At 52.4% G+C, this 70,499-nt stretch overlaps 1 protein-coding gene and 1 long non-coding RNA gene across 7 annotated transcripts; one reads left to right on the top strand and one right to left on the bottom strand.

Moving 5' to 3' along the window:
- Positions 1 to 38,284: 38,284 nt before the first annotated feature.
- On the bottom strand, positions 38,285 to 59,336 carry PDGFB (platelet derived growth factor subunit B). Of its 4 annotated transcripts, none has more exons than XM_005567244.4 (7): positions 58,268 to 59,336; positions 50,270 to 50,366; positions 47,944 to 48,033; positions 46,113 to 46,318; positions 44,577 to 44,721; positions 40,310 to 40,460; positions 38,285 to 39,929 (listed from the first exon to the last, which is right to left on the bottom strand). In XM_005567244.4, the coding sequence occupies exons 1-6, from the start codon at positions 58,328 to 58,330 to the stop codon at positions 40,336 to 40,338; spliced, it is 726 nt and encodes a 241-aa protein (XP_005567301.1). In that variant the 5' UTR covers positions 58,331 to 59,336; the 3' UTR covers positions 38,285 to 39,929; positions 40,310 to 40,335. The 4 variants fall into 4 exon arrangements, with proteins under 4 accessions (XP_005567301.1, XP_073859827.1, XP_065378174.1 ...); XM_074003726.1 differs by having other exon boundaries at positions 50,270 to 50,531; positions 58,268 to 58,940; XM_065522102.2 differs by lacking the exon at positions 58,268 to 59,336 and adding an exon at positions 57,616 to 57,925.
- LOC102125575 (uncharacterized) lies at positions 56,638 to 65,986 on the top strand. Of its 3 annotated transcripts, none has more exons than XR_012418723.1 (4): positions 56,638 to 56,713; positions 60,998 to 61,138; positions 61,537 to 61,591; positions 64,447 to 65,986. It is a non-coding gene; the product is annotated as an uncharacterized lncRNA (long non-coding RNA). The 3 variants fall into 3 exon arrangements; XR_012418721.1 differs by lacking the exon at positions 64,447 to 65,986 and adding an exon at positions 62,105 to 62,915; XR_281064.5 differs by lacking the exon at positions 64,447 to 65,986 and having other exon boundaries at positions 61,537 to 61,671.
- Positions 65,987 to 70,499: the final 4,513 nt, after the last annotated feature.

The following is a 70,499-nucleotide window of genomic DNA, read 5'->3' as shown; positions in this document are numbered from 1 at the left end:
TGTAGTCCCAGCTACTCGGGAGGCTGAGGCCGGAGAATGGTGTGAACCCGGGAGGCGGAGCTTGCAGTGAGCTGAGATCCGGCCACTGCACTCCAGCCTGGGCTACAGAGCGAGACTCCGTCTCAAAAAAAAAAAAAAAAAATTTTTTTTAAAGTTTATAAATATGTAAAAGTGTTATCATTCATCAGAAGAAGGTAAAATAAAGCCACAATGAGATACCACTGCACACCCACTAAAATTGCTCAAACGAAAATCATAAAAAATGTCAAGTGTTGGTGGGAATATGGAGCAACTGGAACTCTCAAACCACTGCTGCTGAAGGGAGTGCAAATTGATGCAACCACTTTGGAAAATTATTCGGCATTATCTACTAAAGCGGAAGATGTGCCCAGCCTGTATTCAGCAATTCCACTGCTGGGTAGATATCCAACAGAAATACTTGCGTATGTCCACCCAAAGACATGCACAGGAACACTGACAGCAGCTTCATTCATACCAGCCAACAACTAGGAACAACCACATCTCCATCAGTAGTAGAATGGATTGAGAATGAGTGAGATCTGTGAGGTGCAGGTGCACACAGTGACATGGGTGCATCTCGCCTTGTGTCAAGAGGAAGAAACTACACATGAGGTGCTGTGGTTTGGATGTGTGTCCTCTCCAAATCTCACATTGAAATGTAATCCTTGGCTGGGCTCAGTGGCTCACACCTGTAATCCCGGCACTTTGGGAGGCTGAGGCAGGGGGATCACTTGAGGCCAGGAGTTTGAGGCCAGCCTGACCAACATGGCTACACTTTGTATCTACTAAAAATACAAAAATTAGCCAGGCATGGTGGCAAATGCCTATAATCCCAGCTACTCAAGAGACTAAGGCAGGAGAATCGCTTGAGCCCAGGAGGCAGAGGTTGCAGTGAGCTGTGATTGTGCCATTGCACTCCAGCCTAGGTGACAGAGGGAAACACTGTCTCAAAAAAAATTAAGCAACAAAAAAAAAGAAATGTAATCCCCAGCGTTGGAGGTGGGGCCTGGTGGAAGGTGATTGGATTGTGGGGGAGATCCTTCATGAAGGTGCTTAGCACCGTCCTTTCGGTACTAAGTGGGTCCTTGCTCTGAGTTCATGTGAGATCTTGTTGTTTAAAAGTGTGTGGCACCTCCCCACTCTCTCTTGCTCCCTGTCTGGCCATGTGACACGCTGGCCCTGGCTTTGCCTTCCACCGCGAGTAAAAGCTCCCCGAGGCCTCACCAGAAGCTGAGGAGGGCCAGGCAACTATGGCTCATGCAGGAAATCCCAGCACTTTTGGAGGCCAAGGAGGGAGGATCTCTTGAGGGTGGGAGTTCAAAACCAGCCTGGCCAATATAGTGAGATTCCATCTCTACAAAAAACTTAAGAATTAGCCAGTCATGTTGGCATGGCACATGCCTGTGATCCCAGCTACTTGGGAGGCTGAGCGGGGAGAATCACTGGAACTCAGGAGTTCAAGATGACAGTGAGCTATGATCACACCACTGCACTCCAGCTTGGGCAACAGAGCAAGACCTTGTCTCAAAAAGTAAAAATAGGCCGGGCGCAGTGGCTCATGCTTGTAATCCCAGTACTTTGGGAGGCCAAGGCACGCAGATCACGAGGTCAGGAGATCGAGACCATCCTGGCTAACACGGTGAAACCTCGTCTCTACTAAAAATACAAAAAAAATATTAGCCGGGCGCAGTGGCGGGCACCTGCAGTCCTAGCCACACAAGAGGCTAAGGCAGGGGAATGGCGTGAACCCGGGAGGCGGAGCTTGCAGTGAGTCGAGATCGTGCCACTGCACTCCAGCCTGGGCGACAGAGCGAGACTCCGTCTCAAAAAAAAAAAAAAAAAGTAAAAATAACAAAAGAAGCCGAGCAGATGCCAGCACCATGCCGGTATAGCCTGCAGAACTGTGAGCTAATTAAACTTCTTTATAAATTATCCAGCCTCAGGTATTTCTTTTCTTTTTTCCTTCCCTTCTTTCCTTCCTCCCTTCCTTCCTTCCTTCCTTCCTTCCTTCCTTCCTTCCTTCCTTCCTTCCTTCCTTCCTTCCTTTTTTGACAACGTCTCACTCTGTCACCCAATCTGGAGTGCAGAAGCACAAACATGGCTCTCTGCAGCCTCGACCTCCTGGGCTCAAGGAGTCCTCCTGCCTCAGCCTCCTGAGTAGCTGAGACTGTAGGCACACACCACCATATCCAGCTAAATTTTGTATTTTTTGTAGAGACAGTTCTCACTTTGTTGCTCAGGCTGGTCTCCAGCTCCTGGGTTCAAGCGATCCTCCTGCCTTGGCCTCCCTAAGTGCTGGGATTACAGGCATGAGTCATGGCACCCGGCCTGGGTATTTCTTTATAGTGACACAACAGACTAACAAAGAAAATTGCGCACATTGTATGATTCCATTTATATGAACTTCAAAAACAGACAAAGTCAGGATAGTGCTTATTTTTGGGGCGAAAGGAGGAATTACGCCTGAGGAGGCATGGGAGGATTTCTTAGGGACTAGTACCATCCTGCCTCTTGACCTGGGCACTGGTTACCCAGCTGAGTTTAACTGGTGAAAATTCATCAAGCTGGAGACACGATATGTCTACTCTTCTTTGCATATGTTACTTTTTTTTTTTTTTTTTTTTTTTTTTTTGAGATGGAGTCTTGCTCTGTTACCCAGGCTAGAGTACAGTGGTGCCATCTCGGCTCACTGCAACCTCGGCCTCCCAGGTTCAAGCGATTCCCCTGCCTCAGCCTCCCCAGTAGCTGGGACTACAGGCATGTGCCACCACACCCGGCTAATTTTGTATTTTTATTAGAGACGGGGTTTCACCATGTTGGTCAGGCTGGTCTCAAACTCCTCACCTCAGGTGATCAGTCCGCCTCAGCTTCCCAAAGTGCTGGGATTACAGGTGTGAGCCATTGTGCCCGGTCACATATGTTACTCTTTTTTAAAAAAAAAAAAAAGCCTACTTGGCCCAGTGTAATTTCTCACCAGCTTATCTTCAACATCGTCATATCCACACACCTTCCAGCACTACTGCCAGTTCCCTGGACATGCCGTGCAATTCCTTCTGCCTGGAACCTCCTTATCCAGTTGGCAATCTGCTCTGGGGTCGCTGCCACCAGGAAGCCCTCCCTTCTGGTCCCAGACAGAAGTGTGGTCACTCTCTCCTTGGGAAGCCATATGCACCTCACTGCAGCCCTTATTCATCTGACAGTCAGTCTGCCAGTATTCAGTGAGTGCTGGTTTTATGCCAGACACATGCAGTTGTGAATAAACAGTCATTTGACAAATTAAATTTAAACAATTTAAAATATCACAAAAATAAATAGATACTGACAAATTGTGATAAAGGCTCCAAAAGCAAAGTCCAGGCAATCCGCTGGAGGAGAAGGCAGGGTACAGGGAGGTGGAAGGTGCTGGTTTATGCTGGAAGATCAGGGTGAGCCCCCGGTGCAGAGACCCAGGGATCAAAGAGGAACAAGGCCAAGAGTGGGAGGAACTCCTGAGGCTGAGGGATCCACACGGAACTGAGAACCCGAAACTGTGAATTTCCTGGGGTTACAGACTGGGTCATTCCCTTCTCAATCCCCAGGAGCTTAGCGCAGGGCCTGGCCCAGTTAGGCATCTGGCAGCGTTTCATGAATAAATGAATGGAATGAACGAACGAACGAACTGAATGGAAAAGAAGGGCAGAGCAACTACAGACAAAGTGGTTTGAGGGCCCCCTGGACACCGGTTGCCTTCACAGGTGTGTGCCTCCAACTGGCTGAGCCAATGTGGGAGACAGAGATTGGGGTTCCCAGCAGCACAGACCTCCAGGAAGTGCTCAGAGCCCCAGGCCAATCATTATTTCCTTCCTTCATTCACTGTGTTGACAAATATTAACTATGTACTGGGCTCTATTCTAGAAGCTGTCTCCTTTGCCTTACACTCATGCCAAATGCCCAGCAGGCTATTGCTCCCCTGAGCTCTCTGAGGTTCGAGTCTCTCTCCACTTCTGGATGTTTCCCTATCCCGTACCTCAGTCCCCTGCCATGGGACCGGCCAGGACACCCTCCTGATCACCAGGAGAAATCCAGGGCCATCTTTGGTTATACTGCCTTGTTATTCACAAGCCCAAACATGATTTAGGGGGCAGTTGCTCACTTTGCCAAAAGAATTTCTGCTTTACCAAAAAAATTCCCCAAGTTATTTTAATTCATCTTCCTAGGAAGATTTCCCAGACATTGCTGGCTGGAGTGTCAAGTGGTACTGCCCTCTCAGAAAGCGATTTGCCAGAGCTTGCAGCAATTCTGAAAGCAGCCGTCCACGCCACTCTGCAGCCCCACTCTGCGGTGTAAACCCAGGTCTACAGGGGAGCGTACCCGAGATGTTCCTACAGCAGCTGAGGGTTGGAGGCAACCCAGGGGTCCCCCTCTAGGATAAGTAAAAAGTGGCCGATACACATGCAGTGAGAGGAGGCCCTGACATCTGCAGGGCAGCATAGGTCAAACCAAAAAGACTTTTCTGAGGTCGGGTGCAGTGGCTCATGCCTGTAATCCCAGCACTTGGGGACGCCGGTGTGCGGGGCGGATCACCTGAGGTCAGGAGTTCGAGACCAGCCTGGCCAACATGGTGAAACCCCGTCTCCACTGAAAATACCAAAATTAGCCAGGTGTGGTGGCACATGCCTGTAATCCCAGCTACTGGGAAGGCTGAGGCAGGAGAATCGCTTGAACTTGGGAGGCGGAACTTAAAGTGAGCCGAGATCGCGCCACTGCACTCCAGCCTGGGTAACGCGGTGAGACTTCATCTCAAAAAAAAAAAAAAAAAAAAACCACTTAGCTTTGATCAGCTTTGAGTAAAAAGGGAGAGAAATAAAATGGGATGCCTGACATGATAGAATTTGTGTGAATTTAAAATGCACACACACACACACAACAACAAAAAGCTATACACTTGTTAAGGATACACACAGATTTAAGGGCACATATTGAGTACATTACAGCAAAAGCCTTTGTGTGGGGGTTGGAGAGGAATGGAAGTTTGGCCCAGGAATGAAAAAGGGATTTTTTTTGGTACTCATACACCTCTATAGTTTTTTTTTGGTTTTGTTTTATTTCGCTTTGAGACAGGATCTTGGCTGGCGTACAGGGGCACGATCTTGGCTCAATGCAACCTTCCCCCTCCCAGACCCAAGTGATCCTCCCACCTCAGCCTCCCAAAGTGCTGGGATTACAGGCATGAGCCACTGCGCCCAGATCACATATGTAGTTTATATAAAATAAAGGAAGGCTTTGCATGAACAATGGAAGTATGTGGTACTACAAACCAAGGGATAAAATTATCTCAACAATCCCCACAAGAGATAAAAATGTAAACTTAAATTTAAATTTCAAAAGTTGACTGCTACTGGGAAGATGTAATAGACACTGCCTCCCACCAAGTATAACTTAAAACTCTAGGCATGATATATAAGACAAGCAGGAGATCTGAGAGGAGGGGAGAAGAAGGCAGATCTGCTAGGCCCCCGGGACCCCAGGAACATCATGGGGTGAGTTTGGTGGAATTTTGTTGTGTGTTTGAATTTGCCTCCTGTATCCTCAACTTGGAGCTGAAGACGCCAGCAGCCAGAAACACCAAGGGGCATAGACATTTTTTAAAAACCCCACAAAGGCCTGCCTTCTTGCCAAAGAACTAGAAAAGAGGCAGCCTGGCAAGACAGAAAATTTTCAGACAATAATTACTCTACTCTAGCCAAGCACCTCAGAAAAATCCATGTCCGTGCCCATGCCACCAAAGGCCAAGTGGAGAGCCTAGACATCCGCTCTCAACAGGTTATAACAATTTCTCCAACCTCCCTGCCAGGGCACCATCAGAGAAGGCCAAGTACGGAGCTAGGACTTTCATCCCCACCTGAGCAGTAACAAAGCACTCTGCCAGCTCATCTGTCAACAAAGGACAAGTGGAGAATTTGGATTTCTTTCCTTTTTTTTTTTTTTTTTTGAGACAGAGTCTTGCTCTGTCGCCCAGGCTGGAGCACCGTCTCGGCTCACTGCAACCTCCGTCTCCCAGGTTCAAGTGATTCTTCTGCCTCAGACTGCCGAGTAGCTGGGACTACAGGTGAGTGCCCCCACGCCCAGCTAATTTCTGTACTTTTAGTGGACAGATGGTTTCACCATGTTGGCCAGGCTGGTCTCGAACTCCTGACCTCGTGATCCACCCGCCTCGGCCTCCCCGAGAGCTAGGATTACACGTGTGAGCCACCGAGGCTGGCCCGAGAACTTGGATTTCGAACCCCTCCTGGCAGTAATGGGGCAGCATCCTTGCTTCCCCTGCTAATGCAGTGTCAGAGGCAACCAGCTAAAACAGAAGGTTTCATAAGATACAGGGTTCTCATAACAGAATACCCACAATGTCCAGGTTTCAACAGAAAATCACTCACGGGGCCCAGTGCGGTGGCTCATGCCTACAATCCCAGCACTTTGGGAGGCTGAGATGGGTGAATTACTGGAGCTCAGGAGTTTGAGACCAGCCTGGACAACATGGTGAGAACCTGTCTCTACAAAAAAATACAAAAATGAGCCAGGTGTGGTGGTACACGTCTGTGGTCGCAGCTACTCAGGAGGCTGAGGCAGGAGGATCGCTGGAGCCTGGGAAGTCGAGGCTGCAGTGAGCTGTGATCATGTCACTGCACTCCAGCTTAAGTGACAGTGAGACCCTGTCTTTAAAAAAAAAAAAAAAAAAAAAACTCTGAAAAATAACTCATGGCCAAGAACCAGGAAGATCTCAAACCAAATGGAAAGGTAATCAATAGATGCCAACACCAAGAAAATAGAAATTTTTGGTGGTGGTGGTGGTTGTGTCTTTGTTTAGAGATAGGGCCACAGTCTGTCACCCAGGCTTTAGTGCAGTGATACGATTTGGGCTCACTGCACCCTCCACCTCCCAGCTCAAGTGATTCTCCAGTGATTCTCTCACCTCAATCTTCTGAGCAGTGGGGACGACAGGCACAGGCCACTATGCTCAGCTAATTTTTGTGTGTCTTATAGAGACGGTGTCTTGCCGTGTTGCCCAGGCTGGCAGAAATGTTACAAACACACTTGAAACCAGTGAAAAAATTGAAATCCTCAGCAAAGAAGCAGAAAATATAAAGAGGAGCCTCAAACACAGCATGGAGAGCACAGAGGAAGGAATTCGTGAACTGGAATACGGAGCAGGAGAAATCATCTAACCTGGATAACAGAGATAAAACAGACCTAAAAAAAAAAACCAAAGAGAGCTTCAGGGAGCTGTTTGACTATAATGAAAAAAATCGAACTTCATGTCATTGAAGTCACAAAAGGAGGGCAGGGATGAAAAAGTACTCAAAGAAATAAGGGGCCTGGCGCAGCGGCTCACACCTGTAATCCCAGCACTTTGGGAGGCCGAGGTGGGTGGATCATGAGGTCAAGAGATCGAGACCATCCTGACCAACATAGTGAAACCCTGTTTCTACTAAAAATACAAAAATTAGCTTGGCATGGTGGCGCATCTGTAATCCCAGCTACTTGGGAGGCTGAGGCAGGAGAATCACTTGAACCCAGGAGGCAGAGGTTGCAGTGAGCCAAGATCGCACCACTGAACTCCAGCCTGGTGACAGAGCAAGACTCCATCTCAAAAAAAAAAAAAAAAGAAAAAAGAAATAAGGGTTGAAAATCTGTCTCAAATTTTGCAAAAGACATAACCTGACTGAATCAAGAGGGCTAAGCAAGACTGGGCACAGTGGCTCACACCTGTAATCCCAGCACTTTGGGAGGCCGAGGTGGGCAGATTTCTTGAGCCTAGGAGTTCAACACCAGCCTGGTCGACATGGTGAAACCCTGTCTCTACTAAAAACGCAAAAAAATTATTCAGGCAAGGTGATGTGCATCTGCAGTCCCAGCTACTTGGGAGGCTGAGGTGGGTGGATCACTTGAGCCCAGGAGATCTCCACCTCCTGGAGGGTGCAGTGAGCCATGACTATGCCACCACATTCCAGCCTAGGTGATAGAGTGAAATCCTGTCTTAAAAAAAAAAAAAAAACAGGCTAAGCAAATACCACACAGGATAAACCCAAAGAAATCCATACCAAGAAACATGATAGTCATACTTTCCTGGGAACAAAAAACAAAACAAAACAAACAAAACAAAAAAATCTGAAAGGCAGCAAGAGAGAAACATTTTACCTTATAGGGTAAAAAATAAAGACGGTGGATTGCTCATCTGAAACTATGGTGTTCAGAGGGAAGTGGTATAGCATTTTTCAAGTGCTGAAAAAAAAAAAAAAACTTTCAACCCTGAATCCTATGTCCAGAGAAAATTTATCCTTCAAGAATAAAAGACAAATCAAAGTATTCTTGGATTAAAAAAAAAAAAAAAAACCTAAGAGAATTTGTCACCAGCAAACACACTCTAAAAACCTAACGGAAGTTCTTGAAACAGAAAGAGAATGATAAAAGAAGAAATCAATCTGGAAACAGAAAGGAAGGAAGGAAGAACACAGCATGAAAAGGTTTGGGTAACTATGAGACTTCTCCCCTCATGTTTGATAGTTGAAGCAAAGATGATAACACCTTCTGATATGGCTGTCCATGTATGTGGAGGAAATATATAAGACAATTATATTATAAATGCAAGAGATAAAAGAACTTAAAGAGAGGTAAAGTTCATACACCTCACTGAAACTGGTAAAATGACAATGTCAGTATATTGTGATAAGTTACGTATATATAATGTAATAACTAGAGAAATTACTAAAAAGCTACAAAAATATACACTTAAAAACACCATTGATAAACCAAAATAAAATTATAAAGAATGTCAAAGTACTCCACAGGAAGGCCAGACAATGGAAACAGAGAAGAGAAAAAGAGAGAACAGGCCAACAAAAAAGAATTCAGCCCTAACATATCCATAATTATATTAAGTGTTAATGGTCTTAATATGCAAATTAAAGACAGAAATTAACAGAGCAGATTTTAAAACATGACCCAATTAGATGCTGCTTGTAAGAAATTAACTTTATGTTTTGTTTTGTTTTGTTTTTTGGAGACAGAGTCTCTATTCCCCAGGCTGGAGTACAGCGGTGTGACTGCGGTTCCTTGCAAGCCCCGCATCCCAGATTCAAGGGATTCTCGTGCCTCAGCCTCCCGAGTAGCTGGGATTACAGGTGCCTGCCACCATGTCCAGCTAATTTTTATATTTTTAGTAGAGATGGAGTTTCATCCTGTTGGCCAGGCTGGTCTTAAACTCCTGACCTCAGGTGATCTGCCTGCCTCGGCCTCCCAAAGTGCTGGGGTTACAGGTGTGAGCCACCATGCCCAGCTAGAAATTCACTTTAAGTATAACAATACAGGCAGGTTGAAAGTAAAAGGATCGCCAGACACAGTAGCTCACACCTGTAATCCCAGCACTTTGGGAGGCTGAGGTGGGCAGACCATGAGCCCAGGAATTTGAGACCAGCCAGGGCAACATAACCAAACCCTCTCTCTGCAAAAATTACAAAAGAATTAGCCAGATGTGATGGCATCAGCCTGTGGTCCCAGCCAGCTACTTGGGAGGCTGAGGTGGGAGGATCATGTGAGCCCAGGAGGCAGAGGCTATAGTGAGCCGAGATCACATCACTGCACTCCACCCTGGGCAACAGTGAGACCTGGAATAAAAGAAAAGAAAAGTAAAGAAAAGAAAATGAAGGAAGGAAAGAAGGAAGGAAGGAAGGACGGAAGGAAGGAAGGAAGGAAGCGAAGGAAGGGAAGGAAGGAAAGGAAGGAAGGAAACGATAGGATATATCATTGCTTGAGCCTAGGAGTTGGAGACCAGCCTGGGCAACATAGTGAGACCTCGTCTCTATAAAAAAAATTTTAAAATGAGGTGGGAGGATCTCTTGAGCTTGGGAGGTCCAGGCTGCCGTGAGCTGGGATCGTCCCACTGCACTCCCACCTGGGTGACAGAGCCAGACCCTGCCAAAAAAAAAAAGGAAAAAAAGACATATCATGCAAATATTAATCAAAAGAAAGCAGAGGTTACTATATTAATATCAGATAAAGTAGACTTCAAAGCAAAGACAATTACCAGCGGCAGATAGAAACATAATATAATGATATAAAGTCAAACCACCAAGAAGACAGTAATACTACTGTATGCACCAAACAATAGGACTGCAAAATATGTAAAGCAACAACTGATAGAACTAAAAGAAGAAATAGACAAATCCTCAATTATAGTCGAAGGCTTCCTCAGCCTCTCTTAAAGGGAGGTGTACAAATCTTACCTCCCTTTAAGTCATGTTACTCTCTCCTGTTTATAACATAATTGTCTTAAACATTTCCTCCACATACATTTGAGAGCCATGTCAAACAGTGTTATAATTTTTGCTTAAACTAGCAAACATAAGAAGAAAGATCTACTGTATTTACCCAAACTTTTCATGCCATGTTCTTTGTTTCATATGTTCCAAGATTCCTTCTTTAGTCATTTACTTTCTGTTTAGAGAACTTCCTTTAGTTTCTTTAGAGTGGGTTTGCTGGTGACAAATTCTCTTAGTTTTTCTTTATCCAAGAATGTTTTGATCTTCCCTTTATTGTTGAACAACAAGACATAAAATCAGCAAGAATATAGAACAGCTCATCAACCAACAGGAGTTGATCAACATTTATAGAACACTCCACCCAGCAATAGCAGAAAATACATTCTTTTCTGTTGTCTTTGGAATATATACCAAGACAGATTTGGACCATAAAACGAAACTCAGTAAATTTAAAATAATTGACATCACACAGACTATGTTCTTCAGCCACAATGGAATTAAGGAATCAGCAACGAAAAGGTAACAGAAAAATCTCCTAACACCTGGAAATTAAACAAAACATTTTAAAAATAATCCACAGATCAAAGAGGAATTTTCAAGGGAAAACCAGAAATACATGGAACTGAATGAAAATAAAAATACAACATAGCAAAATTTTTACAACCCAACTAAAGCAGCACTGATTGGAAAATATAGCACTAAATGAATATATCATAAAAAAGGGAAAGTATTCCACCTTAAAATCCTAGAAGAAGGCCGGGCATGGTGGTTCACACCTGTAATATCAGGACTTTGGGAGGCCGAGGCAGGTGGATCACGAGGTCAGCAATTCAAGATCAGCCTGACCAACATGGTGAAACCCCATCTCTACTAAAAATACAAAAATTAGCTGGGCGTGGTAGCAGGCACCTGTAATCTCAGCTACTCAGGAGGCTGGGGCAGGAGAATCACTTGAACCCGGCAGCCAGAGGATGCAGTGAGCTGAGATTGTGCCATTGCACCCCAGCCTGGGCGACAGAGTGAGACTCCGTCTATCCTAGAAGAAGAACAAAATAAACTCAAAACAAGCAAAGCAAGGAACTAATGGAGATAAGAACAGAAACTGAAAGCAGAAAAACAATAGAGAAAATAAGTGAAACAGAGGGTTTGTTCTTTGAAAAGCTTAATAAGATTGACAAGCCTCTAGCAACACTGACAAAGAAAAAGGGAAAGAAGACACAGATTACCAATATTAAGAATGAAACATGGAATATCCCTGTAGACCCTTACCAAAAGGATAACAGGAAAATACTGTGAACAACTCAATGTACATAAATTTGACGACTTTGATTAAATGTACCACTGTTTAGAAAAATACAATTACAGCTCACCCAATATGAAACAGATAAATAGCCCAATACTATTAAAGAAATTGACTTTGTAGTATTTATTTTATATTAACATTATTTTTTAAAGACAGGGTCCTCATTATGTTGCCCAAGCTGGAGTACAGTGGCCATTCACAAGTGCCATCTGCCGTCATAGCACACTGCAGTCTTGAACTCATGGCCTCAGGCCATCCTCTTACTTCAGCTTCCCAAGTAGTGGGGACTATAGGCCTATGCCACCATGTCCAGCTACTTAGAAATTTTATAACTCCCCCAAAAGAAGTCTCCAGGTGGCCAGGTGTGGTGGCTCACACCTGTAATCCCAGCACTTTGGGAGGCCAAGGTGGGTGGATCACCCGAGGTCAGGAGTTCAAGGCCAGCCTGGCCAACATGGTGAAACTCCATCTCTACTGAAAATACAAAACATTAACCAGGTGTGTTGGCAGTCACCTGTAATCCCAGCTGCTCAGGAGGCTGAGGCAGGAGAACCGCTTGAACCTGGGAGGTGGAGGTTGCAGTGAGCTGAGATCACGCCAGCCTGGGTGACAGAGTGAGATTCCATCTCAAAAAAAAAAAAAAGAAAGAAGTCTCCAGGCTCAGATGGTTTGATCAGAGAACACTGCCAAACATTTAATGAAATATTAATACCAGTTCTACACAAAATCAAACACTCACTCAGGATAAAAACTCTTGAGAAAAAAAATAGGAATAGAAAGAGAACCTCCTTAACTTGATGAAGAGTATCTATAAGAAACCTACAGCTAATATTAAACTCAATGATGAAAGACTAAATGCTTCTCACACTCTTATTCAACATACTGCTGGAAGTTCTAGCCTGTGCAATTAGGCAAGAAAAAGAAATGAGAGACATACAGATCAAAAAGGCAGAAATAAACTTGTCCCTATTTATAGATGATATGATTGTCTACACAGAAAATCCCAAGGAATCTACAAAAAAGTTCACACAGCGAGACTCTGTCTAAAAAAAAAAAAAAAAAGATCCTAGAACTAATAAGTTCAGCCAGGTAGCAGAACATAAGGTAAATATGCAAAAATCAACTGTATTTGTATATACTGCTAGCAATGAACACATGGTCACCAAAATTAAAAATACCATTTACAATGGCTCAAAAAATGAACTGCTGGCTGGGCACAGTGGCTCATGCCTGTAATCCCAGCACTTTGGGAGGCCAAGGTGGGTAGATCATGAGGTCAGGAGATCGAGACCCTCCTGGCTAACACGGTGAAACCCCTTCTATACTAAAAATACAAAAAATTAGCTAGGCGTGGTGGCAGGTGCCTGTAGTCCCAGCTACTTGGGAGGCTGAGGCAGGAGAATGGCATGAACCCGGGAAGTGGAGCTTGCAGTGAGCCAAGATCGCACCACCGCACTCCAGCCTGGGCGACAGAGTAAGACTCTGTCTCAAAAAAAAAAAAAAAAAAAAAAAAGAACTGCATAGGTATAAATCTTATAAAAAAGGTAGACAAGGTTTGTGTGCTGAAAAGTACACAATACTGATGAAAGAAATCAAAGATAAATACATGGAGAAATACATCACATTAATACATTTTCCAAAACATAGTAAAGATGTTAATTCTTCCCAAGTTGACACACAGATTTAATGTGCTTCCTATAAAAATTCCAGCAAGATTTTTTATAGATACAGGCAAGCATATTTCAAGATTTATATGGAAAAACAAAGGAACCAGAATCATTGGAACAAATTTTAAAAAGAAGAACAAAGTGGGAGGAATCAGTCTTCCTGATTTATTATATATGAGTATATAAGACTTATTATGTAATATATTTACAACAATCGTGACTGTGGTATTGGTAGAGGGAGAGATACATAGATCAGGGCAACAGAATAGAAGACTCAGAAAAGACACCACAAAGATAGGCCTGGCTGATTTTTTGTTTTTAGGATAGTATAAATCAATTCAATAGAGGAAAGACAGACGTTTTAACCAAGAGTGTTGGAGCAATAGGACATCCATAGGCAAAAAGAAAAAAAACAGAACCTCAAAGTAAGTCTCACACCTTACACAAAACAAACTCAAATGAATCATGAACTCAAATGTAAAATGCAAAAATATAAAACTTTTAGGAGAAAATATTTGAAATCTAGGGCTACGCATATGGTTCTCACACTTGACACCAAAATTATGATCCATGAAAGGAAAGACTGATATAATGGACTTCATTAAAATTTAAAACTTTCTCTCTGTGAAAGACTCTGCTAAGAGGATGAAAAGGCAAACTACAGACTGGGAGACAATATTTGCAAACCACTGTCTGACAAAGAACCTAGAATATACAAAGAACTCTCAAACTTCCACAGTAAAAAAAAGAAAAGAAAAGAAAACAATCCAATTAGAAAATGGGCAAAAGACATGAAGATACATTTCATCAAAGACAGTATACAGATGACAAGATAAGCACGTGAAAATATGTTCAACATCATTAATCATTCGTGAAATGCAAATGAAAACCACAATGAGATAGCATTATACACCTATCCGAATGGCTGAAATAAAAAACCCTGGCACCACCAAATGTTGGCACACTGGATCACTTATACATCACTGGTGGGAGTGTAAAATGGTACAGCCACTCTGGAAAACAGTTTGGCAATTTCTTTAAAACTTAAACGTGCAAGAACCACGCATACAGCCCAGCAGTTGCACTCCTGGGCATTTATCCCAGGGAAAAGAAAACTTATGTTCACACAAAAACCTGTACGGGAATGTTTACAGCAGCTTTAGTCATAATAGCTCAAAACTGGAAGCACCCCAGGTGTCCTTCAACAAATGAAGAGTTAAACAAACTACAGAACATTCAGGCGAGGGAAAACTACTCAGCAATAAAAAAGAATGAACTGTTGATACACTCGACAACCGGATGACCCTCCAGAGAACTGCGCTGAGTGAGAAAAGCCAGTCCCAAAAGGTTACATGCTGTATGCTTCCATTTACATAACATTCTATTTATTTATGTTTTTATTTTCAGACAGAGTCTGTCTGTCGCCCAGGCTGGAGTGCAGTGGTGCGATCTCGGCTCGTGGCAACCTCCGCCTCCTGGATTCAAGCGATTCTCCTGCCTCAGCTTCCCGCGTAGCTGGGATTACAGGCGCCCACCACCACGCCTGGCTAATATTTGTATTTTCAGTAGAAACGGGGTTTCACCATGTTGCCCAGGCTGGTCTGGAACTCCTGACCCCAGAGGACCCACCCACCTCAGCCTCCCAAAGTGCTGGGATTACAGGCATGAGATTACAGCCATCGCGCCCAACCTATATAACATTCTTGAAATGACGCAGTTACAGAAATGGGGAACAGAGCTGTGGGTTTCCTGGAGCTGAGGAGGAACCGGACTTGGAGGGAAGTGGACGTGGCCATAAAAGGACGGCTGGAGGGATCCTCGTGGTGACGGAAACGTTCCGAATCGATGTTAATCTGGTTGTGGCATCTTATTATAGGTTTGCAAGATGTTGTTTACCATTGCAGGAAACTGGGTAAAGGATACACAAGATCACTCTGTGTTATTTCTTACAACTGCATGTGAATCCACAATTATCTCAAAATAAAAAGTTTAATTTTAAAAAGTTTCTTGATGACAGGAAAAGATCTGATATTCTATATACACAAGTACAATTTAAACTGAAATCTGGCCAGGCGCGGTGGCTCATGCCTGTAATTCCAGCAATTTGAGAGGCCAAGGCCGGTGGATCACCTGAGGTCAGGAGTTTGAGACCAGCCTGGCCAACATGACGAAACTCCATCTCTACTAAAAAATACAAAACTTAGCCGAGTGTGGTGGTGGGCACCTGTAATCCCAGGAGGCTGAGGCAGGAGAATCGCTTGAAACTGGGAGATGGAGGTTGCAGTGAGCCAAGATCACACAATTGCACTCCAGCCTGGACAACAAGAGTGACACTCCGTCCCAAAATAATAATAATAATTAATTAACTAATTAATTAAAATTTAAAAGGCTGGGCATGGTGGCTCACACCTATAATTCCAGTACTTTGGGAGGCCGAGGCAGGCAAATTGCTTGAGGCCAGGAGTTTGAGACCAGACATGGCCAACATGGTGAAACCCTGTCTCTACTAAAAATACAAAGATTAGCCTCTAGTCCCGGCTACTTGGGAGACTGAGGCAGGAGGATTGCTTGAATCCAGGAGGCAGAGGTTGCAGTGAGCCGAGGTCGCGCTGCTGCGCTACAGCCTGGGTGACAGAGTGAGACTCTGTCTCAAAAAAAATTGAAATGTGGAAATGTGGCTAAGAGTCTCTTTTGTTGAGGCAGGGTCTCCCTCTGTCACCCCGGCTAGAGTGAAGTGGCCTAATCACAGTTCACTGCAACCTTGAACTCCTAAGCTCAGGCCTTCCCCAGCCTCAGCTTCCCAGCAGTCTTTGCTCTAGGCAGCTTGAAGGATTCTCATTGGCACAGAAGATTAAACAGTGCCTTTCCATTTTAATAAATATCTGCAACCAAAATAAACAATGTTCAGCCAGAATCACCTTCTTCTTCCCCTCCCTTCAACCTCCACTCCATGAAAGCTACAGAGGATGCCCAGCTTCCACGGACCGAGTTGCTGCCGAGAGCATCCGGACTCAGCCAGCGAGCCAGGAACCATTGCCATCATCTTGGAGGAAACTCAGAGAACGGGAACTGGAGCCAGACACTAAAGGCAGTCAAATGTTTGAAATGTTGAAAAGGAGCCGGGCGCAGTGGCTCACACCTAGTAATCCTAATACTTTGGGAGGCTGAGGCGGGCAGCTCATCTGTCGTCAGGAGTTCAAGACTAGCCTGGCCAATGTGGTGAAACCCCATCTGTACTAAAAATACAAAAATTAGCCGGGCATGGTAGCGGGCACCTGTAATCCCAGCTACCAGGAAGGCTGAGGCAGGAGAATCGCTTGAACCTGGGAGGCAGAGGGTGCAGTGAACCGAGATTGCGCCACTGCACTCCAGCCTGGGTGACAGAATGAGACTCCATCTCAAAAAAAAAAAAAAAGAAAGAAAGAAATGTTGAAAAGGAGGAACTGTTGAAAACAGAAAATATAAACTGGTGAGCCTGACATCAAGCCCTGGCCGACTTCCAGGGTGGAGGAGGACACAGATGGTCTGAGAGGACCAGGGTGGATACTTAAGTCACCAAGAGCCCACATGGGTTCTCTAAGCAGCAGTTGTCGTGGCTGAACGTTTGGGTCTGTACAGGGCCACGTGGCTCGGAAATACAGGGAAAAGCCAGGAACCTTGGATGTAAATGTTGCTACAGCATTTGAACAACACTCTCGAACATTCTTGTGCTCAGATAAAAAATCGGGGCTGACCAGCAGCCTAGCCTGGTGGAGGGGAGGTATAACTGATTGAATGCATGAGACAAAATTGTGGGGTTGACTTGAAAACTGTCAGAACGGGCCACATGTGTTGATCCACGTGGGACTGCACAGATGCTCCCTGTGGGTTCTTACTGTAAAACCCCTGCATCTGGGAAATGCTTCGTCTTCGTGGCACAAACTGTTCCTCTGTTCCTTTTGTCTCCAAGTCCCTGTTACTTCCACAAGTCCCTTCTCCCAAGCCTTTTCTTTTCTTTGTTTCTTTTTCTTTTCTTTTCTTTTCTTTTTTTTTTTTTTGAGAGCCTTACTCTGTCTGCCAGGCTGCAGGCTAGAGTGCAATAGCACAATCTCAACTCACTGCAACCTCTGCCTCCCGGGTTCAAGCAATTCTCCTGCCTCAGCCTCCTGAGTAGCTGGGATTACAAGCAACTGCCACCACGCCCAGCTAATTTTTGTATTTTTGGTAGAGGCGGGGTTTCACCATGCTGCTCAGGCTGGTCTCGAACTCCTGACCTCAAGTGATCCACCCACCTCGGCCTCCCAAAGTGCTGGGATTACAGGCATGAGCCACCGCACCCAGCCCTCCCAAGCCTTTTCTCTGGATCCTGGAGCTAGAGAAGACCTCAAAGAATGGTCCGATGCTGCTCAGCCTCCCGAGTAGCTGGGATTACAGGCACCCAGCTATTTTTTTTCTATTTTTAGTAGAGATGGGATTTCACCACTTTGGCCAGGCTGATCTGGAACTCCTGACCTCAGGTCATCCGCCCACCTCGGCCTCCGAAAGCGTTGGGATTACAGGTGTGAGCCACCACGCCGGGCCGGAGCTCATGCATTTTAAAGGTAAGAAAGCCAAGGCATGTCTTCTCCCCTCCCCCAGCTCAGCCCCCCCACAACACATGCACAGATGCACATAAGCATACATGCATGAACACTCGCCTATGCACACGTGCCGAGCGTGCACACACACATGCACATGCACACTGGCCAAGCGCACACACCCCCCCACCCAGATCCTGGCTGTGCCCTCCAGGGAGTCAGAGGGTGACTCACAGGCACATCCCTCCTCTCTGATCTTCAGGGTGGGGGAGAGACAGTAAAAGGGAGAGGGAGAAGAGATGTCTCAAAGCGAAACCTAAGAAAATGACTTTGGGTCCAGCTGGGGCCTGAGGGACAACCAGGGACAGGGTTGGGGATCCAGGGTGTCCGCCTGTGCCTGCCTGGAAAGCAAGGCATGTCAGCACCAAGTCACCAAGGCCGTGGGCTCTTCCCCTCCCTGCTGGACCCAGGTTCCAGCAGGGAGGGGAGGAAGCCACTAAGACGCAGTGGGGGAAAGTGACGCCCTCACAAACAATACCAGAACACTACACTCTTGGGACACCCCCCACTCACTACCCACAGCCTCCCAGTGGCTTTGTGGGGGATGTGGGTTGTTCAGACTGCAGCCAACAGTCACCAATAACCACCTGGCCCCAACACCTCCCTGGCCTAGATACAAAGTCTTCAAATACCCGGGCCTCACTTTTTTTTTTTTTTTTTTTTTTTTGAGACAGAGCTTCGCTCTTGTTGCCCAGGCTGGAGTACAATGGCATAATCTTGGCTCACCACAACCTCCACCCCTCGAATTCAAGTGATTCTCCTGCCTCAGCCTCCCGAATAGCTGGGATTACAGGCATGAGCCACCACACCCAGTTAATATTGTATTTTTAGTAGAGACAGGGTTTCTCCATGTTGATCAGGCTGGTCTCGAACTCCTCAGTCTCCCAAAGTGCTGGGATTACAGGCGTTAGCCACCCCACCCGACCTATACTTTTTTTTTTTTTTTTGAGACAGGGTCTCACTCTGCCGCCCAGGCTGAAGTGCAGTGGCACAATCAGAGCTCACCTGGAGCCTCAATCACCTGGGCTCAAATGATCCTCCTGCCTCTGCCTCCCAAGTAGCTAGAATTACAGGAATGTACCACCACGCCTGCCCTTTGTTTTGTTTTTTTTTTGTTTTTTGTTTTTTTGTAGAGATGGGGTTTCTCCATGTTGCCCAGGCTTGTCTCAGACTCCTGGCCTCAAGCGATCCACCAGCCTTGGCCTCCCAAAGTGGGACTGAAGGCGTGAGCCATTACGCCTGACCTTTGCTTGATTCTTTACATGCAACCCCTGGGAAGGCTGTGTAGACAGAGTGGGAAGAGTCACTCAGCTTCACAGATGGAAGCCTGGAAGGGGCAAGGCAGGATTTGAAACCCAGGGAGGGGCTGGGGGTTCTGGAGAGCTGGCTTCCAGAGGATGGAGGCCAGGTCACCGCTGATTTTGGTGGTCGTGTTACCTGTACCCTACCCAGGCCGTAATCTCCATGGAGTGAGCGGCAGGTGCGCTGGGAGAGGTCAGGGCCTGGGGTCAGGACCTCTGGGGGTGGGGCGACCTGGGCAGGTCGGCACCCCACTCCTGCCTCAGTTTCCCCATTTGGGGAATTTGCCATTGCTGACTCCTCTGAAGCTCTATTATACCAGGACTCAGAAAAGAAAATGGGTGTACCCCGAGGCTGTCTGCAGTTGGGCCGACTGGTGGGGGGACCTCTAGGGATGCTTCCCCTCTGATGCTGCCCCCCCCTCAGCTGCCAGGGAGACATCCACTGTCCCCATTTCCTCAAAGCCCCTCCTCATGGGAGTCCCCCCTCCTCATGTGCCCCCCTCCTCATGGAGTCCCCCTCCTTATGGGAGTCCCCCTCCTCATGTGTCCCCCTCCTCATGGAGTCCCCCCTCCTCATGGGAGTCCCCCTCCTTATGGGAGTCCCCCTCCTCATGGAGTCCCCCCTCCTCATGTGTGTCCCCCCTCCTCATGGGAGTCCCCCTCCTTATGGGAGTTCCCCTCCTCATGTGTCCCCCTCCTCATGGAGTCCCCCCTCCTCATGTGTCCCCCTCCTCATGGGAGTCCCCCTCCTTATGGGAGTCCCCCCTCCTCATGTTTCCCCCTCCTCATGGAGTCCCCCTCCTCATGGGAGTCCCCCTCCTCATGAGTCCCCCCTCCTCATGGGAGTCCCCCTCCTTATGGGAGTCCCCCTCCTCATGTGTCCCCCTCCTCATGGAGTCCCCCCTCCTCATGGGAGTCCCCCTCCTTATGGGAGTCCCCCTCCTCATGGAGTCCCCCCTCCTCATGTGTGTCCCCCCTCCTCATGGGAGTCCCCCTCCTTATGGGAGTTCCCCTCCTCATGTGTCCCCCTCCTCATGGAGTCCCCCCTCCTCATGTGTCCCCCTCCTCATGGGAGTCCCCCTCCTTATGGGAGTCCCCCCTCCTCATGTTTCCCCCTCCTCATGGAGTCCCCCTCCTCATGGGAGTCCCCCTCCTCATGAGTCCCCCCTCCTCATGGGAGTCCCCCTCCTTATGGGAGTCCCCCTCCTCATGTGTCCCCCTCCTCATGGAGTCCCCCCTCCTCATGGGAGTCCCCCTCCTTATGGGAGTCCCCCTCCTCATGTGTCCCCCTCCTCATGGAGTCCCCCCTCCTCATGTGTGTCCCCCCTCCTCATGGGAGTCCCCCTCCTCATGTGTCCCCCTCCTCATGTGTCCCCCTCCTCATGGAGTCCCCTCTCCTCATGGAGTCCCCCTCCTCATGGGAGTCCCTCTCCTTATGGGAGTCCCCCCTCCTCATGTGTCCCCCTCCTCATGGGAGTCCCCCTCCTCATGGAGTCCCCCTCCTCATGGAGTCCCCCTCCTCATGTGTGTTCCCCTTCTCATGGGAGTCCCCCTCCTCATGTGTGTTCCCCTCCTCATGGGAGTCCCCCCTCCTCATGTGTGTCCCCCCTCCTCATGGAGTCCCCCCTCCTCATGAGTTCCCCCTCCTCATGTGAGTTCCCCCTCCTCATGTGAGTTCCCCCTCCTCATGAGTTCCCCCTCCTCATGAGTCCCCTCTCCTCATGAGTTCCCCCTCATGGGAGTTCCCCCTCCTCATGGGAGTCCCCCCTCCTCATGGGAGTCCTCCTCTGGGCCGAACCCTGGACTCCATTCTCCTCTCCTGTCCGGGGAGGCTGGGATGGAAGCGAATTGGGCCTGACCTTAGACCCCTGGGGAGATGGGGCTTGGAGAATAGGGTCAGCCCTGGGTCTGGAAGCTTCTCCCTAGCAGTGCCCAGCTGCTTCCCAGGCCATGGACAGGTGGCCTAGAGCAGAGCTGGGGCAGGCCTCTGACGGCCCCCACACCCCTGCTTCCGCCTCGAATAGCAGAAACATTCCTACATCTGTCACGGGAAGACGGCCAGCTCCGCCTTCACCCAGGAAACCAAACATTCCCCCTGGGCCCAGCCTTCTTCCCACAAAGCATCAGGGCGTTCAGGACACCCCACCCCACCCCATGGCCAAGGGGCAGGTGTGTGGGAGAAGCCCCCCAGGACCTCAGACCTCAGCTTCTGCTGCAGCTGCCTCTTCCCTTCATACACACACACACACACACACACACACAATACACAATACTGCCAGCAAAACACAGACATACTCACAGGTGCAAAAGCTCCCAGCCACACCCACAGACAGCTGTGCACACACAGACACACACACCGGCCACTTGCCACAGACCCACAGAGAAGGGGGTGCAAATGTGCACACACAGTGTTGTTCCCTGCAGCTGAGCTCCCAGGGAACAGAGATCTTGGCTCACTAGTGCTGACGCACAGTAGGTCTGCAGTGAGTGTCCTTTGGCACCCACCGCTTTTGAACCTCCGTGTGAGGGGTGCATTTCTCTATCCACTCCGTTGTCCTCTTCCGTCTCTAGGCTGTGAGTTTCCACGGACAGGATCGTTGTCCAGGGCACAGCCGCATCCCCAGCATGAACACGGGACTTGGTACCTAGCAGGTACCATCCCACAGGCTCATGGTCCCGCTGTCACTACTCCAGTTGCCCGAATCGGCTCCCAATTCACTGCCTGATTCTTCAGGAGACGAGAGGGGGTGTTGCCATCCTGCCAGAACCCGGAGCACCCAGCCCTTCCTCTCTCACACACTCAAAAGTGCCACCATCTGACCCCTCATCCCTTCACCCTCGTCTCCCCAGCCCGCCCACCCTTCTCCCAGGACATGGTCCTGCCTGTCCTGCCTCCTGCCCTGGCCATACTCACTTCCCTGCCGCAGTCTAGCCAGCCTCAAGGTCAAGTTCACTGTGCCAGGTGTGAGGGTGAAGAGGACACCCTCGGTCCCTGTCTCAGGGAGCACAAGGCAGACAGGCAATGGCAACCTAGGGTGGGGATGAGTGCTCTGATGAGGGGATGAGGGCACGTGGGCAGCTGTGGGGGTCCGAGGAGGGGATACACGGTCTGTGGCCTTGCTTAAGGAGAAGCAGAGACAGCTGGGCTCCAGAGTTGGAGCACTTAACTAACCATCATGCTGCCCTCAAACCATGTCCCCTGCCCCAGAAACAGGGTGAGGGAGCAGTGAGGCCTGCCCAGCAGCTGGGCCAGAGACTCTGCTCCGGGGCATGGCTCTTGCCGCCTTCTCCCTCGCTACAGTTTATTTCTTCCTCACTCGAGGGAGCCCTGGTCTCCGGGAGAGAGGCCACACTAGTCGTCCTCAGCCGAAGCCTTCACAGCCCACAGAGTAATTTCACAGTCCATGCTTCCTTGGTTCCTTTGATCCTCACAACAGTCTATGGGGACAGGTGTCTCTGCTTTTTTTTTTTTTTTTTTTTTTTTTTTGAGGCAGAGTCTCACTTTGTTGCCCAGGCTGACAGTGGTGCAATCTCGGCTCACTACAACCTCCGCCTCCTGGGTTCAAGTGATTCTCCTGCCTCAGCCTCCTGAGTAGCTGGGATTACAAGCGTGAGCCACCACGCCTGGCTAATTTTTGTATTTTTAGTAGAGACAGGGTTTCATCATGTTGGCCCCAGGCTGGTCTCGAACTCCTGGCCCGAAATGATCCACCCGCCTCAGCCTCCCACTGTGCTGGGATTATAGGCATAAGCCACCTCGCCTACCCTACTTTCCTCTTCTAGATGGTGGGAAACTCAGAGAGTTGTAAAAGCCAGGTAAAAGCTGACATTTACTTGGCTGTGTGGCAGTCAATTCTATCGGAATGTGTTTGGTGGCAGGTCAAAGAAAAATCCAATTTATAGTGGCTTACGGAAGAAAAATAGGGGTTAATCTTTCTTCCATAACAAGAAGTCAGGAGGTAGTAACTCTTGCCTTGATGATGGCAGGGCTGGATCCCTGTTCTTCCCTTAATCTCTTCATCATCTTATCATCTCATTACTACAGCGGCTGCTGACCCGCCAACTGTCACATCTGCATTCAGGGCAGGAAGAAGGGAGATGAGGAAGGGGTGTCTCCCTGGAAGTCTCTGTCTTCTGATGAGGATGAGTCCCCACTGTCACCCTCCCTGCACACCCCACAGACTTCCTCTCATGTCTCATTAGCCAGGGTGCTGTTATATGACCACACCCAGACCCACCATTGGTCCAGGAGAATCAGATGCTCAGGACTGATGAGACCAATCGCAGTCCAGCCTCCGGCACTGAAATCGCAGCATTTCAGCTAGTTCCGTAAGCAGACCAGGGCTCTGTTCAGCAAGAAAAAAAAAAAAAGGGACGGCCGCTGGGCAGGGTCTGCCATCCCAAAAATTGCCACAGGAAGCAGTTCCCATGCATAGTCCCATTTGATCTTCACACAATCTCGTAAAGCTGAGGCGATTCTCTGCCAATTTAGTGGACAAGGAGATAAAGCCAGCAAACAGCAGAGCTGGCACCTAGACTCAAACCTGGGTTTCTCACCACTCTGCTGCCTGCAGGTCACCAGAGGCCTCAAATGCCAGGAAGGCAGGAGACTGTCCCACGGGGCTGCTGCCGGGTGTCAGTTACATCCGCCTCACCTGCACCTGCTGTCTCTTGGCTCTGAGTGCACAGGTCAGGATACTTGAGTGCCCAGGTGCTGGCAGGTGACTGCACCATGCAGAGCTCCATGTGGCCGCTATGCACTGGAGAGCTTTGACCAGAACTATGGGCTGAGCCCCTGCCACTTGTTCCTTCATCCGTCCCGCATCTGCAGACCCCAGGCACCAAGCCAGGCCTTAGGAGGCACAGGCGCAGATCCTGACCTCAAAGACAGACTTTGGCACCCAGTGCCTTCCTAATTCAAGAAAATCTTGGGTGGAATGTCTGAATGCATTCAGAAAAGAGAAACTTCACTTCTGGCCAGAAGAGCTGCAGGAGCAGGGTTTTTTTTTTTTTTCTTTCCCCAATTTTTTATCATATATGTATATTTGTTTGTTTGTTTGAGACAGAGTCTCACTCTACTGCCCAGGCTGGAGTGCAGTGGCATGATCTAGGCTCACTGCAACCTCCACCTCCCAGGTTCAAGTGGTTCTCCTGTCTCAGCATTCTGAGTAGCTGGGATTACAGGCGCGCGCCACCATGCCCAGCTAATTTTTGTATTTTTGGTAGAGACAGGGTTTCGCTATGTTGCTCTGACTGGTCTCGAACTCCTGAACTCAAGGGATCTTCCCACCTTGGCCTCCCAAAGTGCTGGGATTACAGGCATGAGCCACTGCGCCTGGACTTACTGTGTTAAAATACACATAACATAAAATTTACCATTGTTTACACTTGTAAGACGGGCACAGTGGCTCATGCCTATAATCCCAGCACTTTGGGAGGCTGAGTTGGGCAGATCACAAGGTCAGGAGTTTGAGACCAGCCTAGCCAATATGGTGAAACCCTGTCTCTATGAAAAATACAAACATTAGCCAGGTGTGTTGGTGAGCACCTGTAGTCCCAACTACTCAGGAGGCTGAGCAGGAGAATCGCTTGAACCCAGGAGGCAGAGGTTACAGTGAGCCAAGATTGCGCCACTGCGCTCCAGCCTGGGTGACAGAGCAAGACTCTTTCTCAAAAAATAAAAATAAAAACAAAAATTACCATTGTAACCGTTTTAAGTGTACAGTTCGTGGCATTAAGTACATTCATAATGTTGTGTGACCATCACCCCTATTGTCTCCAGAACTATTTTCATTTTGTAAAACTGAAACTCTTTGTATCCATTAAACGCTAACTTCCCATTTCCCCCTCCCAGCCTCTGGCAACCACCATTCTACTTTTTGTCTCTATAATTTTGACTACTCTAATTGTATCATATGAGTGGAATCATACAGCATTGGCCCTTTTGTGAATGGTTTCTTTCACTTAGCAGAATGTCCTCAAGCTTCTTCCATGTTGCAGCATATCCCAGGATTTCCTTCCTTTTGAAGGTTAAATAATATTCCATTGTATGTTGATATAGTTTGGATGTTTGTCCCCTCCAAAATCATGTGGAAATATAGGCTGGGCGTGGTGGCTCATGCCTTTAATCCCAGCACTTTGGGAGGCCAAGGCAGGTGGACCACTTGAGGTCAGGAGTTTGAGACCAGCCTGGCCAACATGGTGAAATCCCATCTCTACTAAAAATACAAATATTAGCTGGGCATGGTGGCAGGTGCCTGTAATCCCAGCTACTTAGAAGGCTGAGGCAAGGAGAATTGCTTGAACCTGGGATGCAGAGGTTGCAGTGAGCTGAGATCTCGCCATTGCACTCCAGCCTGGGCAACAAGAGTGAGACTTCCTCTCAAAAAAAAAGAAATGTAATCCCCAGTGTTGGAGGCGGGGTCTGGTGGGAGGTGTTTGGGTCATGGGGGCGATCCCTCATGAATGGTTTAGCACCATCCCCTTGGTGATGAGCGAGTTCGCACAGGATTTGGTTGTTTAAAAGTCTGTGGCACCTGCCGAGCACAGGGGCTCATGCCTGTACTCTCAGCACTTTGGGAGGCCAAGGCAGGCAGATCATGAGGTCAGATCAAGACCATGCTGGCTAACACGGTGAAACCCCGTCTCTACTAAAAATACAAGAAAGTAGCCGGGTGTGGTGGCAGGTGCCTGTAATCGCAGCTACTCAGGAGGCTAAGGCAGGAGAATGGTATGAACCCGGGAGGCGGAGCTTGCAGTGAGCCGAGATCGCACCACTGCACTCCAGCCTGGGTGACAGAGCGAGACTGGGCGACAGAGCAAGACTCCATCTCAAAAGAAAAAAAAATTTAAAATTCGGTGGCACCCCTGTCCCCCACTCTCTCTTGTGCTCCTGCTCTCACCATGTGATGTGCCTGCTCCGCCTTTGCCTTCCGCCGTGACTATAACGTTCATAAGGCCTCACCAGGAGCAGACGCTGGCGCCATGCTGGTACAGCCTGAAGAACTGTGAGCCAATGAAACCTTGTCTTTATAAATTACCCGGCCTCTCGTATTTCTTTCTAGCAATACAAAAATGGACTAACACATATGTACCCATATATATGCCACGTTGTGTTTCTCCATTCATCTTTTGGTGGACACGTCGGTTGCTTCCTTTTTTTCCTTTTTTTTTTTTTTTTTTTTTTTTGAGACAGAGTCTCACTGTGTCTCCCAGTCTGGAGTGCAGTGGCGCGATCTCGGCTCACTGCAACCTACCGTTGTTCAGGTTCAAGCGGTTCTCCTGCCTCAGCCTCTCGAGTAGCTGGAATTACGGGTGCCCGCCACCATGCCCGGCTAATTTTTGTAATTTTAGTGGAGACAGAGTTTCACCCTGTTGGCCAGGGGTCTCCAACTCCTGACCTCAGGTGATCCGCCTGCCTCAACCTCCCAAAGTGCTGGGATCGCAGGTGTGAGCCACCACACCCGGCCATGCCTCCACCTTTTGACTCTTGCGAATCATGCCACTGTGAACCTGGGTGTGCCAATATTTCTTCGAGACCCTGTTTTCAGTTCTTTGGGGTATCTACCCAGAAGTGGGATTGCTGGTTCATATCATAATTCTGTGTGAATGTTTCTGGGGAACCACCCTGCTCTTTTCCACAGTGGCTGCACCATTTTACATTCCTCCAGGGGTGGTTTTCTAGTGAATTTGAGGTTGACTTTGAAGACAGTCAGTGAAGTGTAGATGTGGAGAAAGGCACAGCCTGGAGATGAAGGAGGAGGGCACGTGACAGGCGGGGAGGCATGGGAGTAAGGAGCCTCGCCGGGCTGGCCACAGAGGCTTTTGCATGCCTTGTTGGTGAGTGTGAGCCTCGCCTGGGGTCAGAAGCTGTGGAAGGTTTTGAGCAGGGGAGTGGCTTGACTTCTCTTCATCAAGAAGCCTAAGGGGGCAGCAGAGAGTGAGGTGGTCCACGGTGGGATAGTCTGGGGTGAGGAGAGGGAACCCCGGAGGAGCTTCTCAATGGTTGGGTTGAGAGAGTGAAGACTCAAAACTAAGGCCACAGAAGGAAGAAGAAAGGACAGTGAACATGGAGCTGGGTCAGCAGGACCCCGGCTGCGGCAGGCCCCCACCCAGGGCACAACATTTTAAAACAAGACAGGATCTGACAAAGCCAAGATTAGAGTGAGGCGAGCGAGGCATTGTGTAAGTGTTCAGGCAGCTCCTGTCTTGAAGTGAAATTTTGATATTTTGGCTCATGATAATTTTTTTTTTTTTTTTTAGATGGAGTCTCGCTCTGTCACCCAGGCTGGAGTGCAGTGGTGCAGTCTCAGCTCACTGCAACCTCTGCCTCCCTCACTTCAACCTCTGCCTCTCCTGCCTCAGCCTCTCAAGTAGCTGGGATTACAGGCATGCGCCACCATGTCTGGCTAATTTTTGTGTTCTTAGTAGAGACGGGGTTTCACCATGTTGGCCAGGCTGGTCTCAAACTCCTGACCTCAAGTATCTGCCCACCTTGGCCTCCCAAAGTGCTGGGATTACAGGCATGAGCCGCCACAGCCGGCCCGGCTCGTGGTGAACTTGTTTGCATTAATTTTGATTTCTTAAAATACTGCATGAGGCTGGGTGCAGTGGCTCATGCCTGTAATTCCAGCACTTCGGGAGGCTGAAGCAGGCGGATCACTTGAAGTCAGGAGTTTGAGACCAGCCTGGCCAACATGCGGAAACCCCATCTCTCCTAAAAATATAAAAATTAGCCAGGTGCGGTGGCACGTGCCTGTGGTCCCAGCTACTCAGGCAGCTGAGGCACAAGAATCGCTTGAACCCAGGACGCGAAGGTTGCAGTGAGCTGAGATCACACTACTGCACTGCAACGTGGGTGACAGAGCACGACTCTGCCTCAAAAAACTATACACATATTGCATGAAATGATGACTTATTTGAATCACTGAGAATTTTTGGTGCCCCTTTAACCTTTGCACCTGGGGCAGGTGTCTTACCCTTAGTTCTGTCCTCACAAGACATGTTCCATCACCTAATAACATGAACTGAGTGCCCGTGGTGTGCCTGCAACTGAGTTAGGATCTGGGAATCCAGTCATAGGTAAAACAGCTACACACTTCTTCATCCTTAAATGTACAGCCAAAGAGATCCTAAGTCAGAAGGGACAGCTCTCTGGGCAGGGCAGACTCATCCTGTGCTCAGCTGGAAGAGGTGGAAGAAATGTGGTACAGAATGAAAGAGACATTCCACTTTTGTTTCATTGTTTTGACCACACACTGCCTTAACTGTACCTTGTAGGCTGTGGACCCAGGGACCACCCCCCACCACCCTCTCCGCCCGCCTAGAAACTAAAAATCCCCACTACGCCCTTTCTCAGACACAGCTAAAGTCTGCGAGGCTCACCAATCAGGCACACCAACTCAAGACTGAACAACATAATTAGTGCTGCAAAGAAGCAGAGCATCTCCCTGGCTGAGCCGTGGAGCAACCGGGCCCAGTGCTGGGTATTTAGTTGGAAGGTGCCAGTCACAGGGGCTGCAGTGTCAAACAGGTGTTCAGAGCACTGCCCTCAGACTGCATCGGAGAGGACTGATTCTGTTTGCATACCACAAACCCAGGTCTCCAAGCCTGCTCAGCAATGCATGAGTCACCCGGAATTCTTTGAATATCCTATTCAATATCCATTCTTTGAACATCCTTTTCTTCATAAGTTAACCGGGGCTGGTTTCTGTTGCCTGCAACTAAGAACCTTGCCTTATATAGAAGCTGGTGTCAGGAGTGGTTACAGGCAGTGGATGTTGGAGGAAGCTCAGAGAAACTGAAATTAGTGATCTGAACTGCTTGGGGCTGAAGTCAGTAAAAATTCAGCACATCATAAAGGCTCAGATCTGGAAGCTGTGGCATGTAGGGGAAGCAGAATGTCAGATTTGCCACCTGGAGTCACCTGGAAGGAAGAACCCATTGAGAACAAAGCTTCATTGAGAATTCATTGCCTTAGAAAAGAATGAAAGGAATGAGGAATTAGACTGAATGGGTTCTCACAGCACTGGACTATCAGAGATGCAGATGCCCGTCTCCTAAATTCCTAAATTCTTGGCTCAAGACCCAGATCAAACACTGAGGACTTCTGGGCCAGGTGCAGTACCTCATGACTGTAATCCCAGCACTTTGGGAGGCAGAGGCAGGAGGATCACTTTTGCTCAGGAGTTCAAGACCAGCCTGGGCAACATAGTGAGACCCCCGTCTCTACTAAGTAAAGACCCCGTGTTTACGTTTTTCTACTGAAAAGTTTATGTATATATCAACCAGGCATGGTGTGTGCACCTGTAGTCCTAGCTACTTGGGAGGCTGAGGCGGTAGGATGGCTTGAGTCCAGGAAATTGAGGCTGCAGTGAGCTGTGACCACACCACTGCACTCCAGCCTGAGTGAGAGCAAGAACCTGTCTTAAAAACAAAAAAAGTTAAAACTAAGGGAAAAAAGAAAACGAAGGACTTCTATGACTACAGTAAAAATGTTTCCTAATTCTCACTGTCATAAGACTGAGGTAGCCAAAAATGAAACTCAAAACTTGAGCCTACAGAACGGCAAATTACATCACGATTGATGCCATGGCCTCACCAGCTCTAGGGAGGATTCTGGCTGATTGGAATGCCCTGAACCCCCACTCCCCACCGAGTCCCCTTGCCAGCTGAGTAGCCTCTCTTTACTGTCTGATGGGGCTGGTCCTGCCAGAGCAGGGACCCTGTCATCACCCTCATGTGGCCCCCATCCTCAGAGTCTTCAGCTGGAGTCAGCTGGCAGGAGGCCTTGAGGGGCAAGATTAAATAGCAATCTCAAACCAAAACCTGTGTAGAATGTCATTCCATATCATCAGACATCTGGGGGAGACATTGAGTGGGTTCTGAGGACGCACGCCAAGGAGGAGAGAATGTAGCCTCGATGGAGCTGAATTTATCCATGCTGCTCCACCAACAGGGGTCCTGCACGCAAGGTGCCAACCTCATCAGCAGGGGACGGCCCTGATTGTTTCTACAGCTGCTTTGTCGGCTGGCAGGTGAGGTGAAGGCCAACGCAGAGCTGGCTCCCCCACCTGGAGATGACAGAGACGCCAAGGCATGACAGAGCCAGAGGAGTGGACTGAGCATGGATGGCCCTTTACCATGATGCCCGAGGGCCCAAAGTACCAGCCCTACACCCACACAGCGAGCCACCTTGCGGAGGACCCAACACCCTTCGGAATGTCTTAGTGTCCAGGGAAGGTGTCCGGTCAGTGGCCCACCTCTGGATTCCTGGAGTGGAAACCAAGATCTGAGATGGCAGAAGCCCAGAGGTGGCAGTGACTGCCAGGGGTGGTGTGGGTGCATCACTGTCCAGACACAGGGCCGGGCAAGGTGGCTCACGCCTCTAATCCCAGCACTTTGGGAGGCCGAGGCGGGTGGATCACCTGAGGTCAGGAGTTCGAGACTAGCCTGGCCAACATGGCGAAGCCCTGTCTCAACTAAAAATACAAAAAAACTAACTGGGCATGGTGGCAGGCGCCAGCTACTACGGGAGGCTGAGGCAGGATAATTGCTTGAACCCAGGAGGTGGAGGTTGCAGTGAGCTGAGATCACGCCATTACACTCCAGCCTGGGTGACAAGAGTGGAACTCTCTCTAAAAAAATTAAAAAAAAAAAAAAAAAAAAACCAGTACAGGACTAGGTTGCTGTCCCAACAGCCTGACCAACAGGGATTGGTGAAATATAAATAATAATAATATAAATAATAAATGGTAAGAGCTATTTATGACAAACCCACAGCCAATATCATACTGAATGGGCAAAAACTGGAAGCATTCCCTTTGAAAACTGGCACAAGATAGGGATGCCCTCTCTCAACACTCCTATTCAACATAGTGTTGGAAGTTCTGGCCAGGGCAATCAGGCAGGAGAAAGAAATAAAGGGTATTCAATTAGGAAAAGAGGAAGTCAAATCGTCCCTGTTTGCAGATGACATGATTGTATATTTAGAAAACCCCATCATCGGCCGGGCGCGGTGGCTCAAGCCTGTAATCCCAGCACTTTGGGAGGCCAAGACGGGCGGATCATGAGGTCAGGAGATCGAGACCATCCTGGCTAACACGGTGAAACCCCGTCTCTACTAAAAAATACAAAAAACTAGCCAGGCGAGGTGGCGGGCGCCTGTAGTCCCAGCTACTCGGGAGGCTTAGGCAGGAGAATGGCATAAACCTGGGAGGCGGAGCTTGCAGTGAGCTGAGATTCAGCCACTGCACTCCAGCCCGGGCGACAGAGCAAGACTCCGTCTCAAAAAAAAAAAAAAGAAAAGAAAAGAAAACCCCATCATCTCAGCCCAAAATCTCCTTAAGCTCATAAGCAACTTCAGCAAAGTCTCAGGATACAAAATCAATGTGCAAAAATCACAAGTATTCTTATATACCAAAAACAGACAAACAGAGAGCCAAACCATGAGTGAATTCCCATTCACAATTGCCACAAAAAGAATAAAATATCTAAGAATCCAACTTACAAGGGATGTGAAGGACCTCTTCAAGGAGAACTACAAAGCACTGCTCAATGAAATAAAAGAGGACACAAACAAATGGAAGAAAACTCCATGCTCATGGATAGTAAGAATAAATATCGTGAAAATGGCCATACTGCCCTAGGAAATTTATAGATTCAATACCATCCCCATCAAGCTACAAATGATTTTCTTCACAGTATTGGAAAAAACTACTTTAAAGTTCATATGGAACCAAAAAAGAGCCTGCATTGCCAAGACAATCCTAAGCAAAAAGAATAAAGCTGGAGGCATCACGCTACCTGACTTCAAACTATACTACAAGGCTACAGTAAACAAAACAGTATGTTACTGGTACCAAAACAGAGATATAGACCAATGGAACAGAACAGAGGCCTCAGAAACAGCACCACACATCTACAACCATCTGATCTTTGACAAACCTGACAAAAACAAGAAATGGGGAAAGGATTCCCTATTTAATAAATGGTGCTGGGAAAACTGGCTAGCCATATGTAGAAGGCTGAAACTGGATCCCTTCCTTACACCTTATACAAAAATTAATTCAAGATGGATTGAAGTCTTAAATGTTAGACCGAAAACCATAAAAACCCTAGAAGAAAACCTAGGCAATATCACTCAGGACATAAGCATTGGCAAGGACTTCACAACTAAAACACCAAAAGCAATGGCAACAAAAGCCAAAATAGACAAATGGTATCTAATTAAACTAAAGAGCTTCTGCACAGCAAAAGAAACTACCATCAGAGCGAACAGGCAACCTACATAATGGGAGAAAATTTTTGCAATCTAACCATCTGACAAAGGGCTAATATCCAGAATCTACAAAGAACTTAAGCAAATTTACAAGAAAAAAACAAACGACTCCATCAAAAAGTGGGCAAAGGATATGAACAGACACTTCTCAAAATAAGACATTTATGCAGCCAACAGACACATGAAAAAATGCTCGTCATCACTGGTCATCAGAGAAATGCAAATCAAAACCACAATGAGATACCATCTCACACCAGTTAGAATGGCGATCATTGAAAAGTCAGGAAACAGCAGATGCTGGAGAGGATGTGGAGAAATAGGAACACTTTTACACCATTGGTGGGAGTGTAAATTAGTTCAACCATTGTGGAAGACAGTGTGGCGATTCCTCAAGGATCTAGAACTAGAAATACCATTTGACCCAGCCATCCCATTACTGGGTATATACCCAAAGGATTATAAATCATGCTACTATAAAGACACATGCACACGTATGTTTATTGCGGCACTATTCACAATAGCAAAGACTTGGATCCACCCCAAATGTCCATCAATGTTAGACTGGATTAAGAAAATGTGGCACATATATACCATGGAATACTATGCAGCCATAAAAAAAGTGATGAGTTCATGTCCTTTGCAGGGACATGGATGAAGCTGGAAACCATCATTCTCAGCAAATTATCACAAGGACAGAAATGCCCATCAATGTTAGACTGGATTAAGAAAATATGGCACATATATTCCATGGAATACTATGCAGCCATAAAAAGGATGAGTTCATGTCCTTTGCAAGGACATGGATGAAGCTGGAAACCATCATTGTCAGCAAACTATCACAAGGACAGAAAACCAAACACTACATGTTCTCACTCATAGGTGGGAATTGAATAATGAGAACACTTGGACACAGGGTGGGGAACATCACACACCAGGGCCTGCCATGGGGTGGGGGACTGGGGGAGGGATAGCATTAGGAGAAGCAAACCAACATGGCACATGTGTACCTATGTAACAAACCTGCACATTGTGTACATGTACCCTCGAACTTAAAGTATAGTAAAAATAATAATAATAATACTAATTAAAAAAAAAAAAACCAGGCAGAGGACCATGTCGCTGTCCCAACAGCCTGACCAACAGGGATTGTTGGAGCTAATGGATCACAAGTTCCCCAGGGCAAAAATGGATCAGACCCTACAAAGACTTGCGGCTTTTACAACCAGAAAGGCTTGGGTTTGGTAAACAGGGGTCTGACTTGAGACCCCCTCCCTCACTGTTCCCCGGACAGAGGCACACAGTCCCTCCCCCAGTCCCAGACCTGAGTTAATTTGCAAACCCAGACCTCCCTCAATGAAGGGTGACCTGACGTTACACCTGGAGGCTGTGCCGTGAATCTCCTCACAGGGGGACTGTGGACTTGGTCATTTACATTTTCAGGAGAAATAACTGTGTACCGGGAAGTTGGTAGTGGGGGTGAACCTTGCTGAGCCCTTGTTTCTTCATCTGTAACAGGAGGACTGGAAGTGAGGCAGGAGGCAGGACTCGACTCCAGAGGCAGATCTGGAACACTGGACCAGACTGAGGACTAGCTAAAACAAGGAAGAGGCAAAAGCACCTCTCCATAAGACATACCCACCAGCGTGCCTTGTCACTTTACCATTGCCATGGCAACACCCATTTACCACCCCTTTCCATGGCAATGACCCATGACCCGGAAGTTACTGCTCTTTTTCTAGAATTTTCTGCATAATGTGTCCCTTAATTTGCATATAATTAAATGGGTATCAATATGACTGCATAATTGCTCCTGAGCTGCTGCCCTCAGCATGCTGACTGTGGAGTAGCCCTACTCTGCAGGAGCAGTCTTGGAACTGTAACATTGCCACTTCAATAGAGATGTTTTCTTCCCCCATCAGCTCACTCTTGGATTCTTTCCTGAGCAAGTCCAAGAACCTTCCTGGGGTAAGCCCCAATTTGGGGCTCACTGCCCTACATCACAAGTATCATAAGGTTAATTGAGTAGAATAATGGGACAGTGCCTGAGTATGCACGCACACATTGACCACAGCTGAGCTCTTAATCCGTCTGTGATTTTGTGTTCATTCTTTCCATTGTTTCCATCTTTAGTCCACTATGCTGTGATCAGCCAGTTTAAGGATGCTGAGAGGAAAAAGATAACAACTCCTACCATTAACCAAAGACCAAATATGTGCCAGGGGCAGTGCTCAATCCTCATGTCTCTAACCTGTGCAACAGTTCTGTAAGGTCACACAGGAATGAGCAATGGGGGTCTGATGTGTTGTCTCCTCTGTGGCATCAAGCTCCTCAGAGGTAATAGAACGAGGTGACAACAACAGAGCCTGGGAGTAGGTTAGGGTAAAAAATAGAAAAGGGAGGAAGAAGGAGGATGGATGGATGGATGGATGGATGGATGGATGGATGGATGGATGGACAGATGGATGGATGGACAGGTAGATGGGTGGATGGATGGACAGGTAGATGGGTGGATGGATGGGTGGGTAGGTGGTTGGATGGATGGATGGATGGATGGATGGATGGATGGATGGACGGACGGACGGATGGATGGACAGGTAGATGGGTGGATGGATGGACAGGTAGATGGGTGGATGGATGGATGGATGGATGGATGGATGGACGGATGGATGGATGGACAGGTAGATGGGTGGATGGATGGGTGGGTAGGTGGATGGATGGATGGATGGATGGATGGATGGACAGGTGGACAGGTAGATGGATGGATGGATGGATGGATGGATGGATGGACAGGTAGATGGATGGATGGATGGATGGATGGATGGATGGATGGATGGATGGACAGGTAGATGGATGGATGGATGGATGAATTGATGGACAGGTGGACAGGTAGACGGATGGATGGATGGATGGATGGATGGATGGATGGATGGATGAATGCGCATATGGGTGGGTGAGTGGGTGGGTGGATGGGCAGATGGGTGGGTGGGCAGGTAGGTGAATGGACAGGTGGGTAGATGAAGAAGTATGGACATGGAGAGAGATAATGGCTAGATAGACTTAGAAGGTGAATTAAACATGATCCCAACCCTCCAGGATTTTCCAATGAAGAAAGAGGGTGTTCTAAGTGTGGAGCTTGCCAAGAAGTTGAAATATTTTATCTGTAATTAGTGACACACTCAGAGTCTGCATTTTCCAGCCACACCAGAGTGCGTGTGATGAAGACCAGCCAAGCAGGCTGTGACTTGGAGCCAACATACTTGATTGCTCCATAACAGATTTGTTTGTTCCTTCATTTGACAGGCTTTGAGTGCCTAGTAGGTGCCAGGCACTGTTCTAGGCTCTGAGGACAGAGTAGTGGACAAGGTAACTCCAGGTGGAGTTTCCACGGGGAGTGGAGAAGGGGATGTGGAGAGATGTACACGTGGAGTGAGCCAGATGAGGCCAGATGCTACGGAGATCAACAGAGCAGAGTGAGAAAGCGGGGCTAGGGGCAGGGGCAGGTTGGACAGGATGGGTGTCACTTGCATGGATACCTGAAGGCAGCATAGGGGTGAGTCACAGCTCCTCTGAGATTGGGGAGAAGCAGGGACTTCCCCAGGATCATGCAGTAATAATGTGGCTGGGTCAAGGCTGTCACCCAGGTACATGGACAGGTGTTGGAGTTCTGGGGTTCCTGGGGTGACACTTTAAAATACTGGAAACACACCAGACATGGTGTCAGCAGAGGAGGAGAGGGTGGAGCATGGACCCAGCCACCATCTGCTGCGTGCCCTCCCTAAGCCTGCGTGCTGTCACTGTCCTGTCTGTTATCTCCTTCATGCCTCAAAAACAGTCTTATGTGTACTGGGAGTTCACAGATAGTTTACTTTATTAGCAGTAAATGTTTCATATTTTATTATTTTACAAAAGCAGCAGATGCTGTCCAAAGAAAGCTACGGCTCTATGCTCTGGTCGAAGGCTGCAGGCTGGGACCAAGAAGACACCTTGGGGAGATGAGGATCTGAGTGAACAGAGGAGAGTTTCTAAGAGTTCACAAGGTGAAACTGAGTGCCTAAGGCGGGTAGGAGAGAAAAGGACCAAACCAGCAGCCATGTCCTCTCTCTCCCAAAGTAAACAGGGCTATCTATTAGGATTAGGTTCAGTTGCAAGGGACAGAAAACCCAAAACCAGAGTAGCTCAAACAGAAAGAAGTTTCTTCCTTTCTTCCGTGAAAGCTCCTGAACGAGGCAGCCCAGGCATTGGGGACGCTGCCTTCCATCTTGCCCCACAATCCTCAGCATTTGGTTTTCACCTCATGGCTCAATATGGCTGCTTGAGCACCAGACATCACATCTGTATTACAGCCAACAGTGCAGTGGAAAGGCATGAAGAAAAGAATGCTTTGTCTCCAGCAAAGGGATTTCTGGAAGAATGCCATTTTAGCCTGGCAACTTTAAGACCTTGAGAAGACCCACCGGGCCCCTGGAAGGCCCACAGACTCTGCTGGGCTGCTGCATGGGACGGCACCCAGGAAATGGGGAAAGATTCAGACAGCTCTGCCTGGGAAGTGCCCGCAGCGATCCATGGCACAGACCAGCTGTTGGTAGCTGCCAGGATGCTGCACGCGCTGGGCTCTCCAGCTGACCTCTGATGTCCATCTCCTGGTGGAGCTGTCTCTTCCTCCTCCCAGCCAGATCCTTCTCTTGTGCCCTGGAAACTGACAACACTGGGGATTTAGGGGAGAAGGGAGGGCCCCAGTCAGGATTGGGCAGGCAGGGGTAGGAGCTGCCAGGTAAACAGATCCCCTGGATCTGCACGGCCCACTACCACCATGGGTGGACTCTACTTCCTCAAGGGCTGGGCTAGGAACCCCAGGATGAATTCAAATCAAATGACTATAAAAGCTCCTGGCCGTAACAGGCACATGTCAGAGGTTCAAGAAAGTGAGTGAGTGAAGGAATGAATCAGTCCATTGATCAATCAATTGCTGGGAGCCCACATGTTATTCAGTCTAACCTCAGCCACATTGTTCCCATTTTCGCTTACACACTTCCAGTGACACGGGGCTCACTACTTCGGGGGGCAAAATGGTTTTAGTTTTAGATTGCCCTTATGAGCACCCAGATCTTTAGTTTCTGGGTCCCTCTTAGCCCCAGTCCACGCTGCAGGTGGGACCTAGACTACATTTAGCCTCTTTTTTATGAGCTGGTACCCAAGTCTTCATAAGCAAGAGAAAGCGCAGAACGCAGGAGCTTGGAGCCCACGCACCTTTCCTCATCCTCTCTGGCCGGAGTGAGTCTGTGACTTGCCCAAGGCCACACAGCTGGCTAAGGGCTAAGCCGAGACCAGACCCCAGACCCGGCTTTCCACTGTTTCCTTCTAAATCCCACATCCCCTCTGGGACTTCCTCCAGTGTTCCCCACAGTGGCTGTTCCCTCCCCACAGCCAGCCCACCCCACGATGCGGAGGATCCACTTCCTCTATGGAAGCCCTCAGGCTGCAGAAACCCATCTCTCGTCACTGCCAGAGACAGGCACAAGTCCACGTGTCAGGACTGCGTCAGGACCAAGACCGACAGAGTGGCCTGTGTGTCTCTTCCCTCCCACTGGCCTGAGGCCTCCCCGAAGCCACGGGCCTGCGTGTATGTGCACGCATGTGTGAGCATGGATGTGTGTGTGTGTGTGTGTGTGCGCGCGCCACTGTGTGCGATCGCGCCTGAGGCTCCCAGAGTGAGAGGAACACGCTGCAAGCTGTCGGCACATCCTGCCAAGGCAGAAAGGTTAATTGTCACACATGATGCCAACAGACAGACCTCCGGCAGATTCATTTGGTTTTGTTTTGAGGTTATTTTTTTTTTACAACTTTAAATACGGAATATAAATAAATTTTACATTTAAAAAATAAAAGGAAAGCCCCCAAAAATATAATCACCGACTTTACAAACTGAAGGAAGCAGGTTTTGGAAGGTGGGAAGGGGGAAAGTGCAGTAGGTGGGAAGGGAGGTGGGAGTTCAGACCCCACCCCTAGGGGGTCTTGGGGATCTCTTCCCTTCTCTCCCCCATTCCCAGCCCACAAGCTGGTTTCCTAGGAGGAGCCACCAGAGGCGGAGCTTAGAAGGATCGAAGATGGGGAAGTGTGCAAGCAGGGAGGGGTGCGGGCAAGAGGGCTGCACCCTCCCTTGGAGACCTTCTCCCGGGTGTCCCACACCCACCTGGAAGGGCAGTTGCTGGAGCAGAGGACTCTGGGAAATGGAGGTCATGTGGACAGCAGTGTTGCCTCCCGGCCCCTACCACAGTCTCCCTCCTATTTGGCCACTCCAAGCCACAGGCTGCATCAGGGGCACGGCCAGTCCACGAGGAATCTTTGTGTGAATTAGGAAAAGGATCCTTTTCCTCTTTACCTACATCTGCCAGAAATTGTCATAATAAATACACAAATCAGCTTTATCTATGATGTGAACAGTGCTCCCTGCATACAATGTCTTTGTGCAGTGCATACCCTGCACAACCTTACATGGCAGTCTTAGCTGGGGTGGAAAATGATGAGCAGGTCCCTCGCTGCCCTGGCCTCTAGTCTTCTGCCCTAGAGAGGAGTGACTGGGATCATCTGGGGCCTTAATAAGGGGTTCAAGAGCCCCTTGGTGGAGCAGACTGAAGGGCCAGGACAAGAGGAAGACGGAGGGTGGAGGTAGAGAGATGAAAGGAACCAGAGGAAGAGGTGAATCAGAGTGGAGTGCAGGGAGGAACAGGTGGCAGGAGGCAGGGGATGCTCAGGTCACCATCTACAGCCACCTCAACCGCAAACTCCGTCTCTAACCCACCTGAGAGGGCACCCAGCCACTTGGTGTGCTGGCCACACCCACCTAGAGGAGTCCACGTCTTCAAAACGAAAACGAAAAGAAGCCACTGCGTACAGAGGCACCAGGGAGACGAGGTGACTGGTGTTTGGGCACTGTGGGAGGGGTGTTCTCCAGTCTGTGCGCCCGTCTGCGGTCTTAGCCACGGAGTCCAAGGTAGCCTGGCCTGCCTGGAGGTGTCTCCCCTCAGAGCTGGCCAGGGGTCCGGGGACCAGGCAGGCTACGCTGAGAGGTCCTCAGGGCCATGTGCAGGGCTCCTCCGGCCAGTCCACAGCGCTCGGGTGTGGCCCAGGCCAGGTGCAGGGGAAGGAGCCCGTTTCCCCCAAACAGTGACTCCGTCAGTCTCTCTCACACTCTTATCCCAAGTTCTTGGAGTCAGGCGAAGAAGACAGCGATGGAGTTCAGTCCTTCTTTTTCTTCTTGAGCTGCTGGGCAAGACGCCGGAGGCCGCTGGGAGGAGACCCGCTGATGGAAGGGTGGACGGACACGTGGAGGGGTGGGGGAAAGCACCATTGGCCGTCCGAATCAGGCATCGAGACAGACGGACGAGGGAAACAATATTATCACTCCAAGGACCCCATGGGGGCAATACAGCAAATACCATATTAAATAACCCTGCAGAACAAGCAGAGAGACAGGGGGGTCAGAGACAACCTAGAGGGTCCATCCCACATTCATATGTCCTCCATGCCAGGGGCAGGGAGCTGGGGACAACTAGCTACCCCTGATTTCCAGCAGTGCTCAGGGCTGGGGCATTGAAGGGCTGGGAAGATTGAGATTTAGACCTCCCATTCTCTTAGGGCGTGCTGGGACACAGCTGGGCTGGGGTCTCCAAAGCCCACCACCCACCCTGCCCCAGCTGATAACTGAGCAGAGAGGACCAAGGCTCAGAGGCTGGATTTTGTATAGAAAAATCCTTTCCCCTGACCCCATCCACAGGCCACGGAGAAGGAAACACAGGGTTCTGGGCCTCAGTTTCCCCACCCGGCCCTCACCTGCCCACACTCTCCTGCCGATGCCCCTAGGCTCCGAGGGTCTCCTTCAGTGCCGTCTTGTCATGCGTGTGCTTGAATTTCCGGTGCTTGCCCTTGGGGGGCCGGCGGACTCGCACCGTCCGAATGGTCACCCGAGTTTGGGGCGTTTTGGCTGCATAAGAAAAAGAAAGACCTCGTGAGCATGTGGACCACTGGGGTGGTCTCTCCCGACTGACCAAGGCCTGCCGCGGACCTCCTGAGGTCTTCTGGACTCAGGAAAGGGACAAGAGGGGAATCTGGGCCAGGGTCCTGGGTTTGGATCCCAACTCCACTGCTCACCAGCTGTACATGCCTTGGGAACAATGACTGAACCTCTCTGAGCCTCGGCGCCTCCATCTGTGGAATGGGGGTAATAAGACTGCCCACCTCATAGGACTGGTGGGAGGAGTAAATGACAGTACGCTGGCAAAGCTCTTTGCACAGTACCGGACACAGAGCCAGGTAGATTAAATATGGTTTCAAGTTCTTTGTCACTGCCCACAGACCAGTAGAGTTTATTTCCCTGCCCCTTGAATCTCGCCTGGAGTTGGAGCTATTTAACCAACAAGAGGCAGAAGTGGTGCTGTGCCAGTTCTAGGCAGAGGCCTTAAGAAGGCCCGGAAGCTCTCACCTTCATGCTTTGGGGGGCCCTGGGCCGCCACATAACAGGTCTGGCTACCCTGCTGGAGAGGCCACATGGAGAGGCCAGGTAGGGACTGGCTCTCCCCACAGAGCCAGAGGCCCTGGACTACAGGGAGAGGAAAATAGGCCCAGCTGTCCCTGTTGAGCCTCCAGATGACCACAGCCCAGGCTGCCAGCTGACTGCAACCAGTAGACAGGCCAACAGAACCGCTCAACTGAGCCCAGTCAACCCCCAGACCTGGGAGAGATAATAAAAAGCTCCGAGTATGAAGTAGTCAGCACATGGCAGCTGCTACAACTCACTTTTTTTTCTTATTTTCCTTAGCTTGACCTACTATTGAGGTTTCCCCCCAACCTCTCAGCCTCATCCGGTCACGTGGTAGGGAGGTCACTGGGCTCTGGGCCAGAATCACACTCCCACCATGAAGCTGGGCCTTCGGGTCAGTTGTGCCTGTCACCTACCTGCCCCTTGCCACTCTGAGAAGCAGTAGAGTGGGATGGATGGGCCACAACTCAGGCTGTGGATCTGACTCACCAGGGCTCAAATCTGAGCTTTCCCATGTATTGTGGACATTGGAGCAAGTCACTTAAACACCCTGTGCCTTGATTTCCACATCTTTATTTATTTGTTTTTAAGACAGAGTCTCACTCTGTTGCCCAGGTTGGAGTGCAGTGGTGCAATCTCAGCTCACTGCAACCTCCACCTCCCAGGTTCAAGTGATTCTCCTGCCTCAGCCTCCCGAGTAGCTGGGATTACAGGCCTGTGCCATGACACCCAGTTAATTTTTGTATTTTTAGTAGAGGTGGGGTTTCACCATGTCGGCCAGGCTGGTCTGGAACTCCTGACCTCAAGTAATCCATCTGCCTTCGCCTCCCAGAGTGCTGGGATTACAGGCGTGAGCCACCGGGCCCTGCCGATTTCCACATCTTTAAAGCAGAGAAGACAGCAGCCCTGGCCTCCTAGCGTTAGGAGACAATACATGGAAATGGCCAGAAACTCCCCAGCTAGTGTTTACCATGCACCTGGTGCTGCTCTATGCTCATTTCCCTTCACGGCAGGTGCTGTTACCGGCAGGTGCTGTTACCCACACTTTACAGATGAGGAAACTGAAGCAGAGAGACTGGGATTTGAACTCAGGGATCTGCCTCCAGAGTGTACACCTCCAACCACTCAGCACAAACGACAATGTCTGTGAGCCTCAGTCAAGGGGAGCTCTTATACACTTATCTCCCTCCTGGGTTCCCAGGTGGCTGTCTTGGCAGGGACAGCTGTGTCTGCTGAGCTCAAGGCCAGCCTTTTCCTGGGAGCCTTTTGAGCTCTCCCAGCCTGCCGGGATCTGACACCTGACCTCCCACCTTACAGACACCAGCTCCCACGAGGCAGCTGTCCCATCTCTGCAAATGGGCAGATTTTCTAGCAGTTCAGGGACTTGGATGGGCTTCAGATCCCCTCAGACAGAAGACACCAGGAGGGCCACTGAAGGGCCCAGGGATTTTCTTCCCCAGAGCCTGGGCCATCAGCAGGACACCGGGCTCTACCAAGCCCAGGCAAGCACAAGGTCACAGCTCGAGTGACAGCACGCAGATCTGAGCCCAGGTCTGACACTGACCACAGTATCACAAAGAGCCACCAAGCCTTAGCCAGGCCCATGGACAGGTGACAGAAACACCATCATACTCAACCAAAATACCGGAACTAAAATGATGGGACTTTACGTCATCTACGTTTCACTGGTATAATGCGCCTCCCAAGAAACTGGTTTAGAAAATTATGTGAAACAAATACATGAAGCAACTCATTCTAAACATAAAGAAAGCCAGGCGTGGTAGCTCAATGCCTGTAATCCCAGCACCTTGGGAGGCTGAGGTGGGAGGATCACTTGAACCCAGGAGTTAGAGACCAGCCTGAGCAACAAATCAAGACCCCATCTCTACAAAAATTTAAAATATTAGCTGGACGTGGTGGCACGTGCCTGTAATCCCAGCTACTTGGGAAGCTGAGGAGGGAGGCTCGCTTGAGCCCAGGAAGGAGTTCAAGGCTTCAGTGAGCTATGATCATGCCATTGCACTGCAGCCTAGGTGATGGAGAGAGATCCTGTCTCTTAAAAAAGAAAGAGGCTGGGCATGGTGGCTCACACCTGTAATCCCAGCACTTTGGGAGGCCGAGGCAGGTGGATCACTTGAGGTCAGGAGTTCCAGACCAGCCTGGCCAACATGGCGAAATCCCGTTTCTACTAAAAATACAAAAATTAGCCAGGTGTAGTGGCAGGTGCCTGTAATTCCAGCTAATCCGGAGGCTAAGGCAGGAGAACTGCTTGAACCCAGGAGGTAGAGGTTGCAGTGAGCCAAGATTGCACCACTGCACTTCAGCCTGGGCAACAGGGTGAGACTGTCTCAAAAAAAAAAAAAAAAAAAAATATATATATATATATATATTTCCCTTAATAGAGAAATCATCCTCCATGTTAACTCAATAATTTATAACACGTCAGTTTGAAGCTGTCATATGATCAGCCTTTCCAGGGCATCCCAGCCACTCAGCTCAGCTCTGGGAATAAGACCCAGAGGTAAAGAAACGGCTCTGTCTTCACGGTCTTGTTAATCAGAAATGAGAATGAAAAGATTGTCCTGTCCCTAACAATAGAAAGTTACTGAAAAAGAACTATCACTCACATGATTTTTTTTAACGCTCATCTAATCATATTAATCATTTTTTTTTTAAAGGCAGGGTCTTGCTCTGTTGCCCAGGCTGGAGTACAGTGGTGCCATCACGGCTCACTGTAGCCTCGACATCCCAGCCTCAAGCGATCCTCCCACCTCAGCCTCCTAAGTAGCTGGGACTACAGGCGTGTGCCACTATGCCTGGCTAATTTTTGTATTTTTTGTAGAGACGGGGTTTCACTGCCTCACAATGCTGCCAATGCCGTCTCGTACCCCTGACTGATCACCAGCTAGCTGTTCTGCATATGGAGCTCTCTCTCTCCAGTGGCTTCTCCCCACTGGTCCTAGTTCCCCTGCTCAAGGGTACGAGAAATTAGCTTTATTTCTCATCCCCAGGACAAGCTGCCCAGTGTCTGAAGTTGATGGGCATGGAGCTTTCTCTCATCCAGGCCCAGATTCCTTCCACCATCCCATCCCCACATCCAACAAAGCAGGGGGCTGTGGTAGCAAGACTGGAAATGGGGCTACTCTGGATGGGGTGGTCAGGGCAGACGTCTAGGAGGAGGTGACTTCTGAGCTGAGACTCTAATGAAGAGAAGGAGCTAGGCTTGTGGAGAGCTGGGAGAAGTGTCCTCCAGCCACAGCAGTGTGTGCTAAAGCCCTGAGGCAGAAACTCATTTGGTTACTGAAAGAGGCCTGCCCGGCGGGGCTGGCACAGGTGAAGGGTACTGGTTGGCAGAGACCAGAGGGCCAGCCAGGGGCTAATCCTCATGTAGGGCTCTCAGGCAAGGGAGGAATCTGGCTTGTTCTCAGCAAGATGGAAAGAAAGCCTCCCATGAATTGAACCGGGGGCGGGCCTGATCCCATCTCCATTTTTAAGACCGGCCCCCGCTCCCAGCTGCTGCAGGGGAAGGGGGCTGAGGGCTGAACCCGGAAAGGTGGTTACCTCGCTGCTCCTGGGAACCCCCCGGGCTTCGGGTCACAGGCCGTGCAGCCGCCACTGTCTCACACTTGCATGCCAGGTGGTCCTCCAGCGTCACCGTGGCCTTCTTAAAGATTGGCTTCTTCCGCACAATCTCGATCTTTCTCACCTGGAGGACAGAGCCACAAAATGCCTCTGTAGAGGCCACACAGCCAGGAGCCCGGGAAGCCCGAACAGCCTGCACTTCCCACCCCAGTGTCCCCTGCAGCAATGTTTCCTCGAAAGCCTGGAGAGTAGGCTGTGGGGCAAATGCTTTGGCCCAAACAATAGCAGGACCTTGACCTCTGCCCTTCTCATAGCTTTTCCATCAAAACAAGCCCTCCTGACCTGGGGCCCCCCTCAGTGCCCCCAGAGAGGGAGAGCCAGAAAGGCATTTCCGGGTTGAGCTAGGGCCTGCGGTACACTCATTCCCGGAGCGCCAGCCAAGGTCAGGGCTGCGCCAGAGGCGGGAGATGGTTGTCTGGAAGGAAGTGGGGGGAGGCTTCATCTAGGAGGGAGGTGGGAACGGGGAGCTCAGATGTCAGGTGTCCATCCATAGAGCTGGAAGCATTGAGGACAGGAGATACCACGAGAGTGGCCAGTGGGGTGGAGTGACATTCGTAGTCTCAGGCGCGGGGCCCAAGCCAGGGAGGGAAGGTGGGCAGGAGGAGAGGCCACGGGCTGGTGGCAGGAGAAGGAAGTGCGGCTAAGCAGGCAGAGCATCAGGCAAGGGCCGGTGCTGAGCTAGGGAAGTGCGCACTGCCCAGCCTGTGGGCGAGGCTGGCCTGGAGCGTGCAGGAATCTTTCCACAAGAAGCAGAAGCAGCGGCTTCTCTGATTCTGCCCTCACCAGGGTGAGACCAGGGTGCTCCCTGAGATAGCCTCTACTCTAGAATTTTCCCTGAGTCCAGTGTATGTATCCCCCGCCCCCCCAAAGCAAGCCAGGTCAGCATTCCACTGTTGTAGGGCGACCTGTCCCAGCTCTGCGGTGTCTATCACCTGGTGGGCCTCTCTGCACCCTCCTTATTAAAGACACAGCTTGTCAAAGAGAGACAAGCAGGTGTCAAAGATGCAGGGGCACCCACCGAGCCTTTCTCAAGAGAGCCCTGAATAGGGAGAGCTTTGGGGGAACCTGAGCAGCTGCCCAGAACACTCTGAATGCCAGGCAAATATTTGCGGATATGTCTCTTCAAGGGACGTTCTGCGATTTTGTCCTCGTAAAGGAGGTGACATCCCTATTTCAAGTTGGCTCCACACCTCACCCAGCCTGGGGTGTCTGTCTGTGGCTTTTGGCTACAGTGGCCTGGGCCACCTTAGAGGATTCATGGTCGGCCTTAGTCCACCTGCCCAGGAAGAGCTTCCCAAGAGTGGGCCCCCGTAGACAGAGCCCAGGGACAAATCAGGAATGTCCTTCAACATACCACTCTGCCCAGTCAAGGAAGCCTGGTCAGGTATGAGCCTCAGAAGGGTGGCCTCCACCCACCACAGGGACCAGCCTCGGGGGCCTGCGGAGCCTACACACCTGGACGGGCCGCAGCTGCACCTGGGTGGGGCGGCACTGCACGTTGCGGTTGTTGCAGCAGCCGGAGCAGCGCTGCACCTCCACGCAGGGCGGCCACACCAGGAAGTTGGCATTGGTGCGGTCTATGAGGCGCCGGGAGATCTCGAACACCTCGGTGCGAGTCTTGCACTCGGCGATCATGGCTGGCTCAGCAACGGTCAGGGAACCTGGGAGGAGAGGGAACCTGGGTCAGGAGCGTGGGCCTGCCCAGAGTCCCCCTGCCTGGCAGGGGAGCTCAGCCAGTGCCCCTGGGACTGCTCTTTCTCATATCTTTCAACCCCAGGGTTCAGGTTTCAAGTCCTGACTGTTATTAGCAACAGGACTTGGGCAGGTGGCTGAGCCGCTCTAAGCCCCCATTTCTCCATCTGCAAAATGGGACAATGAGATCTATACCCAAGAACCACTGTAGGTTTCAAGTGAGAAAATTCAGAGTGTGGGGCATGTTGTAAATGCTTAGTAAATGTCCGCTTCCCTCTGCTGGCACGTAATTATTTTATTCTTCTTTATGATTTTACACATTTATGGGCTTGTGGTCATTATGCGGGTACCATATTATCTTGAAACCACGCATGCACTACTGTCTTACGGTGTCATGGATTCTTTTATCACCACTGCTTTCAAAGCCTCAGCTTCCTCCTCTATGAAGTGGGATAAGAACAGCACCTCCCTCCCATGTGGATCTAAGGTGTAAAGTGAGTAAGCCTGGCCTACAGCAAGCACTGAGGCTACCGGCCGCTATCCACACACAGAGGACAGGCGGCTCTGAGAGCAGAATATCCCGCCCACATTCATAGATTGGGGGGGGGGGGGGTGGAACTCAGGCCACGTGACTTTTTTCTTTTTCTTTTTTTTTTTTTTTTTTTTGTGAGACAGAGTCTTGCTCTGTCGCCAGGCTGGAGTGCAGTGGCGCAGTCTTGGCTCACTGCAACCTCCATCTCCCGGGTTCAAGCAATTCTCCTGCTTCAGCCTCCCAAGTAGCAGGGACTACAGGCACACGCCACCACGCCCAGCTAATTTTTGTATTTTTAGTAGAGATGGGGTTTCACCATGTTGGTCAGGATGGTCTCGATCTCTTGAACTCGTGATCCGCCCGCCTTGGCCTCCCAAAGTGCTGGGATTACAGGCATAAGGCAACGTGCCCAGACCAGGCCACCTGACTCTTATCCATAGGTTCCCCCAGCCTCTAACTGCAGTGTTTTGGGGACTCCAGGTGTCAAAGAGGAGGAGGGGTTTGAGCGGACATTTGCCTCACCTGGGAGGGTTTCTCTGGACCTAATGATCTACAGTCTCCTTTAGGTCTCTGCAAGGGAGCAGGAGGCAGTCCCAGGCTTTGCTCAAGTTCTACCAGCCTAGGCCGCTGCCCTTCGCTACAGGTGAGTCCCATAGCCCATCAGGGACCACGCTGGGCTCAAGTGACGGGAGCAGGTTGGGATCTCAGCCCTATTGCTTCCTAGCGGTGTGACCTCGCCTACTTTTTTACCCTCTCTGGGCCCCAGTTTCCAATTCTGTGAAATGGGGTTAATAATATCTACCTCCAGGATTGAAATAAGGAACGAATGAGCTTTGCAGCACTATATTTAGAAAACAGATAGTGTGGGGGCGAAGGGGTGTGATGACTCAACACAGGCATTTAAGGATGGTTTTACTCTCTCAGTTCACTCAGTCCTGAATGTGGGGGGAAAGGGAGTTGTAAGAGGACCCTCAGAGCCCTCCGACTGGCTGCCCGCCCCCATTCGCTTTCCCTGGCCCCCATCCTAATTTGAAGGACCCTTGTTGCGTGCCTCAGTCTTACCCAAGCTCCTTCTTCCACGAGCCAGGCTCTCCAGCTCGCCTCCAGAGTGGGAGCGGGTCATGTTCAGGTCCAACTCGGCCCCATCTTCCTCTGCAGGAGAAGGCGCGGTCAGACACAAGGCAGCCCGACCTCGGGCAGGGGCTCCCTCCGCCGGGGTCTCTGGGCAGGCAGGAGGTTTGCCTCCCCCGACTCCAGAGAACAGTCCCTCCTTCCCACCCCCATAGATGCACAGGTCCTGGCCCTGAGCACGGACCCTCCAAGCAGCCCCCAGGACAGCCACAGGCCCAGGACCCTGATTGCATCCCTGGCTCTTTAGCCACATTTTTGGCCAGAACCCATGTCAGTGGAGTTAAAAATAACCCTTCCCCTTTGCTACTGTAAATGAACCCTCCTCGGCCTCCAGGGCGGGGCTAGGACCTGGGGCACTGAAGGCCAGTTTCCAGTGCCCCTCCACCCAGCGTTCCCATAGGAAGTGCTGAATGGAGAAATTCCCAGAAGCCCCAGGGGGACCGCATGCCCTGAACACAGCCCCTCTGGAGCCCTGGACAATGGCAGTGCTGGGCAGGAGGGAGCAAGGGAGGGAGGGAGAGGGACGGGGGTGGGAGCTGAAGACAGAGAAGAGGAGAAGGGGGGTGGGAGTTGGGCCTGCTGGTGGTGGGGAGTCCCTGCCACACCCCCTTCTAGGGCCTGGTCTCTCTAGCTCCGGGCCCCTCACACGTATCTGCATCTGTCTCCCTCCCCGTCTCTAACCTGTTGCCCCACCTCTGCCCCCAGCCGTCTGTTGATTCTTCTGGTAACAAATGACAGCTCCCTTTTCCGGGCTGGGCACCATCTCAGTCCCATCAGCACTCCTTGGAGACATGGGTCTTTTCCAGAGCCCATGGCCAGAGGTTGGCTGCTGGGAAGTGAGGGCTGAGGCCTCTCTGAGCTGGATGTTAAAGCGTGGACAGACCCTTCTGTCTATTTCATGGGTGACGAGCCACAAATAAACTAACAGGCATTGGGAACACGCTCCTGCCACCTCCACACAGCACCCCATGGCTCCAGTTCTGGCCCCGACCCACTGGCCCCGTCCAAGACAAAGGCGCCTGCCGCCTGTCCGTCCCGGGTACTGCAGGGAGTCTGATGACTAGTCCGCTTCCGTCCAGCCTGACAGCCCCTACGTCAACGAGCCTATCTGTCCCTCTGGCTCCTTTCCTTTCTCCCTGCCATCTCTGGAATGTCCCTGGTGGGGAGGAGATGGGGAAAAGATGCGCTTTGTGGAAAGGTTAAGTTGATTAGGAAAAAATAGCCACATGGTTGCCTTGAAACAGGCCTGCTATTGAAAGCCTCATCTCCAAGATCCCGACCCCCACCAGGGGTGTGGAGGGGCCGTCTGAGGGTGGGGGCATAAAGGCTTGGAAATAAATGGTAGAAAGGCTAAATTTGGAAGTTGCCCCATTGTGTGTGGCCAGGGGCGGCCAGTCGGGCATAGGGTGGGGGTTGTGGGAGACGTCGGGTGGGGGCCCTGGCGAACAATAGGTGGGCCCAGCTGGGTCCCCCTCCTGCCTGCCTCACCGCCCCCCAGCACAGGCAGGATTGAAAGGGCCTGGGAATGCTTTTGAGAGGGAGCCAGGGGCCCAACGGGGAGAGGAAACAAAGGCAGGAAATGCTGTTCCCCCGTAGATAGCGTCTGGGCAAGGATTACAAAGTGACAAAGAGACAGAACCCCAGAGGGAAGGGGACCTGGGGGTGCAGGGGGGCCGCTGACCAGGGCTCCAGGGAACAGGCCAGAGGTTAGAATAGAATGGAATTTGCTCTGAAGACAGCGTTTATAAATACATTGTCAATCCAGCCCACCAGCCCTGCCACGTGTGTGCCACCGAGCACGTGCCCATTTGCTGAGTGAGCTCTGGGGCACGGGCAGGGCTGCCTGCTGGTCGAGGCCAGGTGTCCCCAGGGGACCTCACAGACCGGGCCCCTAGCCAGAGGGGCGGGGAGATGACTCCTCCAGTGCCATCCTCCCTGGCTGGGCCCACACCTGGAGACATACTCGGCAGATGACCTGGGCACCTTCTCCCCGCCCTCCCTCCTCCCGGCACCCCACCCTCGGCACCAAGCCGGAGCCACACGTGGGTGCTTCTCCTGCCACACCCCAAGTCCCAGGTACCAACCCGCCTGCTGACTCGGCCCTGCCCTGGATGGGTGTGGCCCGGCTCTCTCTGGGCTGCCATGGGCCTCCAGTTTGCCCAGACGTCAAGGAAGAGGGATGCCTCCTGTCCTGCCCCTCCCAGCTCCCTTAGAGTCTCCTCGGAGGGCCGGAGCTCAGGGCGAGGATTCCATTTACCTCCAGGGTCTCCGTGCAGCAGGCGCTGGAGATCATCGAAGGAGCGGATGGAGTGGTCACTTAGCATCTCATAGAGCTCCTCGGGAATGGGGTCCCCCTGCCGGGCAGACACCAAAAGGCTGAGTGAGCTGGGAGTGGGGGCTCACGGTTATCTCCCCCACCACATGCTTTCTCGCTTTCTCCTGCAGAAAGCTCTGAGGTCACAGGGAGATGGACAGGCAGGATCCAGGCCTGATGATCAGGAGCACAAAGGCCTCGGGGCCTGTAAAAGATGGTTGCAGGGTTTGGCTGAGAACTAGGGTCTTTCCTTCAATATATCGGGGCCTGCCGAAGCCTCTGAGACCAAGCGCACTCCTTGCACCCTCAACCCCCAACAGGAAGCCCAGCTTGCTTTGAGTTGGACCTGCCTGTCTATGTCTGTCTCCCCCACCAAACTACAAGTTCCAGGAAGACACCAAATCTGATTTCTCTCTGAGTCTCGCTGCACATCTGTTGAAGACAGCTGAAGACAGCCAGCATTTCCCATGGCCAATCTAACCCCCATTTTACAGAGGGGAAAACAAAGGCTCGAAGACAGGCTCAATTATTGGCCAAAGCTGCATTCGAACCCATGCCTTTGGGATGACAGAGCCTGTACTCCCAGGCTCCTGGGTCCAAGAGGTGCTTAATAAATGCATGCAGAGTCTGATGGTCTCAGGAGGCCCCAGGTCCTAGTGGTATCTATGAAGTCTCTCACTCGAAAGAGGCAAAAAGGGAATCCTCAGATACGGCCGGGAAACCTGAAAGCTTACCCGTGCCCTGTGCCCAACCAAACCCTATTTTTAGAGCCCCTCTGGCCTGTTGCCAAACACACTCGAAACTTGATAAGCACTTCAACAGGCCTCATTCGGAGCCGGGCTTCCTCCAGGGAAACCGCAGGTCCCACAATGACACAAGAGCAGCCCCATAGGAAGGTCACAGCCACGTCCCCCACAGTTCCAGGAGACCCAAGGGGCTGATGCCAGAGATCCCAAGAAAGAGGCGAGGGCAGATAGGAGACTGAGAATCACAATCCAGACCACCAGCCACTGAGAAGCAAAGAAAATTGCTAAGATGTCGCTGCATGTTCAAAGGCTGGGACCGGACTTCCAGGCGTGCAAACACACAGGTGCAGGCACAGGCACTCGGGCTGCATGGTCTGGACAGACAGCTCTGGAGAGGGCGCCAATAGGCTTGGCATACTACTATAGAACCTTGGGTTAAACCACTCTCTGCCTCAGTTTCCCTGGATTAAGAAGGGAGGACTTCCGGCCCTTCTTGGTTCACTCCACACTCCTGGAGCCGAAGGTCGGGGGGCTCGGAGGGGCTCGGTGCAGGCTACCTTCACAAAAGGGATGCTGCTTTCTCACTGCCTGATGGCGGAGGGGGAGTGAAGGAAAGGAGAAGAGGTCGTCTCAGCCCTGTGGCCAGCCTCAAAGGGCCCTCCCCAAAAACTCTGTTTCCTCCAGCTTATCATGAAGTCTAGGAACACCTCCAGGGGTTCAGCCATGACCAACTCTGGCCACCCACATGATCCAGGAGCTAGAAGACTTAGGGTGGGGGGGTGGGGGTGACCACTTTTAAAGCTACATCATTCCCTGAAACCCCTGAGTCTCCATGTCTTTGTTTGAACATGGAGTGGCAACCCCGCCCAATGCCTAAGGGCTGCTGGGCAACTCTAGGAAAAAAAGGTTGCAGGGCTTGGCTGAGAACTACGGTCTTTCCTTCAATTTCCGGGCAGCCAGTGGCTGCACATGCGAGACAGAGGAGGGTATGGGCCCCGCTGTCCCTCACTTTCAGCCCCCATATCCTCCGGGCTCTGCCTCCTCCCGCCCTCAAGCAAGTTCATTCCTTCCACCTCAGAAGAGAGACCACGCCTCTGGTGCTCTCCAAATGTTGACAAAGTATCCAACCCACAGAACAGAGGGTTTGGTCTCCAGTGAACACCAGCGAGAGCCGCTTCCCCTGAGAGTTCTGTCAAACCCAGAACTGGCAGGCCAGAGAGCCGGATCCCACGCCTATGGACCAACTGCCGTGTGACCTCGGCTGGTCACTGCCCCTATGGCCCTGGCTCTCATCTGTGACTCGAGGAGCTTGAAGAACATTCAATTCAGTTCTAATTCAGCCAGGAGGTGTTAGAAGGGGCAGAGAAAACGCCAAAGCCGGGTGCCCAGCCAGGCCTCCCTGGATCACTGGCAGAAGGAAAACAAGAAGTGTTTGTGGGGTAAAGATTCAATTCACCTCCCAGGGGAGGGGCCCAAAGGCCTAGTAGCAAATGGCACTTAGTGCTTGTGCCAAGCTCTCCCTGCCCACTGGAGAGCCGGCTGCAGCTGCCAGCCACAGCAGAGGAGGCGGACCCCTGAACAGACCCAGGCACATGACACATAGGAGATGACATCTTTACAGAAACAAACAGACCCTCCAAGGCTGAGTGCGAAAGAGCCCAGGATAGGGTCTGAGGAGGAGGGAGAGGCACACAGTAGGTCCTCAGTAAATACTGGTCAAATGCATGAAGGAATCTACCCTTCTCCAGGTTCCGTCCAGTATGATTCTCCCATCTCCTCTACCAGGAGAGCCACCTGGCATATTCTTCCCCAACCCTAGGCAAAGGAGCTCCTAGAGTCCCTTTTAATCTGAGCGGGGAGGCCATCCCTGCAGATGCTTCTGGTAATGTGGCCACTAGATGCCCAGAACTCCCATAAGCCCCCGGATTTGGTAACAATACCACAACTAACATCTATGAATGCCAGCTACAAGCCACACGCTGAGAAAAACATCGTATAAACTACCAATCCTAAGAGGCTGGCAGTACTTGTATCCCCATCCTCCAGATGAGAACAATGAGGCTTAGAAAAAATTAAACAAGCAGCAACAGGTCCAGACAAGCAGCAAGTGGCAGAGCTGGGTCGTTCCCAGGCTCCAGAATGCCCACCCATTCCAGCCCACCATGGGGCATCTCAGCCTCTCTCTCCTGTACTCTGAGGCCGCTGGCCCTCAGCATCACATAAGATTGGTGTTGGCTCTTTACTCTGCAGCATGTCCCACGTCAGAGGCTCTCAACCAGAGCCGACTGGGCCCCCACGGGACAGTGGCAATGTATGAAGGTACTGCTGGTGGCCACAACTTGGGATGTGCCCTGCATCTAAGTGGGTGGAGGCCGGAATGCCGCTCACCAACCTTCAGGGCAAAGGACAGCCTTCCCAAATGTCAGGAGGGCAGAGGCTAAGAAATTCTGTAGCAGAGGAAAGAGCAAGGGCTCCAGATGCCAGCGCAACCTGGATTCTTGGAATCTTGTCACCATCTAAAACCTCGGCTTCTTCATCTTTTAAATGGGGCTAATAATACCTCGCCCGGGGTTACTGGGAGGCATAATTGCACAGAGCAGAGCTGCCAGCAGATAATGGGTGCTTAATGAGTTGTCACTGTCATCATCATTAATTCTTTCCGGATGGCTCCTTTGTGGGCAGCAGCAAGTAACACACGTGCTCAGGGCCAGCAGCACAGGACATTTTTGAGGATGACAAGGAGTGGGTGGAGAGCTGCCCGCCAATGAAAGAGTGCGTGACTTTGCATTATCCCCTGTGCTGGGCCACAGGAAATGGTACCCTACCTCCACACTGGCAGAGCCTGGGGCCGTGTGGGCTGGCAGGGCCCTTCCGGGGCTGGGGGTGGGTGAGGGTGGGGGACACTCAGCATGTGCTCAGCTCCAGGATGCAATGCTCTGAGGATGACGAGCATGAGCACGGGTTCAGAGTCACAGGCTCTTCTTGGTATGGGAAGGTGAGCTGTCTGGAGCCTGGTTTTCCTGGGCACAGGTTCTGCAGGCCTCCAGGTAGGCAGCTCACTTCAGAGATGGGAAAGGAGGCCTGGCACCCTGAAGACGCTGCCCCAGATCTCAGGCCCGGGGTTTCTGGCAGAGTGAGGGCGTGGCAAGGAGGGAGCTGGGGCAAAGCCAGCCATAGGAGCCAAGGTAAACAGCCTCCTCCGACCCCGCCCCCAGCGCCAGCTGCGGCAGGTAGGAAGGGCACGAGCGAGCGTGAGGCCAGGTGAGTGATCTGCTCCCAGCTAGGCTGGCAGATCAAAGGGGCTTGAACCCCACCCTCCTCGTGGGCCCAGCACACACACACAGATACACGCTCCCCGGACTGCCTGCCGTTCCCACCAAGGGACACACAGGTCCAAGCAACCAGGGGTGTTGTCTGTGGCTGGCAGAGGAAGAAGCTGATGAGGCCTCCCAGAGCCTGCCTGCCTGAGAGTCGCAGGCCTTATTTAGATCGAATGCCAAAGCCAACCAACCCCTTTGAAGAAGCTCTCTCCGGGCAAACCACAGAAGCCATTAGAACCAGTGTTTCCCACCTAGCATTCCCCTTCCTTATTGCTCCTGGGACCCTCCCACTCAGCCTCTGCTCCTTCACGTGGGCCCAGCACTCTGGCCTCCCCACCTCTTGCAGAAGCAGAGGAAAATTAAAGCAGGAAGAGAGGAACCAGGCCAGCCATTTATAATACACAGAACCTTTGCAGTCTGATTTTCTTTCTGTTTCTTCTCTGTCCTGTCTAATCCTGGTAGCCCAAGTCCCAAGATACAGGAGAGACAGACAGGCTTCTCCCTCAAGATGGGGGGCCTTGAAAGACTGATGCATACCGGAGGGCTGAAAAGGAGGGCTGCCCTCGGAGCAGAGCAAACCGAGGAGTCAGTGGGGCCATGGAGCAACTAGGGGGCCAGGTCCTGTCCTCCATACCAACCCAACACTCACTGTTCTTTGCACAAATAGTTACCGATTGTCCACAGGGCTCTGGGCACTGTTCTAATGGTGGGGACCAGGAGGAAAGCTCTCTAATGGGGTTGATACTCCAGTGGAGAAAGCAGGTGATAAACAATGAAATAAACCAGAACATAGGAAGAGTTGTCACAGAAGAGGCTCCTCAATGCCGGGAGGGGAAGACAAGACGTGGAGAGGTACTTATGAGGCCCGTGTAAACATTCACCATTCCTGCTCAATCAGTGTCTCTCTCTCTCTCTGACAGACAGACAGACACACACACACACACACACACACACACTCTCTCTCTCTCTCTCTCTCTCTCTTCCTGGCTCTTGCGCCAGATCCTTCAAATTCTGTTTGACCTGCCCTTGCACACCTCCAGGGTTCTGGGATTCCAGCAGTTGGTCCCCTGCTCCCTAGGGTCATTAGCAAACCCAGAGGAAGCTAGACAGCAAAGGGCTGTGGGGCCCTTCACTCTTTCCCGGAAGATGGGTGCTGAGGCCAGATGCGTCACGTGACAGTGCGACTCGCCCTCCTGGAAGCCAGCTCAGCTGGTGGAGATGGCACCTCAGAGGCCTCGGCAGGCCCTCCGCCCAGCCCTGCCTCAGGACTGCCTGCCCTCTGCTGAAAGCTTAGTCCAAGCACGACCAGGACGTGGCCAACTCCAAGGCCACCTCCACCAGCAAGCCTGCCCTGACTCTCCCAGTACTGGCCATTACAGCTCCTTCCTGGACTGACCCCCCACCGTGGTCCCATCCCCATGCAGGTCCCCTGCCCCAGGGCCAGCCTCAGGCTCACTCAGGCTTAGCAGCAAAGTGCTTCATAAACTGCAAAGTGCCACATACATCGCGCCTGTGGCCATGTGTTCAAGAATGCTGTGACTAAAGTGAGGAGAAAGGCAGTTTCTGTGCCACAGCCTCCACCCCAGATACACGAGCCCGTGGAGCTGTGGGAAAGGAGGAGGAGGTGCTGGACGAAGCTGGAAATGGTAAGGGGAGGCTGGGGGAACATCCAGCTGTCAGCCTCTCCCGGGCACGCTGGGATCAGCCAAGAGAATGCAACAGCCAGGGGTGGGAGCCCCCTCCGCGGCTGCACACGCCAGGTCCCTCCAGTCTTGCAGGTTCAAATGAAGGCTTATGGGGAGGTGAAATCGGTCTGGACACCTCAGTGCCCCTCAGAGTCACATCACCACCATTTTCCACCACGCGGAGGTGGTTGAAAAAAAGTAGTCACAGATGGGTAAGGTTTGAGGGGCGTCAGGCTGACCTGACAAGGCAAAAAAAAAGTGGGTGCTGTGGAGCTGATGGGAGGTTCTCCCTCCCTCACAGGACGCCAGGAAGGAAATGGGGCCGTTACAGAGGTGGTGAGGTGCCAGGGCCCACGGAGAGCCCACCTGTTGCGCGGGGGCGAGCACCAGGCACTGGGTGCACGGGGGCCCGTGCGTGCCTGTGTACGTGCGTGGGTGTGCGCGCACGTGTGCTCAGGCCGCGCGTGCAGGGGCCGTGCGTGCGTTTGTGTGCGGTGCGCGCGCGTGTGTCCCGCGTGTGCACAGGCGAGGCGGCGGCGGGCGCGCGACCCGGCCGCGGTAGTGCGTGCCCGTCGCTCTGCGCGCCCGCCCGCCGGAGCGCAGCATCGCCTCCGGCCAGGAGTGTGCATGCGTGGGGTGAGTGAGCGAGTCGGGGGCCCGGGCGGGGTGGGCTGCGGAGAGCAGCCACGGGGCGCCGCCGTTCCCAGGACGCCCTGGCACCGGGCCCAGCCCCCAGGTCCCAAGGCGAGGCGAGGCGAGGCGGCAGCTGGGGCCGGCCGGCCACCCCCTCCCCAACAGCTGGCCGCGGCCCGGGGGGCTGCGGGAGAGGCGGGGAGGGGGCGTCGGGAGGGGCCTGCAGGCGGCCCGGCCGAGCCCCGCGTCCTCCCTCCAGGGTGCGGACCGCGGGGGGCGGCCGCGGAAGGGCGGGGCCCCTGGGCGGGCGGCCTGCGGCCCTCGAGGAGTCCCGAGAACAAAAGGAGACGGCGACGGCTCCTCCGTGGTCAAAACAACCTGCGCTGGCGGCGGCCCAAGGCCAGGCCGCGGCCTCCGAGCCCTCCGCCTTAACCCCTTCGCCACCGCTGCCTCCTTCCTGCGCCTGGCTGGAGGCCGCAGGGGCCGACCCTCCCCGGGAGCCGGCAAGGTGCGGGCGAGGTGCGGACTCCCGGCCGCAGCCGGGCGGAGGTGGGACGGGACCCAGGCACGCTGCCCTCTCCTCCTCTCCACCGCGCGCGTCCTCCCGCCCCGCCCCCTTTCCCACCTGGATTCCGGGTAGACTTGCCAACTCACGGCTACGTGAGGCTGAGAGGGATGGGGACGGCTCCGACCCCAGCGCTCCCGCAGATGTTTTTATACCCCATCTCCCGTGCAGCTAGGCTTTTGCAGGCGGCGCGCTCCGCACCCTGCATGCGGGGGAGAGAGGTGCTTCCTCTCGCAGGGCGCGGGCACAGGTACGGCAAGGCCTCAGGCACACACCACCCAGGGGGCTGTATTCCTTCAGAGCCCCCAGTCCTCCCCCTACCCGAGTGCCCGAAACCTACCTGCGTCCCTCTCTCTCTCTCTCCCTCTATCTCTCTCTCTCTCTGAGCCCTGTTACTCCCACCCCAACCCCCGCGCCCGAGACACAAGCTGCTTCCAGACAGTGCTCTGGGGCCGGGCATGCCCTGCGCATGACGGAGGGCGTCCACCCGGACCCCGACCGGGAGCCAGGGCGGGACCCGAGTCCCGCCAAAGGTCGGCGTGGATGGCACCGGTGCTCAAGCTTGCACCTCCTGGGCACGCCGATGGCAGGACAGAGCCTAAGCCGAGACTGGCGCCGAAGTGGGCTCGGGAGGACGCGCTGCCTTCTGCACCCTGGGCGCCACCCCACCCCCTCTTCCCCGGCTGGGAAGGGGCTTGTTCTTGGGTTCCCAAAGGGTGGGGGACAGGGCCACACACACCCTCCCCCGACACGGAACGGCTTAGGGAGCCAGGTTCGCCGGCCGGTTGGAAAGAAAGCTACCGCTGTTGCCTTGCCTTAGAGCCTGTCACCCCCGGACCTCTCTCCCAGCCCAAGGAGGTCACCCAGCGCCCGGCGTCAGACTCGCAGGCTGCAGGGGTCCAAAGTTCACTGCAGGGAGAGGAGGGGGCGGTCAGAAGGTGGGGGCGAAGGTAATGAATGAAGAACCAGCCCCAGCCGCCGTGGCAACTCACCTCGGCGCTGACCAGACGCAGGTAGCAGCAGAGAGACAGGAAGAGCGCCCAGCAGCGATTCATGCCGACTCCGGGCCCGGCCCCGCGGGGCCCCAGACGCGTAGACCGAGCGCGCCGCCCCCGCGGCCAGGGTGGGGGGCTGGGGAGGGGGGTGGGCTCGGCTCGGGTCCGCGGCGATCAGGCGCTCAGGCCTCTGCAGCCGCGGCTCACCCGCATGGCCCCCGGGCGCCGCCGCTCCCGGCCCCGGCTCCGTCGCTGGGGGGCAGGGGAGGACCTGGGCGCAGGACCTGGGTCCGAGGCCGCTACCTGGGCGGATCCCGAGCCCGAGTGAGCATCCACGGCCGGGGGGCTGCGTCGCGAACCAGCCGAGGCGTCTAGCCGTGTGGGGGCGCCCAGGGGACTCCAACCTCCAAGAGGAAAAGGAACACGGCAGTCGATGGTTCGTCTTCACTCGCCGGCTAAAGGCGTTTTCCTCTGCCCGCCGGCTTAGCTTTTTTGCAACATTTTCTGGAAAGGCCCCAAAAATCGGAAAGCGCAGAACTGGGCACCTCAAGGCCCAAGTCTTCCCCAAAAAACTTTTTCCAAAGTTGGCTTTGCAACGGCGGCTCGAGCACCCGGGCAGGGAGAGGTGCAAACTCCCGCCCGGGCCGGGTGGGGGGGCGGGAGCGTGTGCGCCCTGGCGCGGGGCCCGGGCGGCGGGCACGGCTGCTCCGCGCGCGCGGCGTGCCCGCTGCGCGCTCGGCCAGGCCCGGCCGACAGGTGGACGCGGCGCGAGTCCGTCGGTCCGTCTGCCCGCCCGCTCGCGGCTCTGGGCGTCCTCTGCGGGCTGCGAGCTGCAAGCTGCGGCTGCTCCGGTTTTCTCTTTGCAGCGAGGCTGGAGGGTGGGCTTTTTTTTTTTTTTTTTCCTTTTTGCGCGTGTATGTATGTGTGTGCGCGCAAAGTATCTCTATCTGGGGAATGAAAAATGGGCGCTGGCGGCCGGAGGGGAGCCCTAGGGAGGCAGCGGGGGAGGCTGCGGGCGCGCGGGGAGGCAGGCGGGCCGCTCCCGGCTGCAGGAGGAGAAGTTGCCACCCTTTCAGCTGTTCCGGCCTTTATAAAGGAGAAGGGAGAGTGCGAGAGGTGGGTGGAGACAGCCTTTCCTCTTCTGGCCCGGAGTCAGCGCCAGGAGGGGGGGAGCGGGAGCTGGGGGAGGGCTTGGGGCTAGGGCGGGGCGCTTAGGGGGTCTCTGAGAGCCGAGCAACCCCTCAGTCCATGAATCTGGCCCCGGGGAAAGAAGAACTAGGGGCGACCCACCGTCCCGCCCCTCAGCAGTGACCATGGACAGGTTAGGAGCCCACGTGGTCTAGGGGGATGTCTCCAGAGCCAAGGCCAGGAGTCCAAGCTCCCCTCCAGGACCAGACATTTCCACCCTGGCACAGGCATGGCGGGGAGGGACTGAGGCTCTGCAGCCTGAGAGTCTGAATTCAGATCCTGCCCTGGCACTCGGGAGCTTAGGTCACCTTGGGCAAGTCACTTCCCTCTGTGCCCCTCCATCTAGCCTCAACCTGGGGATGGGACTATTGTAAGGACTCAATGCCAGCAAGGGAAGGCACCACAAGGTGAATCCGGCAGCCAGCGCCCTTCAGCTGCAAGCTGGGTCCGAGTCTCCTCCTCCTAGCTGGTTGCCTGGCACAACAGGCCCTGCCAGCGTTGGCTGAATTTGAATTTGTTGAACTGCAAAGTCACACAAACCCCCACAGCCCTGCAGCATCTTCGCAGGGCTACCAACATGATCCTCCCGTCAGTCACCCTGCTGTTTACTATCTCCCTCAGCCCCCGGGTTCGAGGCCCAGAGCCCACCCACCCACAACCAGCCTTCACACAGTTAACGCCTTCCGCCCCCAGTCAGGGAGCTGCTATGTCCCTGCCTTCAGCAGTCACACTGTCTCAGTCACAGTCACACGTACTCACACTGGGCCCAGCACCCCCCTCGGGACACGCAGGCTCCTGCATCGCCCAGCCTCTGGGCTTTGAGGCACCCTTATGTCCTCCGCTTGCACTGTCTCTGTTATCCGCCCTTCCCTTTGGGGCGTCAGCCTGCTTCTCACACAGGAGCACGCTGAGAGAGTCACACCTGCTGTGTCTTCATAAACTGTCTTGGACCTGGACAGGGTGGAACAGAGGAGGAAGGACATCTCAGGTGGTCTTTACAGACCACTGCAGGCACCCACCCACTGCTGACTGTCACCCAACCGCATGGCACAGTGGCAGAGAGGCAGCCTGAAGACACGTCACCTTGGTCCAAATCCTGGAGTGGCCACTTGCTGGACAAGTGTATCCAGGAAGGTTTTTTAACCTCTCAGTACCTCGGTTTCCTCCTTTATCAACTGGAGATGAATCTATCAACTGGAGCTGGGTGTGGTGACACGCACCTGTAGTCCCAGCTACTCAGGAGGCTGAGGATCGCCTTGAGCCCAGGAGTTGGAGGTTGCAGTGAGCTGTGACTGTGCCACTGCACTCTGGCCTGGGCAACAGAGCAAAACCCTATCTCTAAAGAAATAAAAATAAATCTGTAATGGGAAGGAGCGAGGGATAACAGAGAGAGGCATGGCAAAATTTTAGGGGTGATGGAAATGTTTGTCATTTTTGATTGCGGTGATGGGCTTATGGGTGTATACGTACATCAGAACAAAATGTGTGTAGTTTATTGTACCTCGGTGCAGTTGTAGAGAATTTTTACCTTCCTCCTAGAGTGGTCCGGAGGCTCCCATGAGGTCCTCCATGTGAAGGGGCTCAGCGGAACACCTTAACAGGAAGCAAGTATGTGGATCCTTCCATACAGCCTTCGAGTTCACTGGTGGCCCCGCACTGCTCCAGGCACTGGAGAGACAGGTGTGAACCAGCCTAACACAGGCCCCTGCCTTTGAAGAGCCCCACTGAGAAGGACAACCCGATGTATAAACAGATAAATTAGAAGACAGGGTGACAAGGGAGATGGGGCAGGGGGACGAGGAGATAACCCCCAAACACTAGATGTGAAGTCTAAACCCCCAAACACTAGATGTGAAGTCTAAACCCCCCAACACTAGATGTGAAGTCTAGTGACTCAGATAAAAATCCTGTTCCACCCTACAGCTGGGTCATCTTGACCTTGACCTTCTGTGTCCTCCTCTATAAATAGAATGGTAACTACCATGATTAGCGAGCTGACTATGTGGTAGGTAGTGTTTTTCTTACTCTACCTGTAGCCTCTCCATGCTCCTTTGAGATGTGTTATTCCTATCTTACAGATGGGGAAATGGAAGCACAGAGAGGCCAAGACACTTGTTCAAGGCCACACAGCCCGTAAGTGGTAAGGCCAGGACTTGAATCTGAGCAGTCCAGCTACAGAGCCCACATGCTGAAAGCACCGTGCTGTGCAGTTTTCTGGCAGGTGATGCTGAGGACAGCGATGACACTTCTGACACAGGGCTTTGGGGAGCACCACGTGCATTAATATACGGGAACCTGCTCTGCCAGCTAAAAAGTGCTGGACCCATATGAACTCTGACTTAGGTACAAGTTGGGGGAGAGGAAAGGCTACTGGGAGCAGCATTGTGGAATGCCTACTGTTTGCAGACCCTGTGTGAAGCGCTGAGAAACGGAATGAGGAAGGAGTCCCAGTCTCGGCACTCAGGGACTTCCTACGCTCTCAGTGAGATAGACACAAATCATTGCAGTGCAGGTGCCAGTACATGAGTTAGAAGTGGCAGAAGGCAGCCCAGCAGACACCTGGGCCCGAATGTGGCATGACGCCTGCATGGCACCTGGGCCCGAATGCTGTACTAAGGGCCCCTTTCTTGTACCCTCTCCTTGCAGAGGAACAGTCTGTAAAGAACACCTCCCTGTGATTCCCAAGAACGCCTGTATTCCCAGTGATTTGGGAGGCTGAGGACGGAGGATCACTTGCAGCCAGGAGTTCAAGACCAGCCTCAGCAACATAGCAAGACCCCATCTCTTAAAATAAATTACCAAAAAAAAAAAAAAAAAAATAGCTGAGTGTGGCCCCAGCTACTCAGGAGGCTGAGTCAGGAGGGAGAATCCCCTGAGCCCAGGAGTTCAAGACTGCAGTGAGCCATCTCAGAGATGGGGTCTCGCTCTGTTGCCGAGGCTGGAGTGCCGTGGTGCGATCTCTTCTCACTGCAACCTCTGCCTCCCAGGTTCAAGTGATTCTCCTGCCTCAGCCCCCCGAGTAGCTGAGACTACAGGCGCCTGCCACCGCGCCTGGCTAATTTTTGTATTTTTAGTAGAGACGGTTTCACCATGTTGGCTAGGGTGGTCTTGATCTCCTGACCTCAAGTGATCTGCCCCCCTCAGCCTCCCAAAGTTCTGGCATTAGAGGCGTGAGCCACTGCAACCAGCCTAAAAAAGTTTTTTTTTAATAAAGAACACCTACTACTCTGCCTCCTGCCAGGCTGGGCGTAGCAGGCACCTCCTCCAGAAGGCCCACCAGGCTTGGCACTTGCTCCAGGCTCCCACAGCATGCACCCCTGGCCTCGTCATGGCCCAAACATCAATCTAGCACTAGACTGAGTCCAGAGTGTTCAAGGGCCTCCTGCCAGCTCCTGGCATACAGTGGCTGCTCAGGAAGTGCCTACTCGCTGAAGGAATGAATAAATGATTAAAACCCTGCCCGTTTCTCTTTCTGAGTCCTGACCAGTTATTGCAGAGATGCCAGGCCCTTCCCGAAGGGTGGGAAGAGTTGGGGAGGGGGCTTGTAGCATGAGCCTCTAAGCTTGGAAGCACAGGGCCCCTGAGGGGCACCCCCTCTTGAGGTATCAGAACTGGGAAGGATCTGAAGCCACACCACCCTGAATGCACGTGGTCTCATCTGACCTCGGAACTTCAGCAGGTCGGGTCTGAGGAGCACTTGAATGGAAGAACTGGGAAGCCCCCACCCATCTTCACGTTCAGGCCACTGAGAAATAAGGTTCTCCAGCAGAGCCAGGGATGGGGGCGCCCACACCCCGTAACTCTCCACTCTGCACTCCAGGACAGATTTGAGGCAAAGGGAAAAAGAGTGGCCACAGCCCTGGGGGATAGGGGTGCTGCCCAAGGTTAGGGGCTTTTTAGACTGTGCTCAGCTATCCAAGCCTCATCCATGAAAAGCATGTTACATCCTGGGCGGGGGGGTCCAGGACGCTGGCTGGGGTGAAGAAATACTAAGGAAGGAGTTGGGTTGCATCCCGGGGTAAACTAGCCCTCAAGTCCAGAAAAGTGAGAGCAATGATCACTGGGGCCTCCCCTCCACTGAGAAGGGCCAGCAACACCTGGGCCAGGCAGCTCTGCTTCTCTGTACTTGATGGAGAGGAAGTGGGGCTCTAAGCTGGGGACTGCCCAAGACCATGGCACAAATGATCTGAGACTCCAAGCTCTACCCCACTCCATGTGACCCTCATTAGCTCCCCCATGCCCCTTGCTGCCCTGTCTACAGGGCCTTTTGCTGTCCACAGAGTACTTCCTTCCCCTCTGCCTGCCTCACCCCCACAGTTGCCCAGGGAGAAGGCATTGCCCTCGTATGTGCCCATTGTACAGATGAAGAAAGTGAGGCTGAGGGTAAGGGACTAGGCTCCCCATCAAAGACCACCTGGGTTCAAAGCGCTGCCTTACCATCTACTAGCTCTGTGACCTTAAGCAAAGTTCTTAACCTTCCTGAGCCTCAGGTTCTTCCTCTGTAACATGTGGGTAACAATAGTCCCTACCTCACTGGGTTAAAGGAGTTAATGCACCTGAAGTGATAAAGCCTGAGTGAGCACCCCACAGTTGTTGGTCATCACAGTGATGGTTATTATTACTGTGGGCTTTGTGCACACATGCGTGTGCGCACACACATACACACACTTGCAAATTTCACCTCTGAGCTCCAGAGCCAGGGCTAGGAGAGGGGTCACGGGCCTCCCCCTGAAGAGGGTGGAGATTGTTCTTACATAGAACCCCACCTCTTCTGTCAGACCACCTCACCCTAATGAGGCTCTGGCCACTGGCCTGTGAGTGCCAGGGAGGCAGGAGAGGAGACCCCCAGGAAGGCAGACAGACGGACCCCCCAGGCCTAAGCCAGCCTGGAGGAGCCCACCCTGTGGCCTTGAGCCTTGTCCTGTATACAAAGGCAGGGAAGCGCAGTGTTTGTTTTCCCAAAGCCGATGCATTTTTAGCTCTTCCAGGCTCCAGACGAGGAAGAGGATGTTTGGACGGGACAGCTCAGACCTACCTGCTCTGAAAGCTGGCTGGAATTGGAGTGAAACCGTCCTGGGGTGAGGGGACCTGGGCCAGATGGGCTGGAAGATGACCCCATCGGGGGTCTGGGCCCACCCCCTACCTTGATGCTTGAAGGCTGGCTCTCCCCAGAGAAGGCCCATCCTGACAGCGTCCTTTGCTGCCTGCCCCCTGGGCCTGGAGTGAGCCGTCATCAGGACAGCCTCCCTTGCAGAGCATTAGCCCTGGGCCAATCATGCTCTTGAGCTGACAGCCTGAGGAAGGAGGTAGGACAGTGATTACCGTTTGACCAGCAAGGAAAGGGAGGCTGGCTGAGCCTGACCCACTCCTGGTGCTCTGATCTGTTCATCCGGGGAAGGAGAGGAGACTGAAGCTCCGAGAAGCATACCCAGCAAGGATTTGATCCAAGGCTCCGATGCCGAAGCCCACACCTTTGCCACCTCCCAACCACACGATGCCTCCCTGTGTGCCTGGATGGCAGCTGCCCAGCCAGCCTTCTTCATGTCATGATGCATACACACAAAATTATACGGACTACATGGAGAGGCTATGCAGGGCTGGAGGCAGTGGGACCAAGGATTCACAGGGGGACCCCGGGTCCACCCCCACCCCAGGGACAGAAGCCATTTGCTTGTGGTGGGTCCATAGGTGGGGATCCCAGCTTGTTAGAGGAGACTGCTTGTAACTGCGGGAAGCATGGTGGGCCTAGCAAAAGAATGGGAAGCCAGCCATGGTATAAAAGTCACAAACGTAGGCTGAAGCGGTGGCTGACATCTATAATCCCAGCACTTTGGGGGACCAAAGCAGGAGGATCACTTGAGCCCAGGAGTTGGAGTCCAGCGTGGGCAACACGGCAAAACCCCATCTCCACAAAAACAGTAATAATAATACAAAAATCAGGTGTGGTAGTGTGCACTTGTAGTCCCAGCTACTCAGGAGGCTGAGGCAGGAGGATCACCTGAGCCAAGGAGGTCGAGGATGCAGTGAGCCATGATCACACCACTGCACTCCAGTCTGGGCAACAGAGTGAGACTCCGCTTCAAAAAAACCAAAAGTCACAAACTTTCCACGAGTATTCATAAGAGCAAACTCCATGTAACCCTGGCCGTGCAGTTGGGCAGCCGGCTCTATGCCTGTAAGCGCAATAACTCATTTGAACTGCATGACACGTAGGCATGAGAGGAGCTCTCACCACCCCCATTTCACAAATGGGGAAACCAAGGTCCACAACAGCTCTGCCAAAGTCAGGGATGGCTGAGGGCAGAGCTGGGACTTGAACCCAGGCAGCTCAGTGCCAACATCGCTGCCCTGCACTTCTCTACCCATCTGCCAGGCAGGCAAAGATGAAAACACACGTGCCCGGTTCACTGAGGCCTCACCCTCACTCACTCACAGATTCCCACGGGCTATCTATGTGCCTTCCTCTCACTGTTGCCGTGAACTGAAAACTGCACTAAAAAAAAAAAAGTACTTTTAAAAAAAGTTAAACACTGTGATTTTATATGTTTCAAACTCATACATCAACGCACTGAACCACCCAACAATCCAGGGAAAGGAAAATACGTTATCCCCATTTTACAGGCATGAAAACTGAGTCCTGGGCCTGGAGGAACAATGTCCACAGCCTCGGTGTCCTCGTCTGTAGAATGGGCGTCCAGACGTAATCTGATTGTGGGGAGTGTGTGAAGACAAGCATGGCATGCCTCTGGGGTTATCCGCAGGAAGAACTGGCCATTCCACCACCAGCTCAGCTCTCTGGAGCCCCCTGCCCTAGCGGGGCTTCCAGGCCAAAGCAGGCAGGCAGGTAGACAGACGGAAAGACCCAGACGACTCTACAAACACCCTGGGGCCATGGTTATATAAGTCAATAAGCAAACAGAGGGCAGCTGACGGGAGTGACTAAGAGTCTTAATAGGAACCACCGCAGCCATGGGCATAGTACATGCTCCCCGGGCACAGATGCGCTCAGGCCGTGGGGCACGTCCCTGCTGAAGCCACAGAGTGATCATCGATGGTCCCAGGTGGGAGGGGTGTTCCGGGAAAGATGGGCCTTGCTCTGCCCCTTCCCCCTTGGGGCGCCAGGGCACCTCCCTGTTCTTCCTTGGATGCCAACAGTGCTCCCCACGCCCCTCCCAGCTGTGGGACCCTGGGTGAGTATGATTCTGGAACCTGCCCCATTTGGTGATGGGGTTAATCCAGCAAATGAAGGAAGGGGCTTGGCACACACGGAGCACTCCATACATGGGAGCCGTGGTTACCATTCCTCCCACTTGGCTGAGGCATGTGAGGGACAAACCTCATTCAGTCACACAATTGCCTCAGAGGGAAGCAAGAGGCATGGGAAGGAGCATACCCCTCTTACAGATGGGAAAACTGAGGCTCAGAGAGGGAAAGTGACCTCTCTAACATCACCCTATTGGTTAGAGGTGGAGCTGGGTTTGAACTTAAGTTACAGCACTCCCAGGGAAGTGTTCAAAGGGAGGGAAGAATGGATTAAGCCAGAAAGACAGATCCCCCCATCTCACCCACCAGTGTGAGTGAGATATTTCCCCATGTGGGATCTGGTGGGCGCATGCAGGGAGGGTGAGTGTGCCTGTGTGACGTGGTGTGAAGGGCGACTGGGGGGCCTGCGTGCACACAGGCATTGTGGGTGTAAACCAATGTCCAAAGGCCCGGGAGGAAGGGAGCACGAAAACATCCCCTGGCAGCCAGCAGTGTCCCGCTCGGGAGACACCCGGGATGCCAGCCACAGCCGAGCGGGCTAGAGACCCCAGGCGCCGGGGCTTCCCTTCCCTAAAGACCACCAGTGGGTGAGGGGAGGATGCACCTCAGCCTCCAAGCCTCATCTCCCTGTCCATCCCCCTCCCCAGCTCCTTCCTGTTTTGATGGAAGGAAAATTTTTCAGCTTTTTCCTTCTTTATTTTTCCAGACGGGTGACTCGCTCGGGAAAGGAATTCCCCCCTCCCCAGACCATCATAACACCTATAGGTCCATGCCATCGAGGCAGGCCCATCCTGTTATGCTGGAATAGGCACGGTTATTTTGGGGTGCCTTACGGGGGTGGTGCCCCAGGGGAGGGGACGTGGGGGTGCTCAGCCGCCTTCTTCCAGTCCACGTCCCTCTCCCAGGTTCCTCCCCACCCCCACCCCATCCTCCCTGCCCGAGTTCTGGGAGGAGGGAAGGAAGCCTGCCAAGCCAGGGTATAAATAACCCAGGTGGTTACTCAGCTCCTGAGAACATGATAACATGAGTCATGACGTGAAATCAACAGGAGCAGCGAGCGCCCGGGCCGCCGCCCCGGCAGGGCAGTGGGCTGCAGGGAGCAACCCTGAGGGGCCCAGGACTGCAGCAGGCAGGGCCCAGGCTGATGGGTGAAGCTGCTGCCCTGTGCCTGGTCCAAGACAGGCCTTTTCCCAGCTCGGACCCTCGGTTTACTCATCTGGCATATGCGGGGGGCTGTCTTCCTTCCCCAGGTCCTCCTGCAGCTGGAGAGAGGAAAGGAGGGCGGGGGTGAGCTCTGAACATCCTTGGGGCCTTTCCCTGTGCCTGACACACAGTGGTGGACAAAGCCAGCCCACTGGAACTTCCGGTCCCCTCTCCCCATTTCCAGGGCAGATGGCCCAAGAGGTTCCCTGAGCCTCAATGGGAATTGTGGGAAGGGAGGAAGGGGGCTTGGACAGGAGCAGGAGGGTCCTGAGCACAGGGACTGCAGAGCCTCCACCTACCAGGGTGGCCCTGAATCCAGGACAATCCCCAGCCTCCTCTGGCACCTGCTGCAGTGTGGCCTGAAGCATGGGCACAGAAACAGGACACCCTGGAAGACCTCTGGCCAAGCCAGTGTGACCAGCCCAGGCAGCTTGGCCGGGCTGCTGGCCCATCTCTGGTGCTCGCAGGCCAGGGGGCAGAAGCCAGCACCCCTGCATCCTCACCCACGTCCTTGGCTCCAGGCTCGTCTCCAGAGCATCACAAGCCTGGACCCCAGGTTGCCATGGCAATGGGTTCTGGAGTCTCTGCAGGCCAAGTCACCCTCTCCTGTCCACCCGCAGCTGCTAGGCCTGCTGGGGGGTGATGTCGGGGGGGCAGAGCCTGTCCTGGTCAGAGGACAAAGGGTGGGAGGGCACAGCTGGTGCTGCTGACCTGGGCTGGGAGCTGAGGCATTATCCCCCACGTGGCCTTCGGCAACGTAGTCTCCCAGCTGAGCCTCAGCCCCCTGCCCGGACAATGGCAGAGGAGGGGGAGGATAATGGCTATCCTGGCCATTATGAGGGGTGCCCTGCGGAGGGCGTGTTATCAGGAGAGCAAAGACCCCTCTATAAGGCATCTCCCTTTCCACTTTTGGCCTTATCAGAAGGGCAGCACCCCGGAGCTTGCACCCCACCTCATCTGCCCTGACCCTTGGCCCAGCTTTCTCTCCAGGTGGGGGGTTTACCGCACCCACCATCCCCGACCCCTGCATGCCCAGACAGCTTGGCATGGCTCAGACCCAGCATTCAACGGGCAGCCTGCCCTCTGGCCCCTCACAAACAATGGGGACTCCAGGAATATTGTCCGGCCCGGGCTGAATCTAATGCTCTAAATTTAGTCCCTCTGATGCGTCCTCCGTTTCCTGCCCCTGCTGCCCTCCTTTCAAGGCGATGAGGTCACCCCGGAACCGCCTGCCCCAGCAGCCAGACCCAGGGGGTTTCCAGGCCCAGAACTCCTCTCCTGCTCTTGGGGAACAGGGTTTCATGGGGACCAGGGGATATGGGCCTTCCCTCCTCCCCACCCTGCCCTGCCTTGCCAGGCCCCTGGGCTGCTGAGCCCCATAGCTAGGGCCTGAGGCAACCTCGTCCCAGAGCTGAGGACCCAGGCACATCGCCACCAGCCTGGGGTGGGGGAGGCCACGGAGGGAGGGAGCAGTGAGCCCCCAGGGAGGAATCTCGAGCTGAAGAACCAGGAGCTTGGGCTTGTTCTGAGAAACACACGGTCTCCGAGTCACTCATTCAGAAAGGAGACTGAGAGAGCCTTCCGAGCGCAGGGAACCAGAGACGCGTCCCTGCCCGCTCAGAGTTGACAGTCCAGAGGCAAGAAGGACAATTGGCAAGTAAACAGTAAATGAACAAGAAGACCCCAGTTGTGAGAAAATGTTATAAAGCAAATAAATCAGAGAAATGTGATCACAAACCCTGGGCGGGTGAAGGGTACAAGTTTAAGAAACGGGTCAGGGAAGGCCTCTCTGACATTCGAGCTGAGCCTTGGATGACCAGAAAGAACTATTGAAAGATCTGGGTGGGGCCAGAGGAGGGGTGAGTGGCAGAGGCACCCAGAGAGAAGAAAGTTGTTCAGGAGGGGCCAGTGCCCTGGAGGGAGGGGACGGGCCAGGCACAGGGGCAGGGGGATGAAGCCAGTGGCACTCCCTCCCCCAGGGTGCTGAGCAGGGGAGCCCCCGATCAGGTTTACAAGGATCCGTTGCTGCTGTGTAGAGATAGGCCAGGGAGGAGGCTAAAGTCAGGAGATCTTGGAACAATAAAAACCAAGTGTCCTAAGTCGTTTGCTCGAAGGCACCTTCAAGATTTGCCTGTTTCAGCCCTGTCATGAGTCTCTGAGGCCCAGAGAGGGCATGTGTCTTGCTCAAGGTCACACAGCAAGTCAGAGCTCTGCCTGGAAAACCTTCTATAGGAGGGAGTGAGGGGTACCTGGCCACCTGAGAAGGATGTATCTTTTTAGGAACGCCACGTCTGAGATGCTGTCCTCAGCCTAGCTCCCCCTGCGTCTGGAGGCTGTGCTGTCACCCCATCCAGGCTTCTTTTGGGGTGGGGGTGAAGCAGCCCAGAGATGCCTAGTTCCTGGGGAGTGGGGGGGGGTCTGCCCTGTCCCCTCCCTGGTCCCTCCCACGTCCTGCAGGCAGGTGTGTTCGCTCTGGTCCCACCCACAATCCTCCCCAGCCGCAGCCCTCTCCTCACACTCCTGCCCTGAGCATCTCCCAGAAGCCCCTGCTCTCCTGCTCTGCCAAGAATCCAGG

The sequence above is a fragment of the Macaca fascicularis genome, chromosome 10 (assembly GCF_037993035.2).
Source record: "Macaca fascicularis isolate 582-1 chromosome 10, T2T-MFA8v1.1".
NCBI lineage: Eukaryota > Metazoa > Chordata > Mammalia > Primates > Cercopithecidae > Macaca > Macaca fascicularis.
The sequence above is the reverse complement of the archived record's forward strand: the minus strand, read 5'-3'. Positions and strand labels throughout refer to the sequence as shown.

Coding starts and splice junctions, on each gene's coding strand:
- PDGFB (XM_065522102.2), bottom strand. CDS start 57,735: ATGCCCGGCCCCAGAGCACTGTCTGGAAGCAGCTTGTGTCTCGGGCGC. Junction 44,722..46,112: donor TGCAGCTGCGGCCCGTCCAG/GTGTGTAGGCTC, acceptor TCTGTCCTCCAG/GTGAGAAAGATCGAGATTGT. Junction 40,461..44,576: donor GGGTTCCCAGGAGCAGCGAG/GTAACCACCTTT, acceptor TTTCTTATGCAG/CCAAAACGCCCCAAACTCGG.